This window comes from Erythrolamprus reginae, chromosome 1 (assembly GCF_031021105.1).
Source record: "Erythrolamprus reginae isolate rEryReg1 chromosome 1, rEryReg1.hap1, whole genome shotgun sequence".
NCBI classification, from domain to species: Eukaryota; Metazoa; Chordata; class Lepidosauria; order Squamata; family Dipsadidae; genus Erythrolamprus; species Erythrolamprus reginae.
The window spans coordinates 250,171,515-250,243,603 of NC_091950.1; the positions used below are offsets into that span (position 1 = coordinate 250,171,515).

Sequence of the window (72,089 nt, forward strand, 5' to 3'; positions counted from 1 at the left end):
GAGGTCGCAAAGGTGCAATCCGATCAAGAGCCTCCGTTGCAGCCTTGTTCCAGGCTTCCGCAAGAGACTCCACCGAACTGTGGACGAGTGCATCTGGAATAACCCCAAGCGCCACCTGAAAGCCCTCTGGGTCCATCAGGCGTCTGGGGCAGAACATCTTTTTTTTTTCCAATATTTTTTTATTAATTTTCTTAAAATTGGCACACAGACTTACAAACATTAAACATAGAGTGTGGGGATGTATCTTCCCCGCTTTTCTCAAAAGTATAAATGCAGATACAGAAAAAGGAATACATAGTTAAATACATAATTCAATACTACTAATGCAAAATTACCTAATAAAGAAAAATTGGTATTATATAAGAAAGAAATAGTTGTAACTAATATAAAATCAAACAGTCTTATCAATTCTATGTATATAAACTAATTCTAGTATTATTCTTAAAAAGAAAAAGGAAAAGTTAAACCAAGACATCTATATTTATTATTAATTTTCTGTTATTTTTTTTCTTATCTATCCATATATAAACTTTATTCCATGTTTCATAAAATTTCGTTTCTTCTTGATCATTTAAGCGTCTTGTCATCATATCCATTTCCGCGCAATCTAATATTTTTGTAATAACTTCCTCTTCTTTGGGGATATTTTCCCCTTTCCAGTTTTGCGCGTAAATAATCCTTGCCGCTGTAAAAATATGTATAATTAAATATAAAATTTCTTTTTTGTAATCTTGGTTAGTAATTCCTAGTAAGCAGAACTCCGGGGTGATTTCTATGTTTTGCTTTACTATCTCTTTTGTCATTTTCTCTATCATTCTCCAGTACGTTTTAGCTTTGTTACATGTCCACCATTGGTGGTAGTAGGATCCAATTTCTTTTTTACATTTCCAACACAAGGGTGATGTCTTGGGAAACATTTTTGCTATTCTACTTGGTGGGAGATGCCATCTATAGAACATTTTTATTTGATTTTCTTTTAAAGAAACTGATTTTGTCATTTTCCAGTTGTGCATCCAAACTTTCTCCCATGTGTCTATATCTATTTCTTTGCCTATATTTCTACACCACAGTATCATACTGTCTTTTAAAGTTAAATCAATATTCTTGTGAGCAATCAAGAATTTATATATTTTCCCGATTACTCTGTTTTGATTTATAGTAATTAAGTTACTTAATAAATTTTTATTTTTATTAAATATATAAAGTATGCTGTCTTTCTGGTATCTAGATCTGATCTGTGCATAGTGCCACCAATCAATTTGTATCCCTTCCTCTTGTAGTTTAATTCTAGTTTTTAATTTCGTTTGATCATCTAACAAGTCTTTATATCTTATTATTCTTGTATCCTTGATAGAATTTGGATGTATTATTGCATCTAATGGGGCAACCCAGTCCGGAATTGTTAAAAAGAGGTTTTTCTTTATATCTTTCCATACATCAAATAAGTATTTTCTTAGTGTATGTCTTTTAAAGTAAGAGTGGTTTTTATCTTTATCATACCATACAAAGGCATGCCAGCCAAGCATAAGGTCATGTCCTTCTAATTTTAATGTTCTCTTATCCTCTAAGGTTATCCAATTTTTAATCCATGTTAAGGCAGTTGCCTGGTAATATAATTTCCAATTTGGGAGGGCAAAACCTCCCCTCTCTTTTATATCTTCTAACATATTTATCTTAATTCTTGCCTTTTTACCTTGCCATAGAAATTTTCTAACCACGTTTGTTAGATTTTTGAAAAAATTTGCCCCTGGATTTATTGGGATCACTTGAAATAAAAATAAAACTTTAGGTAAAATATTCATCTTAATTGTGGCAATTCTTCCCAGAAAAGATATTTTTAAGTTATTCCATATTTCTAAATCTTTTTTAATTTCATTGATTAATTTTATATAGTTATCATTTTTTAATGTTATTGTTTTGGCTGTTAACCATATTCCCAAATACTTTACTTTTTTAACTATTTGTATTCCAGAGATACGTTCTAAATTGCTTTCTTGTGCTTTATTCATGTTTTTTTGTTATAAATTGTGTTTTATGTTTATTTATTTTCAGACCTGCTACCTTACCATATTGTTCTATTGTCTGGATTAATCTTGGTGCTGTAACTATCGGATCTTCCATTATAAAAGTCAAGTCACCTGCAAAAGCCTGGACTTTATATATCTCTTTTCCAATGGTTAACCCTTTTATCTTTGGATCTGCTCTTATTTTTATTAATAATGTTTATAAAGTCATAATGAACAGGAGGGGTGAAATAGGACATCCTTGTCGAACTCCTTTATTTATCTTAAATGCTTCCAGTTTCTCGTTGTTTAATATGATTTTAGTTGTTTGTTCTGAATAAATAGCATCTATTAAGTTAACAAATTTAGGGCCAAATCTCATTTTATTTAGTTGCATTTTTATAAATGTCCAATTAACGTTGTTAAATGCTTTTTGAGCATCTAAAAACATTAATGATAATGTTTTATCTGGATGTTGCTCATAATATTCTAGTACGTTAATAATTGTTCTAAGATTATTTCTAATCTGTCTGCCTGGCAGGAAACCATTTTGGTCTGAATGAATTTTACTATTTATAACCATTTTCAACCTGTCTGCATATATTGCAATAAATATTTTATAATCAACATTTAATAATGATATTGGTCTATAGTTTTTAATTTTTTCCATTGCTGTATCCGGTTTGTGAATTAAAGTTATCAAAAATTCAGACCATGATTTAGGAATTTTGCCATCTAGCCTACATTCATTAAAAATTTGCAGCATGTTATTTCTTAATGTTTCATTTTCTATTTTATACCACTCTGCTGGAATAGCATCTGGCCCTGTAGCTTTGTTATTTTTTTGCTTCTTAATAATTATAAGGAGTTCTTCCATTGTTATGAGACTCTCCATCCTCTCCTGTTGTTCTTCTGTTAATTGGGGTAACTCTGAGCTTTCTAGATATTTAAATACTTCATCTTCATCTATGTTATCATTTTTATACAATTCTTTAAAGAAATTTTGTACTATGTTTGCCTTTCATTCTGTGTCATATTTTATTGTTCCATCTTTATCTTCTAATTGTTTAATTAATTTAGATTGTCTCTGTTTTCTCAGTTTATATGCTAACCATCTCCCTGGTTTATTGGCATGTTCAAAATATTGTTGCTTAGCTCTTTTTATTTTTTCCAGCCTTTGATTCTGTTCTTCCAATCTAATTTTATGTTTAATTTAAAAAATTTTTCCAAATCCTTATTTTTCATATTTTGTTGTGATATAAATTCTAATTGTTTTAATTCATTCATTAATTGTTCGTATTTTCTTTTCTTTTCTTTGCTATATTTTGCTGTGTAGGATATTGTTAATCCTCTTATGTATGCTTTAGTTGCGTCCCATAAGTTTTGGGGAGTAGTATCTGTATTTTTATTAATTTCAAAGAATGTTTTTAATTCCTTCTCAATCCATTCTTTGTATTCTTTCTCTTTCAAAATGTTTCTATTCATTTGCCAATTGTAATGCTTTTTACTATTTCTCATATAGACTATAACTGGGTTATGATCCGCCCATGTGTTGACATCTATTTCTACCTCTTGTATATATTCTGCTGTTATTTTGGGAGCCCACACCATATCTATTCTAGTCCAAATTTTGTGGGGGTTTGAGTAAAAAGTATATTAATTCTGCTTTCATTTTCTGAAAAGTGGAGGGTAATAAATTCTTTTTTTTCTTTTTACTGTTTTTTTCTCTCTCCCGAATGGTCTAATTGCCTATTTGTTATTGCATTAAAATCTCCAATAATTAACATATTTTCCAAATTTAGTTCTATAATTTTTTGATGTAATTTTTTATAAAATGTAATTTGGTCGTCATTTGGGGCATATATAGAAACAATAGCAAGAGGTCTAGGTTCAATGTTAGCTTGGACAATCAAAATTCTACCTTCGTTATCACTAAATAATTGTTTGGAATTTATAGAACTCTCAACATACATTGCTACTCCTCTTTTCCTTTGATCTGCTAATGCAGCATACATATTTCCAATTTTAGTATTTAGCAATAAATTCCGATTACTTTTTTTTATATGTACTTCTTGAAGTATAACAATTTGAGCCTTTTGGTTCTTAATTTTAGAAAATATTTGTTTTCTTTTTTTTGGTTCATTTAGTCTATTAACATTTACTGAGAAAATTTTTAAGTCTCTCGATGTGGTCATTTATTGTACTTTTTGGTTTCCCGCTGAGGTTGCTTTCTTCTGGCCCCGTGGTCCTGCTCCTCCACTTGTGCTGATGCCCCCATGGCTTCCGCCTGCATCACTGCCAGTTCTCTTGATAGCTGTTCCATTTCGCTTATTCCACTGTTTTCATAAAAGTCTCTTGCTTGGTCTAAATTCTCCAGCTTATATCTTGTGGATTTCCATGTCAGTGACAGTCCTTGTGGAATAAGCCAGCGAAAAGTTATATTCTCTTTGATCAAAATTTTGGTCAAAAATTGATAATCTCTTCTGTTCTCTCTAACACTTCTTGGAATTTGTTTTAATATTTTTATTTCTTTGCCTTTGTGTTGTAGTTGACCAGTTCTTGACCAGTGCAGTATATCATCTCTCAAAGTTCTTCTTACAAATTTAATGTGAATCTCTCGTGGAAGGTTGTGGCGACGAATGTAGCTATTTGAAATTCTGTAAACTTCATCGATTTCTTTTGTTATTTCTACTGGGTCAATCTTGAGGATTTTCCCAATAATTTCAGCCATGGTGGCCTTTAAATCTTCATCCTTCTCTTCTATTATATTTTGAAATCGTAGCCCATATGAAGCCTGTTGCATTTCCAGATGTGTGATTGATTAATCATATCTTCTATAGCATGAATCCGCTCTATCTTCAAGATAGTCAATTCTTTTCTCCATTTTCTCCGTCTTTTCTTCAGCTGCTTTCATTCGGTCTTCACTCTCTTTCAAGGTTTGTTTAATCTCCTTCATCTGGTCTTTCATCTCTCCTGTGTCTACTTTCATTTCAGCCATCTCTGCTTTTATTGCGTCTCTCTGTTGGGTTGCATCGCTTTGAGATTTAAGCATAAAGTCTTGTAATGCAGTCAGTGTCTCTTGGATTGTAGCAAGTGTAGGTTGTTGTGGTTTCTCTTTCTCCTTCTTCTTGGTAAACATGGTTACTGATAAGGCCGGCTGTGCGGGGGAGGGATGGGGCGAGCCTTGGGGGGATGATGCAGCAGATGTTTGCTTCTTAATTGTTTTGGTATGAGTAGAAGTACTTGACATTTTGAAATTTAAGATTGGTATTATTTTATATTAGCAGTATGTAAAGAATCAGTATAAATTCCAAACCTACACAATTAATTGCCCTAGGCAGACCACAGTAAAAGTTCAAATACACACTGAAAATTGAAATATAGTTCAAGTACAAATACAATTAAAATTCAATGTTCAATATTCAAAATATAACTCATTAATTCTTATTACTCTAAGTCCAAAATTATATCAAAAGAGAGAAATTGATTTGGCATAGCAGGAAAAAGGAGGGGGAAAAAAACCAAAGGAGAAGGAAGAGAGAAGAAAAAAAGAAAAGAATAGAGGATGAAAGAAGGGGGGCAGTCTAACAAAAAAGAAGAGATATAATTCAGTTAGGGAGGAGCAGGAAACCAAGGATTGTTAACAATGCATATACAAAACCCAAGGAATTATAATATGATATAGGTTTAAAATTCAAAACTTAAAATTATAAGAAGGAAAAAGCAAAAATCAGTTATAATATTTCTCTTATAATAAAATAATTTTGTTGATTGAAGATCTAATCTGTTTTAGAAGACACTTTTAGTATAGGTTAAAAGAAGGTCCCGTTGATTAAAAGAGTAGAAACAGTAAAGTTTAATCTTCTCAAAATTTATAGGATCTCAGTTTTCCAAACGATTTCAATTTAATTATCCAATATTAGAATGGAGTCGATCCGTCTCTCGCAGCTTAAAGCAAGATGTAAAGCCTCTCCGCTACAAATCCGACAGAACAGCCATTAATCCAAACGAAATGATCCAACGAAGTAATCCAAATGGGGTCAATCAAATAATCCAAATGTAAAAAATCCAAAATAAGAAGGAAAATATTTTTTATATATTTATTCAAGTTTTGTGACTAGATAATAAGCAGTCTTAATCCTTCCGCTGGGAAAATCCGAGCCCGGACTTCATTTTTGACTATTTTTTGTAACCAATTGCTTCAAAAGAGGAGAAGAATATTCAGCCAAATAATGTCATTTTATATATGTTAAACCTTTTAGTGTCTCATTTTAAAATCCTTTAAATTCCCCTTGATTTCAAACGTTTGACAGTTCAAGTCCAAATTCAAGACAATAAGTGAAAGTAGTGAAAGTAAGTTCCGGCTGTTGTTTCGCGCCTGGATACAATGTTTTAAACAACTTTCTCTTTCGCCTTCTTTTAAAACTTTTTTATTTCTCGTCTTTCTTTTACTCCGATCTTCTTATTTAACATGAAACATAGAAAAAAAATCTTTTTACCTTGATTATGCTTTCTTTAGTGTATTCCTTTTTCGATAAAAGTAGCTTTAATCTCTGCTTTCACTTTTCTAATTCTTTCTTGCTTCCCGCTGGTTTGGTGGGATCGCAATGGCCGCTTCCTCTTGCGAGAGGACCGGTGCTCCCTGTTCCAGAGCTGCAGGACAGACCCCTGCCTCCGGAGCCTCAGCGACAGCCCCTCGGACAGAGGGAATTCCCCTGTTCTAGGATTGAGCCATCCGGACTCGATATGATCGCGTTGGAGCGACCTCTGGAAGGGTGGAAGGAGTCTCAAGGCAGAGCCCTGCCAAGAGACTCCGCTGCGGTCCTCAACGAAACCGGAAGTCCCTGGGGCAGAACATCTTAATTGGTTCTGCCTCCCTGCGGGGAAGGATTGGAGCCAGGAAGTCAAGCCGTAGTAGAAAATGGTCTGACCATGACAAAGGCAACACTTCTAAGCCCCTTAGTCTCAGATCATTGCTCAGTTGCTCAGAGAGGAATACCATGTCGGGTGTGTGCCCTCCCTCGTGCGTTGGACCCTGTATTACTTGAGTCAGGTCCATGGCTGTCATGGTGGCCATGAACTCCTGTGCCAGTCCAGAGGCTTCACCGAGTGACGGCAGGTTGAAGTCCCCCAAGACAATAAGTCTGGGGAACTCCACCGCCAACCCGGCTACCTCCTCGAGCAGCACAGGCAGGGCTTTTGACACGCAGCTGGGAGGCAGGTACGTGAGAAACAAGCCCACCTGAACCCCTAAGTCCAACTTCATCAAGAGAGACTCGCAACCCACAATCTCTGGAGCAATGAGTCTACGTAGGCAAAGGCTCTCCCTGGCTACAATAGCCACTCCACCCCCCCCCCCCTTCCCTGGGGTCGAGGTTGATGCCATATCTGAAACCCAGCTGGGCAAATTTCAGAGAGAGGAACTCCTCCCTCTGGGCCCAGCCAGGTTTCAGTAATACATGCCAGGTCGGCCTCCTCATCCAGGATTAAATCCCGGATGAGGAGAGCTTTATTTACCACCGACCTGGCATTAAGCAGCAGCAACCTGAGCCCAGGGCCAGAATTACACTCATCACCAGTACCCAAGGTTGAGCTCACAGAGCCAGAACAAGGGATCGTTATTAAGCAACAATCCCTCATTCCCCTGGAACGGCCCCCGCCATATCTGCCTCTCCCCAGCAACACCGGGATATTCTGACCCTCTGCCACCCCAGAGATTAGTGCCCCCGCTCCTCCCGCCTCTCCGGCGTCAGGTGGGCCAAGTCCATCATTCATACTATTTCCAATTTTCTCATTCATACCGTGCTCCCACCCACCCCAACCATCACACTCATACCAATCATTCACTCCATGCACAAGATTATGTCTGCTCCAATCATCCATTAATTAGAAGACCCCCCAACAATATTAAAAAAGAATTAAATTAATAGTAGTTAAAAACACTAGTAAAATGTGTCACAATAAATACATATAAAAATAGAGTAGAAAAAATTCATAAAATTAATAATTAATGGTATAAAATCAGTTCTTAATATTAGTTAATCATCGGTCAATCAATCAGTCCAGGTGTAATGTCTTTTGTAGATCTTCTATAGGTCGTAGGTCTTAAAAGGTCTTAAAAAAAAACTGCTGTTTTCTACAGTCAGTCCACTAGGGGGTATAGATCTTCTATAAAGTGCATAGCAGTCAGGAGGATGGGGGAGGGGAGATGACAAACCATGATAGGCATTTACAAAGTTAGTATTAGCAATGTCCCTAGGCCAATTGGCCATATTGTTCCCGAGCAAACAGTTCTGTCTTTCTCACCCCCTCAATAATTTTTTGTCGTTGTCCAGCAAGTCCATCAGTCTCCGCAGTCTTTCCATCCCACTTAACCCCCCCTTGGCACCAGCAACTCTCACCTACTGGTGCCATGTGGGGGGGGGAGCAGGGGGGGTTGTTGTCCCTAAATGTTCCCCACTTGCAGTTATCCTCCGCCACTGGCAACAGGTCGCTCCCATCTCGGTATTGATCTCCACTTCTCTCCGTCACCTCTGTTACCCCCTGGCCTCCACCGCCTCGGTGCCGGTCACTCTCACTCACTGGGATCGGGGGGGCTCAGTTCAACAGAGGCCCCATGCTCCACGTTCTCTCGACTCCTTTCCTCCTTTCCTCTCTCCGATGTTTGTGTTTTTGCACAAGGCACAACCGCCATCTTCCGCGTCCCAGCTGGTCACCTCTTGACACCGTGGTTTTTCTCGGTGCCTACAACACCCCCTGGCCTCCACTGTCTCAGCACCGGCCACTCCCATCCGTCGGGCCGGGTCGGGAGGCTCAGCCTGGCAATGACTCCACACCTTCTCAGCCGCTCTCTTCCCTCTGATGTTCACACTCAGCGCCGGCACCGCCGCCATCTTCCGCATCCCAGCTGGTCATACTGCAGTCTCCCTCGCGCTTCCAGCCTCAATTTCAGAGTACTGTAGTTGGGAACACAGCAGCAGCAGCAGCAGCAGCAGCAGCAGACAGCCTTCAAGACATTACATACTGGACTAACACATTTTCCGATGATATTATAGCGTTATTCAGAGGAGCGGCGGGCCCACCATCTCCTCACCGCTCGAACCGGAACCTAATCAGGGAACATCTCTCATTTTGGATAGATAATCTCAGGGATTATCTCTTGCTTCCCCAAATTTTAAAGGGCGCCTTAAGCAACTCTGGATGGACTATTCAGGCACTTTGCATGCTGTAATGCTTGAAACATCAACATATGGGAAGACTTTACATAAACTGTTGAGAGAGGAAAAAAATGCCAGGCACAGAAAGATACCCATATAGTTCTCATTCAAACTAATAAAGGAAGAGATTTTCTAAGAAATTATCAGGTTGGGTATATGTTATATTCAGGATGTTTTGCAATCTTTTGCAATTGCAGATATTTTAAGTACTGTATTTTGATATTCCTGATTCCAAATTGAACCAGAAGGGATATATTTTGGAAAGCCTGGGGTTGGTTCACACAAACCATTGCCTTCAGTCAGGTTCAGGTATCAATGGAAGATACCCCTCACCATTTATTTAAGGCTGCTAAAATTGCAAAAGGAAGTACATGTACTTGCTCTAGAGACCAGGATCAGATAATTTCTTTCCCCCAGGGATAAAATGAATATTTTTTTCTGATCAAGTACAGCTGTCCATCACTATTACATTTTGCCATGGTCATCATACCAGCCATTAATTAATTAAAATTAATTCACCAATCAACCAGAACAGGATAATTAGCAAGTCTGGTGCTACACAGAGAATCCTGGGTATTTTAAAATTTATGATCAAGAGCTTTGACAGATGAAGCCCTCAGGAATGAACTAGAGAACTGATCTGGGAGAAAAATATAACCATATAACACCATTCCCCTCCCTCCCCATTCCATCCTAATTCTTCTTCCGCAGCTATGGTGGAGTTAACAGTATTCTGGAAATAACAAATCACAATTTCCTATCTTGTGTTTGTCTAGCATTGGTCCTGAATAAAATCCAGAGGAAGCCAAATTGAAGACATTCATGGGTGACACTTGTCCTTTGTTGTCATTATTGAACCATTCATAGCACGTAGTGCAACAGGTCACCTTGACAAACAGTGGTATTTTTTATGAGATGTACAGTCAAGGTCATTAAAGCCTGTGACCATTTAAGGCCTCATTATAATGTTCAAAAGAGCAAGAGGTTACTCCTAGAGAAGTTTGCTGGGTTAATGATGTAGTTCCTCCATCTATTTTATTAGTTTCTCGATCTTGTAACCTAGCTGCAGTAATGCAAGCAATGTAAACAAACATTCCTATTATTTTTAACATTGTGATCATTATTATCAAACGTTATTTACGCTTTTACATTCTTATTTATATAGCTTTCCTAAATTAGTGCAGAAAAATACCTCCGATAGTTGTATTCTTTTATTCATTATTCTTTTTAAAATGTAATAATTGTTTTAGTTTCAAAAATAATGGGATATGTCCAATCCATTGATCTCTATTCTTAAAAAAACTAAAACAAAACTGTTGGGGGAAAAAAGCCCTATCATTTTCAGGAGCAGGAGGTATTTGACCTTGATTTCTTAATATAAGAAGTAGATCCCATCTTCTGTTTAAAACTAGTAAAAATCATTGGAGTTGTTCCTCCTCTACTTCCTGGAATAACTTTGCATCAGAAGCTGAGCACTAAAGAACACCAAATTCTAAAGCCTAATGATTGCTCCCAGGGATACAGATGTTTGAGCATGGAGGACTGAATCAAAACCTGAATCATCCCACTATATAGAAACATAGAAACATAGAAACATAGAAGACTGACGGCAGAAAAAGACCTCATGGTCCATCTAGTCTGCCCTTATACTATTTCCTGTATTTTATCTTACAATGGATATATGTTTATCCCAGGCATGTTTAAATTCGGTTACTGTGGATTTACCAACCACGTCTGCTGGAAGTTTGTTCCAAGGATCTACTACTCTTTCAGTAAAATAATATTTTCTCATGTTGCCTTTGATCTTCCCCCCAACTAACTTCAGATTGTGTCCCCTTGTTCTTGTGTTCACTTTCCTATTACAAACACTTCCCTCCTGAACCCTATTTAACCCTTTAACATATTTAAATGTTTCGATCATGTCCCCCCTTTTCCTTCTGTCTTCCAGACTATACAGATTGAGTTCATTAAGTCTTTCCTGATACGTTTTATACTTAAGACCTTCCACCATTCTTGTAGCCCGTCTTTGGACCCATTCAATTTTGTCAATATCTTTTGGTAGGTGAGGTCTCCAGAACTGAACACAGTACTCCAAATGTGGTCTCACCAGCGCTCTATATAAGGGGATCACAATCTCCCTCTTCCTGCTTGTTATACCTCTAGCTATGCAGCCAAGCATCCTACTTGCCTTTCCTACCGCCCGACCACACTGCTCACCCATTTTGAGACTGTCAGAAATCACTACCCCTAAATCCTTCTCTTCTGAAGTTTTTGCTAACACAGAACTGCCAATGCAATACTCAGATTGAGGATTCCTTTTCCCCAAGTGCATTATTTTAAATTTGGAAACATTAAACTGCAGTTTCCATTGCTTTGACCATTTATCTAGTAACGCTAAATCATTTACCATATTACAGACCCCTCCAGGAATATCAACCCTATTGCACACTTTAGAGTCATCGGCAAATAGGCAAACCTTCCCTACCAAACCTTCCCCTATGTCACTCACAAACATATTAAAAAGAATAGGACCCAGAACAGACCCTTGTGGCACACCACTTGTAACCTGTCTCTGCTCAGAATACTCGCCATTAACAATAACTCTCTGATGTCTATGCTTCAGCCAGCTTGAAATCCACTGAACTATCCAGGGATTAAGTCCAATCTTCACTAATTTATCTATCAGCTCTTTATGTGGAACCGTATCAAAGGCTTTGCTGAAGTCCAGATAGGCAATATCCATGGCACCACCTTGATCCAACACCTTTGTGACATAGTCAAAGAACTCAATGAGATTAGTCTGACACGATTTGCCTTCAGTAAAGCCATGCTGATTTGGGTCCAATAAGTTATTGTTTTTTAGATGCTGATTTATCCTCTTTTTGAGTAGAGTCTCCATCATTTTAACTACAACTGATGTCAAGCTAACTGGCCTGTAGTTACCAGCTTCTTCTCTACTGCCCTTCTTGTGGATAGGCACAACACTGGCCATTCTCCAATCCTCAGGAACATCTCCTGTTAACAGGGATTGGTTAAACAAATCAGTCATGGGGGTAGCAATGACAGATCTGAGTTCTTTAAGAACTCTGGGGTGGATGCCATCTGGACCCATTGCCTTATTTATCTTTAATCTTTCAAGTTCTTCTAAGACATCGGCTTCTAAGATCACTGGAGCTGAATCCGTACAGCTGGAAGTAATGCTATATCCCTCTATAGTATTATTTTGTAAGGTGTCTTTTGAGAAAACTGAACAGAAGTAGCTATTGAAATGGTCAGTGATCTCCTTATTCCCATCAATGCATGTATTATTCCCGGTACTAAGCTTTGTGATGCTGCAGTTTTTCTTCTTCCCATCACTAATATATCTGAAGAAGGTTTTATCCCCCTTCTTTACAGATTTTGCTATTTCTTCCTCTTTTGAGGCTTTAGCAGCATATATTATCTGTTTCGCTTCCTTCTGTCTCATTTTATACACCTCCCTATCAGCTATACTTCCAGACTCCTTATACCTCCTATAGGCAGCCTTTTTTTCATTGACTATAGCCCTTACATCATTGCTAAACCATAGCGGTTTCTTCTTCCTTTTACCTTTAGTTACTTGCTTTACATAAAGTCTTGTGGCTTTTATGATGGCCTTTTTTAATACAGTCCACTGGGTGCTCGCTCCTGCCATTTTATTCCTCCCCTTTAATTCATTATTTAAATATTCCCCCATTGCATTAAAATTTGTTTTTCTGAAATCCAATACTTTGGTTGCAGTATAGGATTGCTCACAATCAGTTTTTATATCAAACCACAAACATAGATGGTCACTGCAACCTAAATTTTCTCCCACCTTGACCTCTGAAACCCAATTCCCATTCATAAAAACTAAATCTAGAATATTCTCCCCTCTAGTTGGTGTCTTAACCAGCTGTGCCAGAGCTGCTCCTGTAAAGGCCTCTACTATATTCTTACTTTTGCATGTAAGGGCACTGGGGATATTCCAGTCAACATCAGGCATGTTGAAATCACCCATAACCACAATATCTCCCTTTACTGCCATTAGGGTAATCTCATCCACCATCTTGTTGTCATGTTCCTCAGATTGCCCTGGAGGCCTATAGATCACCCCAATTCTAATGACAGAACTGTCTTTATTTTGTATGCAAATCCAGAGGGTCTCCAGATCTTTACATGTATTTTGAATTAGTGTTGTTTTTAGACTTTCTTTAACATAAATGGCTACTCCACCTCCCCTTCTCTCTATTCTATCCTTCCTATACAGTGTATATCCTGGTATGGATATTTCCCATTCATTAGAATCCTTAAACCATGTCTCAGTTACGGCAACCAGATCCAAATTATCTCTAGATATTATGGCCATTAACTCACAGAGCTTGTTGCTTAAGCTTCGAGCATTCGTGTACATTACCCGAAGAACATTATTTTCATTATTAGTTTGCCCCTTATCATCAACAACTACATCTATTTTATTTACAGCTCCCTTTTCATAAGCTTCCAGAAACTGATTTATCCTCATTGGTCGGGGACATATAAAAACCACTGACAACTACTGAACGTCTCTTAGTACTAATCCTTGAAAGTGAACCATAATACTGTTGTAACCCAGGTTATCAATATTCTACAGTAGTCCATGAAGATACCAAGGGCAATGATGATGAAAACTGCCTAGAGATCCAGAGGCATCAGTAAGAATACATAGCCCAATCCTACCCTCTCAATTGTTTGCCCATCAGGGTGATTAAAGCCATCTCTTTGCCTGAAACTTACCTAAAAGGAATTTAATAAAATATAATGCTTGTAGCTCAGGGTTGACATGGGGGATACTTTGTGCTCTCTGAGCTTTGTTGTTTTATTGCAGACTTTTCATCACCCAAATTAGGTAGCATCAACAGCATTCCTCATAAAGAAACCCAAATAATCCCTGTTAACCAGAAGCTCTCAAAGTCGTTCCACCACCCCCATTTCAACCATCTGGCCAGAAATGGCAAGTTTGATCTTGCGCTATAATTTTTTTTTTAAAAAAGAAGACATATAAGCACAGTCTCCTTAGGAAAGTATGTACTTGCCTCCTTCAATGTAGAACTGAAGTGTAGAACTCATTCCTCATTGATTCAGTCCCCCATGCTAAAAAATCTACATCCCTGGGAACAATCATTAGGCTACAGAATGAAAATCAACCATAACACTTCCTATAATTCTTAACTATGTGACATGTTTGTTGATGCACCTCTTACGGCCTAGTTCATCTTATGTCAGCACCAGGTGTTCTGTCCACCCCAATCTAGTTATGCTACAAATCTTGCGGTCCTGTTTCTCATCACTAATATTTCAGTCAACTTGAAAATATGCTTGAAAGCATCTTTATGCTACACCAGACATCTGACAATATGCACCCACATGCATGAATAATGTCTATTAATAATTCCAGAGGGAACCATTACTTAGAGAAGACTAGAGTGCATATACTTTTAAACCAGGTTCTCTGGTATTTTCCAGCCCAATGTGTTCAATGCTGAAACAACTTTATCTTTCTGAGCTAAGCCACATAGGATTGGTGAGCTTTGTGGCTTACATTGGTTGCTTGCAGTTTGTACAAGCAAATGAAATATTCCTAGCACATTACGCATAATCAAAACAGGCCCAATTAAGCTCAGTACTCTATATTCCACCTCATTAATTGCAACTCCTAAAATACAACAGATGTGATTGCTGCGGGCCATGAGTTAAAGACAATTTTTTCAGTTACGCACTTACAATGCAACCTAAAAGTTACATGAAGATTTAATTATTACTTTCATTTTCATGACTTCCTGTAAAAACCCGTTTTTCACTTAACAGCAGTAGTATTCAACCACAACCCTTTGCAAAAAGTTCAGTGTTGCGTGCTGCAGTAAAAAAAAAACCACCACATTTTTTTTTCTGATATGCTTTTGACCCAATTATTGCAAAAAAGCAAGAGTATTCAGGAAATTCACAGTAATTTTCTACATGCAGCATGGGGAGCCATTTTACCATTGCTTCAAATACCATTATCAATGAAGGAACTTTGGACATTATCTAGTATACTTGAAGATCCGTGTGATTCAATGAAATTGCATGGAGGGTCAGGTAGACATGAGCACTGTTTTACAAAGGACAATGCACAATCTTATGACAATTCTCTAGTTAAAAAAAAAATCTTCTGTCTAAAAGAACTGTCCAATCCAAGAGAAGAATCCACATCGTTGAAGTTGCACATTAATAATAATAATAATAATAATAATAATAATAATAATAATAATAATTTATTGGATTTGTATGCCGCCCCTCTCCGCAGACTCGGGGTGGCTAACAACAATAATAAACACAACATGTACAATCCAATAATAAAAACAACTAAAAACCCCTATTATAAAACCAAACATACACACAAACATACCATGCATAACTTGTAATGGCCTAGGGGGAAGAGCTATCTCAACTCCCCCATGCCTGGCGGTATAAATGAGTCTTGAGTAGTTTACGAAAGACAGGTAGGGTGGGGGCAGTTCTAATCTCCGGGGGGAGTTGGTTCCAGAGGGCCAGGGCTGCCACAGAGAAGTCTCTTCCTCTGGGCCCCACTAAATGACATTGTTTAGTCGACGGGACCCGGAGAAGGCCAACTCTGTGGGACCTTATCAGTCGCTGGGATTCGTGCGATAGCAGGCGGTTCCGGAGGTAATCTGGTCCATTGCCATGTAGGGCTTTAAAGGTCATAACCAACACTTTGAATTGTGACTGGAAACTGATCGGCAGCCAATGCAAGCCACGGAGTCTTGATGAAACGTAGGCGAATCTTGGAAGCCCCACGATGGCTCTCGCGGCTGCGTTCTGCATGATCTGAAGTTTCCAAACACTTTTCAGAGGTAGCCCCATGTAGAGAGCGTTGCAGTAATTGAACCTTGAGGTGATGAGGGCATGAGTGACTGTGAGCAATGACTCCCTGTCCAAATAGGGCCGCAACTGGTGCACCAGGCGAACCTGGGCAAACGCCCTCCTTGCCACAGCCGAAAGATGATGTTCCAATGTCAGCTGTGGATCAAGGAGGACACCCAAGTTGCGAACCCTCACTGAGGAGGTGAGTAGTCCCTCCCCCCCAGGGTAATGGACGGACAGATGGAATTGTCCTTGAGAGGCAAGACCCACAGCCACTCCATCCTGTCTGGGTTGAGTTTGAGTTTGTTGACACCCATCCAGGCTCCAACGCCTCCAGGCGCTGGCACATCACTTCCACTGCTTCATTGACTGGACATGGGGTGGAGATGTATAACTGAGTATAATAGCACCAGGACACCAGGATGTTTTGGGACATCTCTTTTCCCATTATTTCTACTTCAATTATTTGAAGTAGATATTGATTATAAGTACAAGTTAGCTCACAGACATGTTTCTGCTTGCACAACTTCTGAAATCTGGATCCCTCAATGCCCTTTTCCTTAGATAATGGGACTATTGTAGTGATGGTGCTTTGGGATGTACATTTTTGATGCGTAAACATTCACATATTACAGTTTAAAACAAGATTAGACAACCTGATAAGCTTCCAATATTTTGGACTAGTGGCCTTTGTTAGATCCCATGCTGACTTGTGCTAATAGGAATTGAAGCCGCACTGGATATTTCTTTGTAGCCTAGAGCCGTGATGACGAACTTATGGCACGCATGTCACAAGTGGCACACGGAGCCATATCTGAGATCATGCAAGGCAGTGCCCTATATCAGCTCCAGCGTGCATGTGCATGCTGGCCAGCTGATTTGTGGCCTTCTTTTCAGATGCTTTTCATTATCCCCAGGGTTCAGGTAAGCCTCCTAAAGCCTGAGAATGGCAAAAAAATGGCCCAATGGGCCAACTGAAAGTTACTTTCCCAACTTCTAGTTGACCTGTTGGAATATTTTTTGCTCTCCCTAAACTTCAGGAGGCTTTCCTGAACCCTGGAAATGGTGAAAAATGGCCTAATGGGTCTATTGGAAAATTTCAGTGGGGGGATTGTACATATGCGCAGGGGCAGCTCAGGGGGTTGTGCGCATGCACAGGGGAAATGCAGGGGGGTTTGTATTCATACACATAGGGCAGTGCAGGGGTTGTGCACATGCATGGGGCAGGGCATTGCATTATGGATGTGGGCACACTTGCTATCACGCATGCACACACCCTTGTTGGCACTCAGGCAAAAAAGGGTTCTCCATCACTGGCCTAGAGTGTACAGGAAATCCTTGGCTTTTCTGTTGTTAAGTAAGACATTTGTTAAATGAATTTTGCCCCATTTTATGATTGTTTGTCTGTCTGTCTGTCTGTCTGTCTGTCTGTCTGTCTGTCTGTCTGTCTAGCTAGCTAGCTAGCTAGCTAGTTAGTTAGTTAGTTAGTTAGTTAGTTAGTCCAATACACAATGAGGGTTTTAGTGGGTATATATCTATATACATATAGTAAAATACATGATGAAGGTTATAGTGAAGATACTCATAGTAAAATATATCTATGAAAATAGAAAAGAAGATATAGTAATAGAACATATCAATGAAAGAATAGAAGAAGAGATATAGGAATAGAAGAAAGGAATAGGAGATATAGGAGAGCAATAGGACGGGGGACGGAAGGCACTCTAGTGCACTTGTTTTCGCCCCTTACTGACCTCTTAGGAATCTGGATAGATCATCTTGCCTTAGTTCTGAATCAAGTGCAGTAGATAAGTTAGTTGTCAGGCTTCTGATCAGTGCCCTAACACATTCAAAAGCCTCAAGCTACCGAGCAATAAAAATCCTGTCTCTTATTAGGACCACTATGTCAGCATTACTTAGGTAAATCCAACTATCTCCACTCCCTTCATATCTTGCCTCTGACCCTGTCCCCCTACCCAAAGTGTGTTACCCAGTCACATTCCCCAATGAAGTAATTTCACGGGTTGCAGAAGTCACTCCCTTCCAGGCATTGCTGGTATCCACGGAGATGGCCTTGACTTGATCAGCTGAAATGCATCTTGTTTTAACTGAGGAATAAATTTCTTGGTGCAGCTGTGAGGCGTGATTCCCCATGACTCATATCTATGGCAACTCGGGAGCAGGTCAGGCAAACTTCATGAGTTGACATTAGTAATCTAGTCATGAAATGAATGGGGCTTCCCTATTGACTTTGCTTGTCAGAAGGCCGCAAAAGATGATCACATGACCCTGCACTGCATCGGTCATCAGTATGATACAGTTGCCAAGGGTTTGAGTTTTGATCACATGATCATGAGGGCGCTGGAGAAGTTATATCTGTGAAAAATGATCATAGGTCACTTTTCTCAGTGTTATTTTAACTTTCATCGGTCACTAAACAAACCACCCGAATATGATTTCACTTTGGAATTCCTCTTTGCTCACTTTTATTGGTGGCATAAATGAACTCCACATTTACTCTGTCACAAGATCAGGAAAAAGGAGAAAATGTTTTAAGTGCTTTTGTTTCCATGGCATTGGAGCCTTGAACATCTTTGTGGCAGGGTGGGAGGTGTTAAGGGAGATAAATGCTGAAGCACTATGGATGATATCATTAATAAAGGCCTTCACTTAAAGTACTTGTGTCAGAAATTTTGACTTAAATAACCAATGGCAAATATTTGTGTCTGCATTTTTCAATTGCAGGTAAGTCCTTGATTTACAACAGTTTATTTAGTGACCATTGGAAGTTATGAAGGGATTGAAAAGGTGACTTAGGAACATTTTTCACTCTTATGACGATTGCACCACCCCCATGGTCATACAATTAAAGTTTAGCTGTTTGGCGCTGCAGGCTACTTCAACTACCTGCTAGCTGTAGTTCCGCAATTCAAATCTCTCCACCAGCTCCAGGTTGACTCAGCCTCCCCTCCTTCCGAGGTGGGTAAAATGAGGACCTAGATTGTTGGGGCAATATGTAGATTCTGTAAACTGCTTAGAGAGGGCTGTAAAAGCACTATGAAGCGGTATATAAGCATTGTGGGCATGGATTATGCAGGATGCCTTGCATTTTATTTCAATATCTTTCAGTGTAAATTGGGTGTTCTGGGGTGGAGCTCCATTTTCGCTACCCCACTGCATCCCCCCCCCCAGTCCGGGCAGTAGTCTACCCGTGTATATAGCTCTATGTGCTATTGCTATATTTATAACAGTAGCAATGCCCTGGGGTCACATAACCACTGTCTGAAAACTTCTGACACACAAAGTCAATGTGGAAGCCAGATTCAAATTAGCTTAACAATTTCAGTAATTCATTTAACAACCGTGAGGGGGGGAGAGAAATGTAAAATGGGACAAGACTCATTTAACAAAGTTTTCATTGAACAACAGAAACATTGGGCACAATTGTGGTTATTAAATCGAGGACTAACTGTATTTGGCTGCAGTGAAATATCATAACAAACTAAATTTGATGCCCTTTCAAATTGTCCATGGTATTTATTTGGAGTTAATGCTAAGTACTGGTTGGATTTAAAATTTTGTACAAAATGTCTCCATATTTGTCAAATGTACATTAAAACTAGATACATACATAGCTGTTTCAAGCATGCATTTTTAGCCAAATCTGGACAGAATTGGAAAATAGGGCAAGACATTAATTATAGGTATAAGTTGTGTTGCAGTTTAACCCACAATTTTCACTGAAGGAATCCACAGCAAACCACTGTTATGCGACATCTCCCTACCTTAGTACAACTGCAATACAAAACCAAATGAAAATAGACAAGCAAACATGCTGGTGATGTTTATAACTGAACAACTACAGCTGGTTCTTAATATTTTCAAAAGCATATCTGGGGTTCTTTGAATAGTTGTAAATTTTTCTTCTTGTTTCGCTTGTATCATGTCATTTAAGATTCATCAAGAGGATCGGCGTGTTTCTATTTTGAACTGTGATGAATAAAATACTTGTCCTGTTTGTAGATATTGAGAGCAGACATAAATAATGAAGACCCTAGTGATTAGCTTCTGAAGTCTTTGTTTTAGAATTGTTAATTTATATTTTGCTTTTTTCTGGTGCTGTTTTAATTTCTGGGAGCTACACAGATTTACATATGTGTGATGGATGGTTATATAAGTTAAATAAATAAATAAATAAATAAATAAATGAATAAATAAGTGAATAAATAAGTGAATAAATAAGTGAATAAATAAGTGAATAAATAAGTGAATAAATAAGTGAATAAATAAGTGAATAAATAAGTGAATAAATAAGTGAATGAATGAATAAATAAATAAATAATCATATGTTTTGCCTTACTAGCACTAGTACAACAACATTATGTCACTATTCAAAAAATATAAATGTTGGCAATTATAATGTGAATCATTCCCTGTCTATTATATCTACCTACCTACCTACCTACCTACCTACATACATACATACATACATACATACATACATACCTTGCCACCCAGCTACCCAGCTATCTATATGTCTGTCTGTCTAGAAGGGTGCTAGATGTCCAGGCTTGCTGAATATCAGTATCATTTTGGCAAAATAACATTGATTATGTCCCATCAAATTAGTGTCAATTTTCAGCCATCATATAGCTATTTTTTTTGGGGGGGGGGGGGGTGTTGTTCTTTTGTTTTTTGCGGGATGATCAATCTTGGAACTGATCCTTCAATGATCATCCAATGGATCTGCAATTGCCACTGGAACTGAATTCATCTGCATTGCTGCTAGTTGTCCTCTTCTTCTTCTTTTTCCTTCTCTCTTTCCTTGAATTGGAGTTTATTCCAGAGAACTGAATCGTTCTTTCTTTACTCTGTCTAAGGTTGTACCATTTGACCCTGGTCATTTGTGCCTTGAGTGAGAACTCTTGGATGAATTTTTTCAATGTCCAATGTTGTTTTCTTGAGTGTCCATGGTATTCTCAGTAGAAATGCAATATTCTTTTCATTCTGCTTTCATTCTAAAATAGGGGAAAAATGAACCTGCGCTTTACAAAGGGGCAAAGTTTATCATCTTAGCAGGGGTAAGTGGGTTCTAAGAGAGGCCTATTCTTAGAAATATTTTCACATAATCACTGTTTGTCCAGGGAAGAAAATCAAGAGTGAAGAGCTAGTGCGAAATGATTGCAGTTGCACTATATCTCACGGCAATACGTTTTCACTCCAGGATCCATCTCAAGCTACACCTCAGCCATAAGCTTTAGGAGCAGGACAAGAAATGGAGAAATTGTCCACAGGGGACCACAGAACCCTTTGTCCAATTTTAAATCAACAACTCTACAGTTTGTTACACTTTTGCAAATTGTTTGTGAAAGGTCATTGCTAAGTGGCGGAGCAGTGGTTTGAGGGAAGTCTCAACTCTTTCCTTTCAAATTCTTCCTTTGCCATATCAATTGGACTGCTGCAGAAAAAGGAAAACATGCATTTCTTATATCTGTTGCATAATTTATTAGGTATGTTAAAATAAAAGCCAGCCTTTCAAATCAATAGCAATAAGTATGCAATTAAATAAAAACCCTAAACAGGAACAGCTATTTAAAAACCATGCAACAACAATAAAAAAAATTGGCTTAAAGAAATAGCTTTAAATTAAACTTAGGGGAAAATAAAGCTTAGAGGCAGAAAAAAAACCACACTAATAAAAAAGTCCGAGTGCATCTCTATTACCAAAAAACGATGGAATGTTTCCCACAAAATGTGTTCTGTATGTTGTACGGTCACCTGAATTGCAACCCCATGTTGCTGTAAGAGGTGCAACTTCATGGACTGGTTGTAAGTCCCCCCCTCTCCCCCCCCCTTCAGAGCCAATGTTGGAAAGAAACTAACCCAGTCAGGAGGAGGAAACAAGAAAAGTAGTCTAGACTTGCTAAATAAACACAAAAAAGTTGGATCTGACTTCCTTAGCACCACCAATGCCTTTAAGTCTTACCTGGTCTTTCCCAAAAGCTGTGAACTTGAGGAGATTCCTGTATTACAGGCAGAGAACAAAATAGAACTCTAAATATGTGGATCTGGTTGATTTCCCCTATCAGTCATTGTAACTTTGAATGGTTGCTGAACAAGTGATAGTAACTGAGGGTTATCTGTTATATCAGCAAAATGATTCTTCCCTGCCTTCATTTATCTGCTTAACTAGTTTTGCTACTCAAATTCCATGAGCAAAACAACTTTTTAGGATCACCCTTGTCTTCCACTCCTAGCTCTGGATAAAAAAAGCTTGTAGGCAGGGGTGGGCTATTGCCCAGATGGGGGGGACGCAGTGGGGTAGCGAAAATGGAGCTCTACCTCAGAGCAACCAATTTACACTAAAAGGTGTTGAAAGAAAATGCAGGGCCTCCTGCAGAAGCCACGGCCACAGTGTGGTAGTAAAAATTTGGGTAGCCTTTCACTGCTTGTAGGGTACTTTATTAAAAAGCCACGTAGTTTTATGTATGTATGTATGTATGCATGTATGTATGTATGCATGTATGGGTGGAATGCAACATAACAACACAATCAATCAGAAGTAGAAAAAAAAGCAAACACAAACACACACAAACATACACACACACACACAAATGGTGACCAAACACAATGAAAATGTGACAGGAGAGATTCCCACATAACTAACCTTCAATGCCAGAGGGAACAACAAAGAGTAATTTCCTTTCTGAGGTCATGGAAACAAAATTAACTTTATAATCAATGAACGGGATTTCTACATATAATCTGAAGTGCTAAATTTCTCAAGCTGATCCTGATTTAAGGTACTGAGAGATTTAAAAATGTAATCAGTCTTAGAGAATCTGTGACATAAATCCGAGATTGCAAATGAGTGAGAAAGAAAGAGAAACATTTTACCAAGAGCAACAAGTTCAGTAAAAGGCTCTACTTGCTGACAAAAAGTTTTTCTCTTCCCTCCTCCCAGGTTCCTTCCGTCAACTTCCCACATTGTCTTCAGGCAACACTGTAGTTTTAGTTCAGAAAATGATTACCTGTCTGAAATACTGAAGAACCATTCTTCCATCAGAATATATAGAGGACTCAAATGTCAATTTTCTCCCATGAAATAGCCAACATCAAAGGCTAAAGGGGAAACCACTCTACATTCTTGGGTGTACCACCACTATATCCATCATCTACAGTGCACTGAAGTACAAAAGCTAGCCACTGGCCAAGGAAGTTTAGATCATGATATTATGGTTCCTTCTAAAGAGCAGTCTTGTTAAACATGACAGCAAGGCAAGATTATGATAAATGTTTCTCACAATGCCAAGAAACTTAAAAACCTTGTCAGCTCATGGACCTAAACTTTCTCACATATTCAATTAATATATCTGCCACTCATTGTAATCACCCGACTTTTGCCAACTCTATTATTAGATGAGGTCAATAGAACCCGGGCAAAAATTTTCCACTCGAAACTCCTATGGAGCAATTTAGTTCATTATTTCTTTTTTCTTTTAAAAAATCAACGTTGTACATGATTTATTTTTGTCTTATAGGTAATTAAAATTCATCTGAATGCAGCCATCTTTGATAAAGTGGTGTACAATATAGTCTATTCAATTTCAAATCCCCTGAGATTTGCAAAAATTCTGAGATGAAGAGGTTTCTCTTCAGATATGGCTGTTCTAAAAGGTCTGAAAATGATTTGGTGATTTGGAGACACACACCATTGGAAATACAGGAATCCAAAGAAAGAGAGGACATTTACATGCACTATTTAGCCAATTGGCAAAACTTTTATTCATTTGCCATTTGAAGTTCTTCCAATTCTCTTTTTAATGAATATTTTATTTCATATTATAAAATACACCTTGATCTGCTGACCTCTGTTCTGTTCCGTTTGATTCTGGATGATTGTTATAACTGGTGAATTGTTTTGAGATATTCCTTCCTTATCGGAGCTGATTTGTAATAGCAAATAATTACTTCTTTATTTTAAGTCTTTGAATATTTGTGATCAGTAAGCAACTTTTCTTCTAGTAGACCTGCAGCTGCTAAACCTGGTTGGTGAGCTAATAATCCTAAATCCTGTAGTCCACTTGTCATCAGGTATCCAGGAATTCAACTACCTGGTGCAGTCCTTATTGACCTGAGTGATGAACAATCCAGTACACATTTCTATAGGTTACTTCTCAGCATATTGTTTATGGGAATGGAACTCTTTATCTGGCTCTCTGATGAGACCTGTCCAGTATGGTTGAACCTCTGACATAGCTCTCCTTTTACTCAAGTGTGCAAACTTCACACCCATATCCACGCAGTTTCTCACTGGATTACTATTACTGCTATTATTGATAGCAGCATTTTGTTACACTAAAGAGAAAAAACACCGGTAAAATTTACTTATCTTGGCTACTGGTTCGGAAGCACATACGCCACCATTGCACATGTTTTTTCACCCTCTGCACATGCATAGAAGGCTTTGCACATGTGCAGAGGGTTAAAAACAAGAAAATTGTGATTTGCGCCAGAAGCAGAGTGAGAACGCGGAGACAGAGCTGGATTTAAATTGGGTCACTTTATTAATTAAATATAAATAAATTAATTAATCAAACAATGACTGGGACCTGCAGAGGTCGCTAAGAACTTTGGGGCAGAAATGATGTCATAAAACCTTCCTTGGCAACTATGGGCATAGTTCCTTGCTGATCCAGGTGAAGGGGACTATGCCATCACCTGGATCCTAGCCAAGCTATGTATGTGGGGAGGCTCGCCATCCAATCCCTGATGGGGATGGGGGCGAGACCCAAGGGCACCCTCTTCCCAACCTCTCAGGCTGGTGATGACACCATGAGGTCTTGGAGAAAGTGTGCCCATCATCTCCAAAGATGCCCAAAGGAGAACACGCAGTTGCTAACCACCGCCCAATTTCCGCCCCTAACCTGCCTACCCCAGTGACCAGAGGGAAGCCAATTAACTAAATGCAATCTACGACTAAGACGCCATAACTGCCAAAAATTCCTATTCAGCCCCCTAGGGCAACCCCAGAAGCACACTGAAAGATAGGGAGGGAGGGCGGGTGTTCACTCCTCTGCAGCCAGGGGCAAAAAGGAGGGCCAAACAAGGCACAGCCCTTTTTAAAGGGCTGGCCTGGCCCACCCCGGCACGTCATAAACCTGTCGCGCGAAGCCTAGGCTGGGATCTCACAGAATCTCATGAAATACCAGCAAAACAAGATGGTGGCTGCACCAGAAGCCGCGTTCCCCAGCTCTGGCACAAATCCTGGCCAACCGATAACTTGGCCAGCAGGTGGGTAGGACCTTGTGCTGCAGACCCTACCAATTCTCAGAATCAATGGTGACCGCAGCTACTGGTACGCCCGAACCAGACTGGACCTGTAGCATTTCACCCCTGAGAGAAAGAGAAAAAAGCGACTAAGCTCAAGGCTGCAAACATACTCATCATCCTGTGAGGTGATTGACTCCTGTGAGTGTGATTGACTCTAAGTCATCCAGCAGCTTTTATGCTTAAGAGAGGCCTAGAAGTCACAATATCCTGGTTTCTGTGCCAAGACCTTCACCATAACACCAAACATGGTTGTGCAGTAATAGTCGTCATGGGGGGGGGAGGAGGTCAGGGAGAGAGGGAAGGAGGGAGGGAGGAAGACAGAGATGTCCACAAATGCAATTTGGTCATAGTTATTCAACCCTGCAACATAATGATAACTGCTAATATTTACTAAAAATCATAATATGCCAAATGTTCCAATCTGTGCTGTTTAGATCATCACAGTAACACAGTTTCACCTCCCTGTCACTGAAGTAGGCATTATCCATCTGCTCCTGCTCGGATCTGTGGACTCTTTTGCTCAAGATGTGATCGTGTGTCAAAAGGGCATCAGCAACAATTTATTTCACATACATAGAGCAGGAATTCTAAGCTTCAGCATCAGCTAAAAAGGTCAGGACAAGTTAATGGAAAGGGAACTTAGGATATTTCAGAACTCATCAAATTTGGTGGACATTGAAACCCAAGTATTTAGTCGGTGCAGAAATTACTATTATACCATCCAAAGTTCAATTTCTCAGGTGAGTTTTGGCAAATGAGAGCACAGGGAGTTTTATTCTGAAGTTTCTGCTCCTACAAGAAGCTTAGATAATCACAGTAAAATGATAATATGACCTTTGATTACCAGAATATATCATATCAAACCTGCCACCAAAAAGATCAAATAGCTGTGTTTAAGGAATATGTCTCACCCACCCACCCAAATTTTCATTTTCCTCCAGTGGAGCACAGTTGGATTTTTCATCTATTCTTTTTATTATTATTATTGATTGATGGCTTTTGGGAGCAGGTGGGGGGAAAAGGCATATTCAAAATGTTGAAAACACATTTCCTACAGCTCCACAGGTATTGTACCGATGTACAATTGGAAGGATTTAGAAACAGAGGATGCCAAGTATCCGAAGAAAACCTGTTACCACTTTTTTGTGACTAACAAATGTTATTAAAGGCATATGTTTGTGTAAGCTACAGCTCACTTCACCAGAAGCAGTGGAGTGGCTAGAAAAATGTAAGATAATTCAGATGAAGCAATAAGGGAGGAGAGGAAGACAGAAGGCAGGGTGTTTAGGTAAATGTAGGTTACCTATGAGTCAGATTACAAGTAGCTTTTCCACTAGTTAAAAATCTATTGTGTTTGTTGGAAGATTCAGATGTATGAGTTCAGCAATATTTTAGTCAATCGTCCTGGCAGTTTTGTTTCTTTCCAAGATGGCTACTTTGAGATCTGTATGAGAATTGAAATGCTCTGACATTACTTTGTCCTTAAGAACATAAGTAGTATGTTACCTGCTAAATTCGACTCTGATCCATACAACCCAGCAAACTCTTCCCAGGTTGGCCAAGCAACTAAACAAGGAAGCCTGAAAAAAGTCTTCTTAGAAGAATTTATCAAAGTTTATCACAGTGCCATCAAAGCCCATTGATCCTCATTGTTTTGAGTCTTGAACTATAACTTGTGCCCAGTAATTATTTTGAGCAAAATTTGACCTGTTTCTTCAACATGGAATTCAAAGAGGCATTTCTGGAGATGATAATATATATCATCATACAGGAAAGCCTCATATCAATATATCTAATCTTATTATCTGGTAGGACTTCATGATGATTCTTTTGATATAAATCTGATGGCCAAATAATATAACTGGTGCTGCATCACCAGCTCCCATGTTTGTTGTTTCTTGTTCCTTGTGAGCATCAGTTTCTGTTTGAATGATTGCCTATCATTGTGTGCAAGTTTGGGTCTGCCACCCAGTGCCAGAGAAAGTACAGTATCATTGTCAAGAATTGTAGATTATTAATAATGGGTTAATTTCAATCTATTTAATGGGAGAATCAACAGAATTGAAAATCAGCTTGAGAACTTTGAAAACCAATGGCATTTCTTTCTCTTATCTTTTAATAAGTATACCCTGGTTCTGGCTTGTTCATTTGTTTAATGATTTCATTGGGGGGGGGGGTGTATTTCACTTCCCAGAATACCCTGTTTGAGCCAATCAAGTGGGTGCCGATCAAGTGGGTCTGAACAAATGCAACTCTAGTGTAGAGCAGGGGTCATCAACAGTTTGGAACTCTGGGACCACTAAATTCATAATTTTAAATCTTGTGAACCACTAATAGGATTTGCCTAACGACCAGGTGGGCATGACTAAGTGGTCATGTGACTGGGTGGGCGTGGCCAACTTGGTGTCACTGACATCAAGGGGTGCCTCGCCGGCTTCCATTTGCTCCTCCCTGCGAGCCACTCCTCACCTCCCTGCCCAGGCTCCTTAGGACACCAACAGGAAGCAGTTGTTGGAGCTAAGCAACCACCACGAGAAAGAGTTGGCAAAACAGCTGACTCAGTTCAAATTGGATCTGACAGGAGAGGCTCAGCAGAAGCACCTCACTGAGGACTATGAGCATGGGCTTTCCAAGAAGAGGAAAGACCTGTGGGAATGCAAGGCCAGGTACTGGCACCTGGTGGCTCACTGAGGAGAGATGGTCAGCCAGTTCCAAGCCATGATGCAGTCCCCCTGGAATAAGACCCTCCAGATCTTCACCAACAGTGGCACTTTCCTCCAGCCTTCACCCAAAGCTCCATACCAGGAGGCTGAAGCAGACCCCAAAGTGGAATTTCTGCCTGTCTTTGACCCACATAAAAAGACCCCAAAGAGAGAGACTCTCTGCAACAACAAAACTATTTATTGCATGTATCTGGCCTAGCGGACCTAGTTTGAGGACCTCTGATTTAGTGTAATATTAAAAATGTTAATAATTGTTCTGCAGACCATCAAAATTTTCTCAAAGACCACTAGTGGTCCATAGACCACTAGTTGGTGACTGCTGGTGTAGAGCCTACAATTGAAAAAGGCACCCACCATGAAAGCATGTAGGCTCTTTATAGGTTACACCATGGAAGTATGTAGGCTCTTTATAGGTTACACAAAAGCATGTCGGCCCTTTATAGGTTTCCTATATAATGTGCTATAAAGGCAGAAATCAGAGGCAAAATAAAAGGACAGCTGCCAGACAACTTGGATTCAGTAAGGAAATCAGAATTGAACACTTCTATTATAGTCACAATATGTTTATTAATTTTATTAAAGAAATTGTTTATGGCATTAAAATATAAACATAAAAAATATAAAGGGGAGGGAGAGCTTCCAAAAGTTTTTGATTTTCCATTTTTTATTTACCCAGAGCTGGGCTGGTGTGAGAATTTCCTCTTTACTCCCCTCCTGATTGCTCAGAGGACTGGCAGAAAAGGGAGAAATCAGTTTATAGTATGTGTATATGGGGAATGGCAGCAAATGGACCTAATTTACCAATAGCTTTTATCCACAAACATGGATGACCTTAGAACAGAAGGACCTCAAAGAGGTTGGTTTGACCTACATTTATTTGTTATTACACAGATATATTGCAAATTCACTTGCTTTTAAAGGGGAAACTCTTTCAATGTTTCCCAACGACATTGCCCCTTATCACACATAAGTCAAAGGCATACTTAGCAACCTTGTTTACATTGAGTAGGATACATCCTGAGGCGATTCTGCTGGGAAATGTCTGGAAGTGTCCATTCATTGAACCCAAAACAGTTTGAAACAAGAGCTACACAAGTATTCCATCTGAGCCTATCTACGTGCAAAGCACCAGGTTGTCCTCTGTTGAGCTCTGACCCTTTCGAAGGAAAATGAAGGCGGATCTAATTTTACAAGACAGACTTAAACACCATTGACAGTTCTGGATCTGGATCAGACCTACAGGGGAAAAATAGGTTTAAATGTAATAACAGTACACTGACATTTAAAAAAAAAACTTATAAGACACCCTCAAAAATGGTTTAAGAAGATGAAGATTTGTGTCTGGACTAGATTGATGGAGACAAGTGCAGAAAATTACATTTTACTTTCTTGCCTTTTTAGCAGTTTTCAGAGCCTTGCTTTGGCAGCTTCAAAAGATTCTTAGTGTATAATAAGAATAAAAATGATGTATCAAAAAGTGATGCATGTGGTATTAAGTGCTCAGACTCATAAAAGATGAAAAAAATTGTTGACTCCACCAAATTTTAAAAGAGAATGAGTTCAACCCAGACTTAGGCATGATTAGAGTAAATACATCAAATGCATCAAAACCCATGCAACATGTTAATTTATAGTATATTAACTCATTTAACTCCCAGTGAATTAATGGGACTTAAATTAGTAATTATTCACTTCAGTCTATTAATTTCAGTGAGTTTTCTAGATTCCATCACTGCTTCTCCCTTTTCATTCTTTTTTCCACAAACAATGAGGCTAATGTAAAATGATGCTCAGATTATACTGGAGTACATATCTATAAATACAAGATTTATATATACAGTAGGTATTGGAACATTTTGACTAATATTTTTTAAAAATGGGATCAGTCCACCAGAAATCCCAACACTGTAGAAGAGATTGGGAAGTTGTGCAAGGGAGGATTCTGGTAAGAGTACAATGGAAGTACCATTGATGAGCCGAGGTGGCGCAGTGGGTAGAGTGCAGTACTGCAGGCCACTAAAGCTGACTGCTAGATCTGCAGGTCAGTGGTTCAAATCTCATCACCTGCTCAAGGTTGAATCAGCCTTCCATCCTTCCAAGGTGGGTAATATGAGGACCCGGATTGTGGGGGCAATATGCTGGCTCTGCTAAAACGTGCTATTGCTAACATGTTGTAAGCCGCCCTGAGTCTAAGGAGAAGGGCGGCATTAAAAAATTGAATAAATAAAATAAATAAAAATAAATATCATTGCTAAGGAAGCAACAGCAACTGGAAAGAGTGTGTCCAGTGACACTAGAAAGTTTTTTCAAAATGTTTTTCATTTATGTTTGATTAGCAGTTCTCTCTCTCTCTCTCTCTCATTCTTGTAGACTTTTCTCTTTTGTATTTTGCTATTCTAATAATGATTTTAAAAAACTTCAAACAGGAAATAATGTAAATTTATCCATGTAGTTATCAGGATTATGTAAATAAGGCTTTAGATTAAACTGGTTATACAATTATAACTCTATCATCCTTGTAATGTATATGTTACCCAATTCACTCATTTATTTAAGCATTGAATGATCAAGGGGTTGAAAAAGCTTCCTTTCTTGTGCAGTCATCAATTTATTCTCTCCAGCAAAATGACTGATTATTTTAGCACTCGTAATTGCTGAATTATTACCGACAGAAGTATCCTACACTTTGAAAAGAAATCTATCTTCCAACATTCACTGCAAAATCTCCTGTGGGATTTCCTTCTTTCTAACTTGTATGCCATGAATAGTGGTTTCATTTAGAGCTACATATACACCTAATTTATTAGCTGAATCAACACTGAATCATGTTATTAGATCAGAAAGAAACCATTTCTTCCCGCTGTTTTTTTAAGGGTGAGGTTATTAAGCATGAATGACAGTATTGTTAATTATGATAGAAACATAGTTTTTTATTAGTGATTTATATTATTGTTTTAAATTATTCATAAGGAAGAACTGTACTTTGTACAAAAATATTTATGATATTAAATTCTCAATTTGAAATAAGATAGCAAAAAATATACAGTATATTTCTGAAACTCAGGAGAACTGTTGCTAATCCTTATTACAAGTAATGCTGAATTGCAGTTTCCAGAAGCCTCTTCTAGCATAGTAAATAGCAACAGACTCAAGCTCAACCCGGATAAGACGGAGTGGCTGTGGGTTTTGCCTCCCAAGGACAATTCCATCTGTCCGTCCATTACCCTGGGGGGGGAATCATTGACCCCCTCAGAGAGGGTCCGCAACTTGGGCGTCCTCCTCGATCCTCCTCGATCCACAGCTCACATTAGAACAACATCTTTCAGCTGTGGCGAGGGGGGCGTTTGCCCAGGTTCGCCTGGTGCACCAGTTGCGGCCCTATCTGGACCGGGACTCATTGCTCACAGTCACTCATGCCCTCATCACCTCGAGGTTCGACTACTGTAATGCTCTCTACATGGGGCTACCTTTGAAAAGTGTTCGGAAACTTCAGATCGTGCAAAATGCAGCTGCGAGAGCAGTCATGGGCCTACCTAGATATGCCCATGTTTCACCATCACTCCGCAATCTGCATTGGCTGCCGATCAATTTCCGGTCATAATTCAAAGTGTTGGTTATGACCTTTAAAGCCCTTCATGGCATCGGACCAGAATATCTCCGAGACCGCCTCCTGCCACACGAATCCCAGCGACCGATTAGGTCCCACAGAGTGGGCCTTCTCCGGGTTCCGTCAACTAAACAATGTCGGTTGGCGGGCCCCAGGGGAAGAGCCTTCTCTGTGGCGGCACCGGCCCTCTGGAACCAACTCCCCCCGGAGATTAGGACTGCCCCTGCTCTTCCTGCCTTCCGTAAACTCCTTAAAACCCACCTTTGCCGTCAGGCATGGGGGAACTGAAACATCTCCCCCTGGGCACGTTTAATTTATGCATGGTATGTCTGTGTGTGTGTCTGTTAGCATATGGGGTTTTTAATATTTAAACATTTTAAACTTGTCTGATTACCCATGATTTGTTTCTACATGTTGTGAGCCGCCCCGAGTCTTCGGAGAGGGGCGGCATACAAATCTAAGTAATAAATAAATAAATAAAATAAATAAATAGCAATGGCACTTAGACTTATATACTGCTTTAGAGTGCTTTACAGAACTCTCTAAGCAGTTTACAGAGTCAGCGTATTGCCCCAACAATCACCAACCTCAGAAGGATGGAAGGCTGAGTCAACCTTGAATCTGGTGAGATTTGAACTGCCAAATTGCAGGCAGCCAGCCAGCAGGCAGCAGAAGTAGCCTGCATTACTGCACTCTAACCACTGCGCCACCATACTTTACCATTCAAATGGTACAGAACATTGAGGGATGTAGTTTAGCAATATTTGAATCATCCCAGGATTCCTCTCTCACTCTAGGCAATATTGAGATCGTTGAACCAACATGCTGCTTCTGAAAAGTTATCTTCTAGGAAAGTGCAGAAACTATCCAATAATATTCTTGTGGCATATTTGAGAGCTATAAAAAGATCCTGAGTCACCTTGTGTTAATCTTGGACAATCATACTGATACCTGGATTTGGAGTGTTTTTAAAACAAATTGGTATTTTATTTCCCCATCATCTAGTAAAAGTATCACTGGGTTGTAAACACTGTTTGTTGATTTTCAAGCAATCTAAAACTTATGTAAGAAAGAGGGAAAAATCTTCATTCCTTTCATATCTGTATTTTTAAAATGCTCTTAACTGCAAAAAGGCTGAAAGGCTGAGAAACAGCTTTCTTAAGGAATAAATGATAACCCTTCCAGAATAAAACAGATTTTTCTACCTGGTAATGAGGTAAAAGAAAGATTCACTTCTTCTGAATATGATGAATGGTATCTCCAGGATATAGCGTGGTATAGTCCCATTGAGAAAATTAATTTAATTAATTAAGCAAGCCTTCGAATCAGTCTTGACTTTTGGTGAATGCCTAGAGAAATCTATAGGAAGGAGGAAGGAAGAGAGAGAAACTGGATCAAAGTTTCTCTAGCTGACGTTTTTGCCTAAAATGGGACTAGAACCTCAGCTGTCCCAATTTTTAATCAGATGCCTTAACCACTACACCAGCTTGGCTCTTGTGTGACCAATTGCAAAACATCATATACCTGAAGATAGATAAAGTTCTGAACTGCAGCCCCCCCACTATCTCCTTTTGTAAGAATGGCCCTATGCTCTTTGTAACCCAGCAACATTATGATGCAAATTATCTTCGAAGCTACTGTTTTGCTTTGCAGCATGCTTAATTTCTTTAAGTCAGCATTTGCATAACTTAATATATCTTCATCCTTTTTGTGAGCTTTTGTAAAGATTTTACTGAGGCACACAAATTCATTTTCTTATTCTTGGTTTGGACCATATATGTATGATTTGTCATCACTCATTTTATTTTCTCTGCCAAACATAAGTACCTTGACCTATGATAGAGTAATATGAAGTTTCATACTTCCTTTTGCATTATACAATTTAATATTTGTCTCAAATCATTTTGATTGATTGACAGCAAGGTATCATTTGCATACACAAAAGTACATATCCATAAAGCTTTTAGTCAACACATTTATAATATCATTATATATTTTCCCATAAATACACTGAAGAAGCAATGAGTATCCCATATCCTTGCCTTACTCAGTCCAAGCTACCACCCTTTAGCCCTATATTATTAATATAAAACTTTGCATAGCGAAAGCCTTTGGATCAGTGGTGGGATTCAACCAGTGGAACCAGTGCTCTGAGTGACTTCATTTTGCATCTTTGTACTGCTCAGTAATTTTTCTACTCTTTTGTTTCACTCCCATTCATTTATTCATGGCATAGAAAAGAATTATTTTCCAGAGGGTCACATTTATGCAGAACATTGCACATTTTGAAATGAACAATGTCATTTCATTTGTTCATCCATGCGGTTACTAATCTTCCACATGTCATGGTTATCTCCAGATGTGCTCATATATAATGACATCTGCCACCCACTATGTCTGTGGTCAATTTAAGATTTCTGAGTTTAGACTGATTACTATCTTTAGACGTATTCTTACTACATGCAACATTCCCTGCTAATGTTTATTTATTTTATTTATTTATTTGTCAAACATATATAGGATAGTAGTAGTTTGTATAAACATAACATAAGTAAAAAGTAACTATAAAAGAGTACAATAGGACAGTAGGGCAGGGACAGTAGGCACAATGATGCACTTATGCATGCCCCTTACAGACTTCTTAGAAATGGGGAGAGATCAACTGTAGACAGTCTAAGGTTAAAGTTTTCGGGTTTGGGGAAGAAACCACAGAGTCAGGTAGTGCATTCCAGGCATTGATCACTCTGTTGCTGAAGTTGTATTTTCTGCAGTCGAGTTTAGAGCGGTTACACTTAGTTTGAATCTATTATATGCTCTATTGCTGCAATTGAAGGTGAAATAGTCATTAACAGGAAGGACATTTTGGTATGATTTTATGAACTACAGTTTGGACAGTATCAGTCAGGTCTCACACATTTTGGCCAGTCTGTCACAAGTGCAACCAACAACTGAGCATCAACTGCATACTGAGATCTCTAACCAAAAGACAATTTTGCAAAGCAATGTACTGTTGCCTGCATCTCAACAACTAGGTAGTATATGCAGTATAACTCAAATTATTTATAGAATAAACCAAATAATACAAAAATAAATTAATAATGATATAAAAACAATAGATTAACATCACAAAAAATAAAGGAAGGAAAAATGCTATTTTCCTATGGGGAAAAATATTCTGTAGGTTACTACAAATCTTTTTTTTTCTTTCCTGAACAGCAAATGAACTTTGACAAAATAGAAACATATTATCTGATTATTTAAGGAGGAAGCCTTAGGGTCCGTTAACTAGGTTTAACAAAAGTTCTCATTGCCCCCATTAAAAATCAAATTGCCCCCCTGTGAGGCATGAGGCCCAAGTTGGGAACCAACTAGAAGGATAAGTATGGATGGATCTATAGGTTGGCTTTATAATATATGTCAATTCCTACTTTTTGAATAGTAAGAATTATATGTCAGGTGGAGCATCAGGGCTTTAGAGATGCTTAAGTGGGGCATGGCCAAAAAAGGTTGATAACCTCTGTTCTGGAAGAACAAGATCTCTTTTTCTTTCTTTCTTTCTTTCTTTCTTTCTTTCTTTCTTTCTTTCTTTCACTCATTCTTTCTTTTTTGCTACAGTCTAAGCACTATAAATCCAAAGCTTTTTATAAATGGACAGAATTGAGATTTGGTGTGGATAATTTCATAATTCATTGGTGTCTTTCAAGTTATCTTCCTCCAAAGAATAGGATAGGATGGGATAGGATGGAATAGAATAGAATAGAATAGAATTCTTTATTGGCCAAGTGTGATTGGACACACAAGGTGTCTTTGGTACTTATGCTCTTAGCGTACATAAAGGAAAAGATACATTTGTGAAGAATCATGAGGTACGGCACTTAATTATTGTCATAGGGTACAAATTAGCAATCAAAGGAACTGCCCTGCCCTATTAATAATATTTTAGGAAAAATAAATAAACAATAGACATGTCCAAAGAGAATAGGCCAATATACTTTCAAAAGACAATGAACATCAATTAAGGAAGTCCATAATGTCCAAAACTATTTGCATTGGATTATCTTAGTTTTAAAATAATAAGAATTATAATATGTGTTTCTTAAAAGTTGGGACTATTTGATGATATAGCACTTTTTAAATTCTGCATTATAGTATATTGTCCTAATTTATGTGGTTATACTTTCTAATTTGTTGATAATATTGAATTGTTGATCAGCCTCTATAAAATCTTTCACAATGCATTCAAAACTGTCAAATTTTCAGAAGTTGCATAAATGCCTAAACCAAATACAGAATGTAACAAATATTTTACATCTACTGTTTGGTGCAGATAATATATTTTTTTGTACTTTTCTGGAAATCTTTTGAAAAGCTTCTAAAACCAGTATATCATAAATTATACAAAGAACAACATCAAAAGCAAATAAAAACTACTTCAATAGCAGTATTTACATATATCCTGTGTGTGTGTGTGTGTGTGTGTGTGTGCAATACATACCTCAGTCCCCAAATTCCTTCTTAAAATAGCCATGTTTTCACTACATTTCTAAATATTAACCAGTAAATTGCTCTTATTTCTGATTAAAAATCATTTATCCTCCCTTTTTTCAACTGAAGAAGAATTACTTTCAAGCTTAAATTTCTCATGAATAAATAAATAGACCTTTATTACAGTCAAAGACCATCAATATAATAATAATGATAATTAAAAAAAACGAAAAAAACCAGAAAAACAGAACATCCAAGAACCGTTTTAGATTCTTAGAATCTAGATATAGTAGTACCTCTAGATACGAGTTTAATTCGTTCCATAACAGAGCTCATATGTCGAACAACTCGTATTTGGAACAAAGGGCTTTAGACTTTGTTTTTCTCCTCCGAGATAACCAGAAGCAAGGATTCTTCCGCCACCTAGTGGACGCTCGGCTCGTATCCCGAATTTGAGCTCAGGTCTCAAAAAGAAATGTGGCTCGTAAATTGGAATACTCGCATGTGGAGCAGCTTGTTTCTAGAGGTACTACTGTATTTTAGTATCTCTTTGATCCTAGTAGCAGATTATTGGGTGATAAAGGTAGTCCTTGACTTACAACAGCTCGTTGAGCATCCAAAGTTGGTCGTCACCCAAGTCAACAAAGACATGCTAGGTGTTGAGGTTCTTGGACATCTGGAGACAAATGACTTACAAAATTCATGCCTTTTCGCTGACCAACCAAAATTGACCCATTGTAAATATACAAAAGATGTACATATCTAACTATGATGAAGGCACACATTTGCAATGAATCTCCACTGCTGCTGCGCAGAATCTGGCCACCTGTGCTGTAATTATGGCCTGATCATCTTTAAGCAACCACTGGAGATAGGTAGTGTCTGAGTGGTCAGGATACCTTGCAATTAGTGGCAAAATATGTTTTTTCCTAATGTCTGTATAAAAGGAGCATCTCAGGAGCATGTGTCCCTCAGTCTACACCTCTCCTGAGCCACAAGAGCAAAATCTTTCAATGAATGGTATTCTTTTGTACTTGCCGTACAAAACGGCGGATGGAAGTGCATGGCATCGTATAAGAGCAAATGCTTTTCGGTGGTTTGCTGATTCCAGCTGTCTAAGATATCTGACAGGAGCCACAACATATCTAGTGGCATCTGGGGCCAGAAACAGCAGAGCTTTATTTTTTTTTAAAAAAAGAATTTCTCATGAGAATTTGGATACAGCTTTAATTTCTTACCAAATATAATAATTCATTTCCAACAGTTCTGCATCCTAGAAATATCATATTATTCCAAATATGAGGGGTTTTTGGTACTCTCTGAGCTTGGTTGTCTTCTTGCAGATGTTTCATTACCCAAGCTAGGTAACATCATCACTTCTACTAAGGAGTGAGGTTTGCTCTCAATTTATATTCTAGTGGCTTGCCCTATCAGTGTTGGTAGTCCAGCAAATGTAAAAAATGTCAAAATGTTATATTTATGTAGCTACTTACCAAGCACATCCATATTATATTAAAGTAACCAGAATAACTTTACAAGCCCCAAGGCATGTCACAAATTTGAACACCCTTAATGTTTGGAAATTGAAAGTTGAAAAATTTGATATGCACTACACCTATAATTGGAAGCAAGATTTACCGGGAGTTCAGAGGGACCAATAACTGTGTATAATTGTGTGTATAATATTCAATATTATTTGCATTACAATACATTACTATTAACAAGTAAGTCTAATCAGGGCTTAAAAACAAGAAAAGTTGAAACCACCACTGTTGTATTGAAGCCATTGATTTAATATAAAAATCCGTGGTTTGAGCCTTAAATTGAAAATTAACATTAAAATGTCTGTTTAAAAATATGTGGGTAAAAGTCATATAGACATTATTGCCAAGTTTACAATGTAAACCCTAAAATCTTATTAATTTTCACTACATTTTTATTTTCTCCAGAGAATCATACATGGAGTGGAGTGAGAGAAAGAGGTTGCTGATATTATGCAATGCAATTTTTAAAAAACTGATTTGAGATCAGGTTTACATTGATCTGCTCAATCCTAAACAAAATATCATCTTATTTCTGACAGCTTGCATATTAAAGGGATTACCCAGTTTATCATCCAAACAAATAAAGGAAGGTGAAACACAACAACAAACAACAAAGAATGAAGAGGAATGACGTAGAGTTGAGTGACTAACAAATGTCTTTTCATATCACAGGGAATAACATTCTGGGATTCTTCAAATGCATTGCTTTGTAGGAAGAAATGTGAGTTAATACTTTGCTACACTTTACTCTTTTCTGTCAGTTCAATCTACTGCATCTCAACAGAGCAATAATGTTTGTCAAGCTTTGATAGAGTTAGGTTTTACAAAGGGAGCTAAGATGAATGTGGTTTATTTGAATTTGACTGAATGTGATATACAGCTCCATTATATTTTTTTTAATATGCAATTTATGGCTCAACATTGTGTCGACCAGGATATGATAGTTTATTCAGCAAACTATAGTTTAAAGAAAATTTGCTCTAGCAAGATGTCTGAATTTCTTTAGTAAAATAAGGTATTTTACTTAGTAAAGTAAAATATTTTACTAAGTAAAGTAAAGTAGTAAAGTAAAATATTGTACTAAGTATTTTAGGTATTTTAAGTACAGTAGCTTGTATACTTTATATTTGCTGGTTTCTTATCTTGATTCCTTAATTTCAGCTTCCTAAAATATTTTGTTTTCTCTTCAAATACTTTATATAAAATCCTTTAAGTCTGCTCTAGAAATTGGCATGTAGAGTTGCTTCGGAGTAAGGTGACACCTAAAAAAATATATAATGTAACATAACATTAACATCCCATGTTGACTGTATGACTGTAACTTGTTGCGTATACCCTAAGATTTTTTATTAATATTGCTTCTTCATTGCTTATTTGACCCCTATGACAATCATTAAGTGTTGTACCACATGATACTTGACAAATGTATATTTTATTTTATGTACGTTGAGAGCATATGCACCAAGACAAATTCCTTGTGTGTCCAATCACACTTGGCCAATAAAAATTCTATTCTATTCTATTCTATAACATAGCCTAGCCTAGCCTAGCCTAGCCTAGCCTAGCCTAGCCTAGCCTAACCTAACCTAACCTAACCTAACCTAACATAACATAACATAACATAACATAACATAACATAACATAACATAACATAACATAACATAATATAATATAATACAGCGGTACCTCTACTTACAAACACCTCTAACTACAAACTTTTCGAGATATGAACCTGGTGTTCAAGGGTTTTTTGCCTCTACTCATGAACCATTTTGAACTTACGAAAGCTCGCTTCTCTCTTGGCTGCTACTGCTGCGAGCAGCGGCGAAAACAAAACTAGTGCTTTTATGTTTGCAGGCTCTTATGATTGCAAAAAACTGGAGCCAGACTTTGCCGTGCGGGGTCCCCACCCCCTACCTTCTGCTAGAAAACGGCGTGTCCGAGAAGCTCTCCGCAGCCGCCCCATGGTGGCGGGTGGATAAAGCAAGGCTAGTGGGGTTCTTGGAGTGGCAGCAAATGGAGGAAGCAAAGTGCAACAAATAGAGGAAACAAGGCATCCCCCTGCCCCCTTTCACTGCCCCACCAAGCACCCCGCTAGCTTTGCTTCCTCCATACATCCCCTTTTGCTGCTTGTCTAACTACCCCCTCCCTTCTCTCCCTTCATACGTCCCTTTTTGCTGCTTGTCCAACAACCCCCTCCCATTTCTCCCTCCATATGTCCCCTTTTGCTCCTTGTCCAACCACCCCTCTCATTTCTCCTTTCATACGTCCCCTTTTGCTGTTTCTCCAACCACCCTGCTAGCTTTGCGTTATTCATAGGTCCCTTTTCACTGCCTCTCACTGCCCTTCGTTCACCTCGCTTCTAAAGTTTTGGATTTTCCTAATGGGTTTGCACGCATTATTTGATTTTACATTGATTCTTATGGGAAAAATTGCTTCTTCTTACAAACTTTTCTACTTACGAACCTGGTCACAGAACGAATTAAGTTCGTAAGTAGAGGTACCACAATATAATATAATATTAATATAATATAATATTAATATAATATAATATAATATAATATTAATATAACATAACATAACATAACATAACATAATATAACAGTACAGTACAATACAATACAATACAATATAATATAATATAACAATACAATATAATACATACATTTTATTTATTGGCATGAAGTTTATAATTCACATCATAATTGTATTGCATCTAAACAAACCTTATAGTACTTTGAAGGGTCATAAAATAAGCCATTCCATCAAAATCCTCAGTCTGAATTTATTTTATTTCCTCCTCAGGTTAAAAGATATTAATTATTGTAACAGAATCTTGCAAAATTTTCTGAATTTTTTCTCTTCTTCTTATACCCTGGTAAATGAGAAAGGAATTAGACTGAATCTCCTCCTATTGGTTTCTCACAACTTTTCAACACAACCTTTACATATATCATAGTAATTTTAGTAACCATCTCTGAATAGTTTCACCAAGCACTGTGCAGCTTACATGTAGCCTCAACAGATGGCTGGTCATGTAACAATTGTTCAAAGTTACTATAGCCCTGGAAATGATTCTTGCAGTCCATAAAGCATTTGGGACCATCATAAACTGTTGCACTGCACGCATATGCGTACGAATCACACAACTACATTTCAGGCCCTCGACAACTGGTTTGCATTTTATGACCAGTTGCAGTATGCTGCAATTACATAACCATGATTTGCATTTATTTATTTATTGCCAATTTCTGAGGTCTGGTCAAAAAATGTTCACATTTGGGAATATGGATTTGCATGATTTACTTAACAACAAGGGGATTTGGACTTATGACCACATGATTTGCTGAAAGGCTGTCATAAAGACATTTTTTTTAAAAAAAAAAGGGGGTTGGTTCAAGTTGATGATTCAACACCTCATTGTATTGACTTACAACCATAACTCCATTCCCAAATGTGGACTACCCATACTTGGTTTCAACAACCTGGCTAGTCAATGTGCCATCCTCAAACATATAAAATGCATGAAGAGGAAGAATAACATCTGTTGAGATTCCACCTTTCAAAAATTTTCAGGCAAACCAGCCTTCGAACAAAAGCATTCATTTAGTTGCCCTTGAGATTCTTCACAGTACTGGCAAAAGGCAGCTGCATAGAAGTCATGCCAATACATGAAATGTTTCTCAGAATGTTCCACATATATTCCTCTTGGCCAAATTATAAGGGATGAATCACAGGGAGTCTGATTCTACCTAAGTAAGTCTCATTTCACAGACAGTACTACATCTACAAGTATCCAAAACCCATGTTCAGTATGCCAAGCAATTAATAATGAGTTCCTAGTAAATGGAAACTCCTGGAGCTGGAGCTGTCTCTCTCAGAAGTATTTGCAATGCATTGGATGCAAATCTCATGGAAAAGGTCAGAGGTTGTAACAACTAATTCCAGTTTAAAGTATGTTGGAGATGCCTCAGCTCTTTGAATTTTTTATCCTTTAGAGTTTTAGAGAGGGTAAAGATAGCAAGAAATTCACTTCCTTTTTCTTTCTCACTACTCTATTTTCTCTATGTTGGAATGTGGATAATTTTAGGTTCTCCTCTTTAACCTCTTTTCTGTAGGAAAACTTCCTTCCTTCCTTCCTTCCTTCCTTCCTTCCTTCCTTCCTTCCTTCCTTCCTTCCTTCCTTCCTGAAATACGGACTTTCTTCTGGAACATATAATTTTCTTATTATTTTATTTGACTTTAGGACTTTAAACATTCTCTCTACAATTACTTTTGAAAGGACTGGTTTTATTGGCAGATCTTTCCTTGTTTTGCTAAATATAGGCTTCGGTGAATAAATTGGAGGATCACAGCCGGTTACCTCAACATTAAAGCTACAAAGTCAGCATCTAAATACTTTCTATCCCTTACAATAACTCTATCCGTATTTAAATAGGTAACTTACTTTTAGTCCCTGCTGATTCTGCAAAATGTGAGCACACACATTCAAGGAGTTAGATGTGGTTTCTTTAATGTTGCTGCTAAAAATGTCCCAGTCTCAATTGTATTACTTCATTAAAGAAATATTTGGGGAGGGGAACTTTAGGCCAAAGTATCTCCCCAGCTGAATCAGCTTTGGAAGTGATTTTCAATTTTTCATGCAAAATGTTTGTGCTTGAGGGAAGGATTCTAACATTTAAATGAATAATACTCTTTTTCAATAACATCAAAATGACATTGAAAGCTTGAAAGTCCTTGAGCATGTACAATAATTGAGGAGGCATCTGAATGAATTGGCCAGACAGACAGAGACTTAAAAGGTCTGCTTTTACTGCTGATACTTAGCTTCAATTATGTTCACTATACTGTATGTCCTTACTTTTGCCATCTCATATTTACCATTCATCTATTATTTGATTGTAATGAATGGAAGAATGAAATGTTATGCATATGGAATCAGATTTTAGCAGACAGGGACTCTAGTGGGCAGAAGTGAAGAAAGTGACTCATTCCTAATATGTGATATAAGACCAGATCCATTCGTTGCATATTTCTGAGGTTTTGCTGCCACCAATACTTGATTTGAAAAAATTATAAACTTTGGTCTGAATAAGCAATGATCAAGGTTCATTGACTAGCCTCCAAAGAAGATATCCCTGATCCAGTATGGTCACCCAGTACTCTGATACATATAAGGTCAAGTCAGAACTAAATTAATTCCATTTCCCGAATATGTTTATTAAAAACTCCAGCAGAGAAAAGTTAGAAATGTCAATGTGATTTAAAACAGAACGCAACATATATTATTATTATTATTATTATTATTATTATTATTATTATTATTATTAAAACTTATAATTATCTACCTAGGATGATTAGGAATTTAACCCTGGATTATATTTACAGTGATATTCCATAGAACTCTAGTCTTTAGAAGATAAAACAGGCGCACCAAATGTTGTTCGATGGGAATAGTTTCTGAACTGACATCCATGAACTCACCAGACGCCAAGCTAGCCTTGAAGGAGACTTACCATTTTATATTTTCACTTATATTTCATATTCATATTTCATATTACATTTATATTCGCAAATGACACCCTTTGCACTGCAGTAATTTCTTGCATCTTTCATTGATTCTGTTCTTTATTTGAAAGAGGCAACTCATTTTGCTAAGACACAATACTCTCTGAAAGAACCCCATCAGAGAGAGGAAGAATTTCTTTCCCAATGCATCAGAGAATCCTTGATTACAGTTATATTGTCAAGTTCATCTCCTCATTTTGCATATATATTGCAAAATGATATTCTTCGGAATCTTTTCCCCTTTGTTTACTTCCATCCTTGCTTTGATATAATTGAATATTAGTTGCTTTTCTGCTGCATTCTTATATGACAGTAAGAAATTCTGCAGTCATTACGTTGGAGCCAAAGTCAGGTGAACAATAGTTGATGGGAGTAAATGAGGTGGTTCTTAACCATTTCAGGGTGATTTAGGCATGCTTCCATCAGCCCATTCCCTAGGTCAATCTTATCTGTCACCTTTCTTTCCACATAGAGCTGGATGAATTATCTAGCAAGATTGGAAAATAGCTTAGCATATGAAATGACCGAGATTGGCATTGCCTCAGTTGCCTCCCAAATAAAGTGCAGATAGCCTCAACATAGGGCCACAATAGAGCCCACCATTTCTGGTGCCAAGCAAGACAGTTGTTAAGCGAATTTCCCACCCACCCATTTTATGACCTTTCTAACAATCTTTCTTCTTGTTAAGTGAATCACTACAGTGGTTGGTTAGTAATACCGTTATTGAGTAAATCTAACTTCCCACTGACTTTGCTTGTCAGAAGGTCACAAAAGGTGATCATGTATGTATGCATGTATGGTATGCTTGTATGTATGTTTGCTTAAATAATGGGGTTTTTTAATATTTTAAATTGTAAATTATTAGATTTGTCATGAACTGTTTTATTGTGTTGTGAGCCGCCCCGAGTCTACGGAAAGGGGCGGCATACAAATCTAATTAATAATAATAATAATAATAATAATAATAATAATAATAATAATAATAATAATGTGATCCCTGGGGCATTTGAAACCATCATAAATATAAGTCAATTGATAACTGTCTGAATTTTGTGATTTTGTGATCATGGGGATGGTGTAACAATCATTACCATGAAATATGGTCATAAGTCACTTTTTGCAGTGCCATTGTAACTTTGAACAGTCCACTAAGTGAACTGTTGTAAGGCAAGAACTATGTGTACAAAAGAACATGGATGTCAGGCATGGAAACTTAATGATTGTCATTAAGCCAATTGCTCTTTCTCAGCAGCACCACACAGGATTGTTGTTGTAGGGCATGGGTATGAAATTTAAAGTGTCTCATTGCTGTCATGTGATATTTTGTGATGTTTTTCCCATTTGCAGAACTGAGGTGGATGGGCCCTAGGCATAATGCATCTGGCCCGTGGGCTAACAGTGTGACACCCCTCTTATAGGGAAGAAGGAGGCCAAATTGCTATACATACCATCTTCAGCTTTTGAACGCTAATAAAAACATAGAAACATAGAAGACTGACAGCAGAAAAAGACCTCATGATCCATCTAGTCTGCCCTTATACTATTTCCTGTATTTTATCTTACAATGGATATATGTTTATCCCAGGCATGTTTAAATTCAGTTACTGTGGATTTACCAACCACGTCTGCTGGAAGTTTGTTCCAAGGATCTACTACTCTTTCAGTAATACATAAACATACATGTTTATCATTGGTTAACGATATAAAAGAAAAAAGGACAAAGAGAAAATTTGAAATCTTGGTTGTGACTCTGTTCCCTTCATAACCCTAATCTGGTTTTGGCTTCATATTAATTTGTTTGCCTTGGGTTACAACAGAATCGGGTGCAGGAAGAGGAAACCAGAGGTGGATAGAATAGCAATAACACTTCACACTTAGACTTATATACCACTTGTCAGTGCTTTACATCCCTCTCTTAAGAGGCTTACAAAGTCAGCATATTGGCCCCAACAATCTGGGCCCTCATTTTACCCACCTCTGAAGGATGGAAGGCTAAATCAACCTTGAGCCAGTGAAAATCGACAGTCAGAAAATGGGCAGTCAGCAGAAGTCGCCTGCAGTACACATTCTAACCACTCCACTCACCACAGAATCATCTAGCCACAATCACTTTCTTTCCATATTCATACCACATTCACAGGCGTATATTATTTATTTTATTTTTATTTATTTATTTTGTCCAATACACAATGAGGGTTTTAGTGGGTATATATCTATATACACATAGTAAAATACATGATGAAGGTCATAGAGGAGATACTCATAGTAAAATATATCTAAGAAATAATAGAAAAGAAGATAAAGTAATAGAACATATCAATGAAAGAATAGAAGAAGAGATATAGGAATAGAAGAAAGGTATAGGAGATATAGGAGAGCAATAGGACAGGGGACAGAAGGCACTCTAGTGCACTTGTACTCGCCCCTTACTGACCTCTTAGGAATCTGGATAGGTCAACCGTAGATAATCTAAGGGTAAAGTGTTGGGGGTTTGGGGATGACACTACTGAGTCCGGTAATGAGTTCCACACTTCGACAACTCGGTTACTGAAGTCATATTTTTTACAGTCAAGTTTGGAGCGGTTAATATTAAGTTTAAATCTGTTGTGTGCTCTTGTGTTGTGGTTGAAGCTGAAGTAGTCGCCGACAGGCAGGACGTTGCAGCATATGATCTTGTGGGCAATACTTAGATCTTGTTTAAGGAGTCTTAGTTCCAGGATTTCTAGGCCCAGGATTGAAAGTCTAGTCTCATAGGGTATTCTATTTTGAGCGGAGGAATGAAGGGCTCTTCTGGTGAAGTATCTTTGGACATTTTCAAGGGTGTTAATGTCTGAGATGCGATATGGGTTCCAAACAGATGAGCTGTATTCGAGGATGGGTCTGGCAAAAAGTTTTGTAAGCTCTGGTAAGTAGTGTGAGATTGCCAGAGCAGAAGCTATGTAGGATTAGGTTTGCAACTCTTGAAGCCTTCTTGGCTATATTGTTGCAGTGGGCTTTGGCACTTAAATCTTTTGTTATTAGTATACCAAGGTCTTTAACCGAGTGGGGATTATCTGTGATAATTTGATTATTCAAATTATATATATATAGCAATATATATATTGCTGACTTCTGGTGTATCAAGAAGAGAAAAAGTAGCAAAGCCAAAGGTATTGTCTATTATATACTATATAAACTAAATGAGAACATCAGCATTAAGCAATGAGTTCCTGAAGAAGCTTCTTGGATGAGAAGCAAATGTATTCAAGGAAAAACAAAGAAAGTCCATTTGCCTTTTGGAAAAGTACCTTTGGGACGACTGAGAATCTCCATAGAGATTACACAATGAGTCAGAGCAGATTCCACATAGAATGGAGAAAATAAGGATTAGTAGTAAAGACAGCAAATTCCTTGCCAGTAAATCTCCATTTACTGGTTATTCTTGATACAGTTCTTGAAATACGAGGATCCACATCTGGAAGGACTCAATTATGTACTTATATTTTATTATTATGGTTTATCATACAGTCAGCCAGATGTTTAGACTGGATTTGTTATCCATCTGTCTTTTATCTACCTATTGAGGCAAGTGTTGTTTGATGGTACTAAAGGCAGATGTAAGTTATTCTGAGTAAAACTACCTTTTGCAATTGACTTTTGTCAATGCCAAAGGTATTCAAGTGATGCTCCAGTTGATTCGGGATTGTACCCAAAGCAGTTATTGCTATTGGAGCTATCTTTGCTTTTGTTGCTATAGTTGTTCTATTTCTATTTGCAGTTATTTATGTTTTGTGGTTTTTTTCTCCAGTTCTTTCTCTTTATTTTCAATGACTTTGTCTATTTTGTGGTCCTGCCAGTCAGACTAAATGGAAATTGCTCCAAACTAGACTGCAGAAAATATGATTTCAGCAATAGAGTGGTCAACACCTGGAATTCACTACCGGACTCTGTTGTTTCTTTCCCCAATCCCAAAATCTTCAACCTTACATTATCTACAATAGACATCTCCCCTTTTCTAAGAGGTCTGTAAGGGGTGTGCATAAGTGCACCTTTGTGCTTACCGTTCCTGTCCTAATGTCTTTTTATCTTTTCTATTTTTATACTTATATTATGTAGAACATACTACAATATAATACTATATCTATATGACAAACAAACAAACAAACAAACAAATAAATAAATAAATAAATAGTATTTTTACTATTGTTGGTAGTCAGTTTGTGTGATCTTCTTAGAGCAGCTAACTAGGTGGTCCACTGTTTCTTCAGCTTCTTTGCAGAGGCAACATTTACTGTCTGTTGATGTCATCTGAATTCTGGCTCTGTATGAATATGTTCTTAAAGCTTCGTGCATCCAGAATTAATAGCAATACACTTAGACTTACCATATTTTTTGGTGTATAAGACACACCCTTTCCCCCCTAAAAGAAGCTGAAAATTTGGGTGCATCTCATGTAGCTTCTACTAAGATTTTTTTTCAATCTTAGTGATGTGCTAATGAGTGAAGCAATCTTCCATGCTTTGCTAGCTAAGTGATCTTCTCTTTGCCTGCTTTTTTCATTGCTGCTCCCTCCAACAACAAGCTGGGCTTCTGTGCTTTAGAAGCCTTTTTTCAGCCCTAACAAGGTGCTAATCAGTGAAAGATATCCAATGCTTTGCTAGCAAAGGATCTTTATTTTGTCTGTTTTTCTTATTGTTTCTCTCTCTGAAGAGAGACAAAAGTGAAGTTTTTAGAAAATGTTTTTTATCCCGAAACAGGGGATAAAAAGCAAGCATATGTGCTCAAAAACAGCAAACTAATGAGTTGAAGCTGACCAGACTAAGGACTAGGCAGATGGATTCCTGGTAGGCAGATTATTTTTTCCTATTTTCCTCCCCAAAACCTAAGCTGTGTCTTATTCTCCAAAAACTGCAGTATATATCACTTCACAATGCTTTACAGCCTTCTCTAAGTGGTTTATAGAGTCAGCATACTGCCCCCAACAATCTGGTCCCACATTTTACTGACCTCGGAAGGATGAAAGGCTGAGTCAACCTTGAGCAGATAAGAATAAAAACTGCTGAACTGCAGGCAATCGGCAGTCAGCAGAAGTAGCTTGCAGTATTGCATTCTAACCACTGTGCCACTATGATATCTTCCTTCAATTTCCCTGCTCTTAGCCATTGTCAAGTCTTCTTGTTATCTGCTTCTTTTCTTTATGTACTGAACAATTTGCCTTCCATTTGCCTTTTCTATTCTTCACTTGGTCTTTTGTGCAGGGCAGCTTGGTCACGCTAGAACAGTGATGGCAAATCTTTTTTTCCTTCGATTGCCAAAAGAGCATGGGTGTGCGCTGTTGCACATGCGTGAGTGCCCACTTCCATAATTCAATGCCTGCGGAGGGGCGAAAAACGCTCCCCCACCCCCTGGAGGCCCTCTGAAAGCTGGAAATGCCCTGTTTCCCAACTTCTGGTGGGCCCAGTAGGATCATATTTTGCCTTCCCCAGGTTCCAAAGACTTATCTGGAGCTGGGGAAGGATAAAAATGCCCTCCCCCATCCCCCCAGAGGCTCTCTGGAAGCCAAAAACACCCTTCCATAGCCTCTGTGTGAGCCAAAAATCAGCTGGCTGGCACACAAATGCACATTGGAGCTAAACTAGGGCAATAGCTTGCTTGCCAGCAGATATAACTCTGCGTGCCACTTCTGGCACCCGTGCCATAGGTTCGCCATCACTGCTGTAGAACTTAGGAAGCCTTAATGGTATACTAACTTCAGTGTAACTTCTTCTTCTGATATTCTTCCAATGCCTTTTTCCCTCCTTCTTCACTATCTCATGTACCTGCAACATTCCATACGCACCTATTTTACTTGGTAAATAGGATCTGTCAACATTACTGCATGGATGAAGGACATGAATCATTGTCATTATTGATGACAAAATTGATGAGATGCCCATTTGTCCACTCCAAACTCCATTGAAATATCTAACTACTGTTTGTTGCATTGTTAGATGGATGTTTAGAGTAGATTTGGTATTTTTATTCATCTATCAAGTCCTTCCCAAGGACCTGGGATAGGCAGATGTTGATGTTTGATGGTATTAGAGATATGGTTGCAGAATATCAGCTGTTCCAAGTAAAGCTGCCTTTTGCAATTGATTGGTTTATTTGTTACATCTCTATAACCCCCACCCCCCACCCCCAAGAGCTCAAGGTAATGCACTCAATACAACTTCCTGGCATTCCTCCCCCAACAATCAACTTGTATCTTGGACTGAGGGAATGTGATTGACCCAAAGTCACTCAGTGAGGTCCATGTTTAAGGATGCTATTCCTTACACTAGTAAACTTGACCTTCCCATAAAATCTTTTAGGAAATTCAGTGGTAAACCTTGTGGTGTATACAATAAGGCGCAATCAGGCAATTTTACAAATATAATAAAGGGATATTTTTGACTGAGCAGTAAGTTGTAAATATGTGCAATTATACAAACAGATCTTAATTAGTGTTGGGCAAACTGAACTCGCACAATTCGGGTCCGTGCAGACTTTGCAGTGTTCGGCATGCCAAACACGAACCCGAAATTTTTAAAAACTTCGGGCAAAGTTCGGGGTTGCCCCACCCCGGAATCCCATCATGGGGAGGCTGGGGGAGTGGGGCAGGGGATTCCCCTCTGCTTGCCACCGCCTCCCTTCCCTTTGACGTCGGAAGGAGGATAGGCGCACGTGGTGTGCGTGGGGAGCGTTTCTCTGTTGGGAAAGTAAGATGGTGGCAAGTTTCTCGGCAGGTTAAAGCTGCCGCCGAGGTGGTCCCCACTGAGAAACTTGCCACCATCTTACTTTCCCAATGGAAAAATGCTCCACACACACACTGCGCGCACCCATCCTCCTTCCGACATCAAAGGGGAGGGGGCGGTAGCAGGCAGAGGGTAATCCCCCATCCCCACTCCCCCAGCCTCCGCACCGAAAGCCAGGAAATGATGTCTCCATGATGTCAAAGCCCCGCCCACGGAATCCCATCATGGGGAGGCTGGGGGAGTGGGGGCAGGGGATTCCCCTCTGCCTGCCACCGCCCCCTCCCCTTTGATGTCGGAAGGAGGATGGGCACATGCGGTGTGTGTGGGGAATGTTTCTCCGTTGGGAAAGTAAGATGGTGGCTAGTTTCTTGGTGCGTTAAAGTGGGCTGCTTTGGCAGAAGACGGGAAGGCGGGGCCAGAAAGGTTCAGTGGGTTCAGGTTCGGATTCCACAAACTTGCCTGAACCAGCCGCCAAGTTTGCACGAACCCGCCGAACCCAAATTTCATTGGGTTCACCAAACACTAATCTTAACTTCCTATTCAGGCATGAAATGTTACTATTTAATGTGTTTCATTTGTGATTATTTTACAAACAGTACTCTTAGGACAAATGCAGTGTAAGCCTTCTGCTTGTTGGCATTCTTTTCAATGGTTAGAATTAATATGATACCTTTAGCCTTGGAAAGCAGAGTGGGGGGGGAGGGAATCACAGTAGAAGTGCAGAGAAGAGAGTTTTCATCAATGTATTTCAGATAAGTGGTTAGACAGAGACCCCTAGATTGAGAAGAGCAAATCACTGGTTTATAAGACCCAGATAGGACCTACTTTACATTAGAAATCATAGTAAAAGATTGCTGGGAGTATGGGATATGAGCAGTCATGTGCACCATCTAGTTTTCAGAGTCACAAAAGCCTAAGGGATTTGATCTTTTGCACATTCTTATGTAAAAGAACCTGATAATTTTAAATAGAAGGAACACTGGCTAACTAATCTTTATTTGAATATTCTATTTCCAACCTGCGTGAAGGAGCTCATAGCTTATTTCACGTTGGGGTGGGGGGAACTTGCTTAAATCTCTTTTTGGGCAAATTCTTTGACATGCCTAATGGCATCCCAGCATGAAAAAATAAGGTAGCAGCTAACAGGCTCAAAAAGATTCAGAGGAAGATGCATTGTTTGGTTCTCTGCTCCTATATGGAACTCAAACTGCTTGGTTTTGACCATTAGCACATCAAATAGCTTTGAGTCAAAGCATCTAAACTCACTTACTTCCAAATAATCTACTAAATTTATAAGAGGACAGTTATTTTGTTCAGAACAAGGAGAATATCTCCAGGATAGAAGTAAAATGCTCCCATTTTCTGGAATTCATATCTCCTGAAGCTATTTAGCTCCAACTCTTGTCTTCAGGCATAAGATGATTTTTCTTGGCTTCATTTAAGTTATTTTCTTATTCTTATTCCTCTGCTCAATTGATGCTTTGAATTTATATTTTACTTCTTTATTGGATTTTTAATGGAGCTTTTAAATGTGACTTGCATTTTAATGCTCTTTTTAATTATGTTGTTTGTTTCTTTGAGTGCTTTTTAAATGAAAAACAAGATAATATGTTTAAAATAAACAATGCTATTTATTATAAAATGAAGATTGAAATTTAGTTATCTCTCAGGTTTCATCAGCTTTTAAAAAAACTGTAGCAATATGTACATTTTAGAAAAAAATGTCTATTTTTATGGACTTTAATGAGTATCCAACTTTAAAGTCATAAGTGTTCACATATATGACATGCAGAAAATATTGAGAGTTACAATCACTTAACAAAGTTGTTACAAAACAGTAACAACACTTATAGCATAGTGCTGATGAATCAGTCATACTTTCCACTTACTAATTGTTCTCTTAGCAACCTTTGAAGTTATGACAGATTTCTCCCAGTTCAGAGTTCCAATGGTTGCATACATACACACAATCTCATCACTACATTTTGGTGGCTTGGCAACCATCTTACCTTTATGGCCATGATTTATGTTTTTTAATCTGTTTGTGGCATTTCCAGTTTCTGATTTAAAAAAAAAGAATGTTTTTAAGAATACATGGATTTGTTTATGAATTATGGTGTTCACTACCTCTACAAAACAAAATGTCATAAAATTGTATCCAGTCACATGGGTGCCCCAACCCACCATGATTCCTCCAAAATAAGACATCCCCTGATAATAAGCCCAATTGGGCTTTTGAGTGCATGGCAATAAGGCCAAACACTTATTTTAAGGATAAAAAATATATAAGACAGAATCTTATTTTCAGGGAAACACAGTATAACCACCATGATTTATCACAGAAATTCTACATTCTGTTACAGTCATAAGTTTAGGATTGCTTTAGCCTTATTAAGGAAAAACAACTCTTTTTGTTATACAACAGAATTGTTTGATGAATAATAATTTAGTTGTTTCATATTGCGATCAGTGTTTTAAAAGTTGACTTGGTTGACTTCAACTTCCAGAAATCCTCAGTTACTTTAATTTTATGTATTTGTACTGTATTGTTTTTTGTATTGTTATTGTGTACTTATATATGTAAATAAAACATATTTAAAAATTTAAAATAAAATGTTTTTGCTCACAAATGACAATTGTAGGTTCAACGACATGATATTCTGAGAGACCAAAGTGTTTTCTGTTGGTTTTGAATACTGCTATTCTCAATGTTGGATCTGGGTCAAGATTCTGCATCCAGATGATTTGTTTCTTCTATGTAGATATGATGGGGTATTTATGACAAAATAAGGTATATCTATCCAAAATTCTGTTTTGCAGATGGCATTGTTGCGTAGTCTTGTCAATAAAGTGGGTGCTAAGAATGAGCTTTCACCTGATCTATCACAGCATGCAGTTGGTCAGCTGTTTTAGCAAGCACATGACTGCTATGGAAAGCTAATGAAAAAAGAGACCTAATCGTCTAGATTGGGTTAAAGATAATTAGTGAGAACATATTGTGAGGTGTTGTTTTCTCTTCTGGGGTTATCTTGTAATAAATCATTCCCAGCTGTCAGTTCAACCCAATGAAATTGCAGCACCGGACTTACCCGGCAGCAGGCTTTGCTGGAGGGACCGGGAGACACTGGACTCTCATGGCAGCAGCCATCTTGAATCCCGAGCGAAGTCTCGTGAGATGAGACTTCGCTCGGGAGTTCGGGCCTGTCTGGCCCGGCTGCTGATTGGTCCGGGCGGGGCCTGCTTGCCCTATATAAGGGCGAGCAGGCCCGGGGCTCTTCCTTTTCGCCCGGACAGCAAGCCACGAGCAGACACCCGCCCGCCCTCCCTATTTTGCAGTGTGCTTAGGGGTCGCCATTAGGGGGGCGAATGGGAATTTTTTGCAGTTCTGCCTTTTAGCCGGGCTGTTTTTTCGCCCATTCCACACTGAGGAGATGGATGTGCGGTTAGGGGGTGCTTGCATTTATTAGGTTAATTGGCTTACCTTTGGTCATTTGGGTAGGCAGGTTAGGGGCGGAAAACTGGGCATCTTTGGGGATGATTGACAGGTTCTCCGCAAGCTCATGGAGGGAGTGCCTTCCTGAGCAGCTGGGGGGAACCTGTCTTTGGGTCCTGCACCTTTAATTCCCGGATTCGGGGTAGCCGGTGGGACCCCCCTCATGCAAAGCATGGCAGGGTCGCAGGTGATGGACTGGTCCCTCACCTGGACTTGCATTGAGATACGCCCATGAGTTGCCCAGGAAGTTTTTTGTCATAACGTCATTTCCGCCCCGGAAGTATTTGTTTGACCCTGCAGGTCCATTTCCGGGTCATAGTTGATTATGCTAATTTATGCAAATTTAATGAATAAATTATGCAAATTTATGTTAATAAAAATGACCCAGTTTAAATCCAGCTCTTGTGTCCGTGTCGTTACTCCGTCTCTCCAGCAACTGATGTTCCTCTGCTATGAACAAGAGTCCTAAGATATGAACTCATTAGTTTTAAGCCTGCATATGGACACATGACAGTGCATCAAAGGGTAGATTTTTGTGTTGTAACAAAACTCAGTGCATCAAAGGGTGGATTTTTGTGTTGTAACAAAACTCAGAAGTGCACATGCATGGGTAACAATCATTAGTTTGCCAATGCAAGATGATATTTCCTGTGTTCATTATAGAAAAGTACAGCAATGTCCAGAAAACAAGCCCATTGTATTGACTGCTCAAGATTGAGGCTGATTATGTAGTTTAGAGTGAAGACTTGAAATAATGAAGATTTGTCAGGGCCTCCTATCTATGAATCCGAGTAACAAGCTAATCATCAACGTCTCAAATACAGTGAAGAAGCTTTTGTGACAGGAGCTGAGGATACATCAGCCTTTAAAAAGTTGGCGTCTTTTTGTTTTTGTAATGCAGTACAGATTCTAAAGACACTTCAAGTACTGTATGCACTGAAATACATTTTGTCAGTAAATTTAATTATGTACTTTGAGCAAAAGATGGTTCTCTTTTAACAGGATGTTTTTAATTAGACATTCATGCAGGAATGAACAAACAGGCACATAATCAGATGAATAAGCATGGACATGGAATCAAGTGTCACAGTTCTCAGCATTGTGGCTGTTTTCTCCATGCATACCACCACACATTATGCCCTTTGACCTCTAAAGGTCACATTAAAATGCCATTTGACCTCTAACCGGACCTTTTAGTCAGCCCAACAACTGAAGCATGCCCAATACTACTAACTGGCCTTATGATCAGCCCACACAAAGATGTCAAAAGCAGTAAAAAAAGAAAAGTGCACATTTAATCCAATTATATAACTTTGACCCATTTAGAAAGCAGGGACAGGGATTGTTAAGATCTTCTACTTTTTATTCACAAGTTATAGAAATATCAGTAGCTTTCTCAATAATATTTCTTATTTTTAATGGAAGTTTATTAAAAGGAATTAAATTAATCATGCATATGACTTTCTCAGAATAAAAGTCTTTTAGGCATATAGTATCTGCATTGTTCTCTTTACTCTTAAGCAGGTGGGTTTCAACAAGTTAATTTGAAAATTCTTGCCTTGACATGGAACTATTCACATAGTCTGATCCAATACTGCAATTTCAATAATGATATCTTTTTTATTGTTATCTTAATTCATAAAAAAATAATCCCATATATAATTATCCCTTTTCAGTCCTTTTGAAATTTCCTATCACACATTATGAAACTCAACAAAAATGGGAACAGCCAATATAAATTAAGTTTATAAATTAGATCTTCAGTCCAGATATTCCTTCTCTTCAGATACAAAACTTGGCAAAAGACTTTGTGAAAAATGCAAATGATCTCTCTTTCTATGGTGATATTTAATGGCACATTACTTTCTTTCCTATCACCCAAGAAGTGCTGTTGGCACTGAGGTTTTTATGCAATAACAATAATAATGAAAGGCTTTACAAGTCTGAATCTGTTCAAAATGATATTAAATGCATTTAATTTTTTAATACAGCACCATTCAAATTGCTCAGTTGATTGATTTTCAGAGAATGTTCTGATTCTGGCTTCTCCAGAATGTTCTATTACAATGTGCCAAACACATTGAAGCACTTTTAAAACTCTAAGTAACATACAGCCCTGTCCTGAACATATTTTGTTACTCAAATCCAGCTGTTCTTATCACTGGATATGACTGCATTAAAAATTAAGTGTCATTTTCATATAGGCATCAGTAGGAGTAGGATTACATCTCCAATTCTTTTATGGTTCCTTCAAAGCTTCAAAGCTAGGTTTGATGTTTTATTTATTTATAAAATTTATTGGCTGCCCACCTTACCATAGTGTAGAAGTGGCTAGCTTATAATTGAATATAAGGTGTTGTGAGTGCTCCTGATCTACCTCAGGTCATGTCTGATTCTGAAGATGATGAGCCACAGATGGCCTCATTTTCTTTTGTAATAATCCTTCAGTTGCTGTCTCCTATGCATCACTCTACGCATGTGTGGATGTGTCATTAATTCTTGTTCAGAATCCAGGGATGATGCAGATGATTGATCTCCTCCTGGGATGTCTGCCAAACTCCCCTCTTCCCTGTCATTCACGCTTCCTTGGTCAGAGGAGGCTTCGTCGGCAGATTCCATCGGGAGCAAAACAGGCCTGCAGCATGTGGATGTTTCCCTCACATCCACCTGCACATTCCTTGGGACAGAAGCTGGGCCAGAGCCAACCACAACAGTAACACATATATAGATATATAATAGAATTTATTACAAGGGAATAATACTAAGATTAGGAGGTGAAAGATTGTGATTAGGCATATTTAAATGAATTATTATGATTAACATGCAAAAAATATATTGGAATTTATAGCTTTTAAGGACTTCAAATTCAGGGGAATTAGAGATATAATACAGAACTGATTAATTTTTATAAATAATTGGTTTTATTGGTGTTTATAGAAAACTGAGATTGAAAATTTGGTGGAACTTGAATATTTAAAATATTTTTTAAAATGCGTGAATTAACGGGTCAACAAACACATTGCATGAAGAAATGTAATTGATGTTTAAATATATTTTTGGAGAAAGTGATAGAGAATCTTAAAGAGAGAATACTACTGTTTAAAGATAAAGAGGTGAATATGGAAGAACCACAAAAAATGGAGGGGGGAGAAAATAAGTAAAAATTAGGAAAAGAGTATTATACATATTGATACATAAAATACCCGGCCAACGGTTTCTCCGTCGGCCGGAGTTGCCTCAGGGGCGGGGGAGGCGATGAGGCAGCGATTTTGCTGCGAACTTCCGGTCTCGGCCGAAACCGGAAGTTCGGGTTCTGGCAACGCGCCAATCAGAGCGCGTTGCCGGCAACTTGAGGCGGGCCAGCAGATCGCCCTATTTAAAGGGCGATCTGCAAAAGCGGCTCCCATTGCGATCTTTCTGTTTGCAAACAAAACAGTTTGCAAACAGGCTTCTATCGGTGACGGCGATCGGCGGCGGCTGCGGCGGATCGCTTTCGGTGTGGACGGGGCCTATCGAGGCCTCGACAGGTTTCGAGCCAGGGGCTTGCTGCCCCTGACTCTTTTCGTTTATTTGGCAAGCGGAGGGTAGGGTAGCCTACTCTCCTGGGGGGTGGGGACAGGTGGCAGCCGGGCCCAAAGACCTCACCTGGTGTCATTGGTGATTCTGGGGCTTTTGCCTCTGAGTCCGGATTGGGATTTTATTTTGATTAGGGAACTTTTGATTTGTCTAGGTGCCAGGGGTTTAAGGGGATCTGGTAGGCCTCTTCCCTTGGGGGGGCGGTAAGCTAACCCACCCACCCCAGCCTAGGACCCTCTGCAGGGTGACGACCCCTCCCCCCCCTTTTTATTCCTTCGGGTGGGGCACAGGGGTTGTTTGGGTTTCTTTTGGGGCCAAGGGGCCTTGTTTTGGGGGTGCTGGGATTAGGTGGGCTGAACTAGGTTCCCTAAGGTCCCTGGGCTCCCTTTGTGGCCACGCCTTGGTGAGTTTTAATTTTGGGGGGGGTTTTTCCCTTGGTGAGCTTTGCACAGGTTTTTAGGACCTCTATACCTCCCATCCGGGGGGCTAGGGGAATAGGCCCATTTTGGGGGCTTGTTTTATATTTGGGTTTGTGCTCGGTGGCCTGTTTAGTATGGGCCCCAGGAAGCGTGTAGCCAAGCAGGCTCCACAGGGCCCTCGCCCTAGAAGGGCCAGGGTCCCCTCTGTCAGGGCTAGGGAGGCTGGGGCTGTAGTTCCTACCCCCCAAGCGCCACCCCCGCCTGCCGCCCAGGCCCCTCAGGGCCAGGGAGCGGTGGTATCTGCTCAAGCTTTTTCTGCTCTTTTAGATCGCCTGGACCGCATGGACGCCCGCTGGGAAGCCGCCTTCGGGGCACGCGGGGGTTCCGGGCCCTCTGCAGCGTTGGGGGCCCCTCCGGCTACTGCGCACGCGCAAGAAGCTCCGGACCAGATCGACTCTGTGGTGCGGGATGCCAATTCTGCAGCGGGGGCCCCTGGGGTCCCACTGGATGGCAGGGGTGAGTCTCTTTCCATCGCACCCACACCGCTTGTTCAGGGGTTACCCACCTTAACCCCCCCGGCGGGAGCGGCCGGCCTGGGCCCTCCTTTGGGGTCCAGCACGCCTGCGGTCTACTCCCAGGTATGGGGGCCGACCGCACCGCCGGCTTTAGCTCCAACCGGGGCGCCAGTGGTGACCACGGGATCTTTGATGGGCACAACTGGGGTGACCGGGGTCCAGGTGGCCCCCTCTGGGATGGGGGGTTCTGTGGTTCTGCCTGGACTGGCCAGCCTTCCGGCGGCCGTATCCTCGGTGGGGTTGGCCAGTAACAGTGTGGCCACCTCGACTGACCCCATGGCAGCTGCCGTGGGGGCGCTTCCTGCGGGCCTTCCCTCGACTCCTTTGGGGTATCATTTACACCCCTCAATACGGGATAAGATTTGGCGGGGGGAATACATTGATCTTTACACCCTTTTGAATAGGGAAGTTCCCAAGAAGGAACGAGATGAGGAGGCCCGTACTGACCGGGCCAAAAAGGTCAAGGTACCTAGGTCGTTCCGTTCTTGGCTCTACGCCTTTTTGACATACGCCACTGTGGTTATACAGAAGGAGCCAGGCAGGGCCACTGCGCTCCTAAAGTACATTGACCTCATTGCCATGGCGCACTTCGAGGTCAAAGGGGATGCCTGGCAGACCTACGACGAGTCATTTCGCATGAGGGTGGCGTTTGACCCTTCTCTGCCCTGGGATCGGGAAGTTCCTGATCTATGGTTTCAGGCGACCCGCAAGAGCGGGTCTGGCCAAAGGACCGATAGTGGTCATTTGATGGAGGAGGAGCCGGCTGCGCCCCGCACAGTTGCGGGGCAGGGTGTTCGAACCACCCCGCTCTGCTTTGAGTACGGTGCCAAGGGCTCTTGCGCTCGCTCCTCCTGTAAGTTCCGGCATGCTTGCGGGAAGTGCGGGGGTTCCCACGCCACGCACATGTGCCCGCGTCCCGGGAGAAACAGGAACGGCAGGGATAAGAACAAGCCCGCAGTTCCTGCGACTCAAGGGCCCCAGTCCGGTCAGGCTTAAACCCCTGGCTGAACTCTTGCGGGGATATCGACCACCGGAAAGGGCGGCCGCTCTCCTGCGGGGCTTTAGTGAAGGTTTTCGAATTCCGTATCAGGGTCCCCGTAGGGCCTTTATGGCCAAGAATTTGAGGTCCCTTCAGGGTTACGAGGATTTGGTTAGGTTAAAAATTAAGAAGGAGGTAGATGAGGGGAGGGTCCTGGGCCCCTTTCCCTCCCCTCCCATCCCGACTTTGAGGGTATCCCCCCTTGGGGTGGTGCCCAAGAAGGCACGGGGTGAGTATCGTTTGATCCACCATCTTTCTTTTCCCCGGGGGGAGTCGGTGAACGACTTCATACCGGAGGAACTGTGTTCGGTCCGCTACGCCTCGTTCGACGCGGCGGTAGCTATGGTTCGGGCATGTGGTGTCGGGGCGCTCATGGGCAAGAGCGACATTAAGTCCGCTTTCAGGCTCCTGCCCATACACCCCGACGATTTCGATCTCCTGGGTTTCTGCTTCGAGGGAGGTTTTTACATGGATCGCACACTCCCCATGGGGTGTTCGATTTCGTGCGCTCTCTTTGAGAGCTTTAGCACTTTCCTCGAGTGGGCGCTCAGGAGTCGAACTGGGTCTAGATCTGTCATACATTATTTAGATGACTTTTTAGTGGCGGGCCCGGCGGGCACGCCTCAATGCCAGGCCTTAATGGCGGCATTTGAGGGGCTGTGCGATTATTTAGGGGTGCCCTTGGCGCCCGAGAAGACGGAAGGGCCCTCCTCTAGGATGTCCTTTTTGGGTATAGAGCTGGATTCCTCTACGCAGTCTTGTAGACTGCCAGAGGACAAGCTATTAAAAATGAGGCTCAAACTGGAAGAGGTAGCCAGCCTGAAGAGGGTGACCCTCAAGCAGCTCCAGGAGCTTACGGGGCTGCTTAACTTCGCTTGCCGGGTGATTGCTCCCGGTAGGGCGTTTTTACGCAGATTGTATTCTGCAATGCGGGGTCTGAGCTCGCCTCGCCACCATGTGCGGCTCAGTGTGGGGGCCAGAGAAGACTTGCGGGTATGGCAGACTTTCCTGGCCCATTTTAATGGGATCTCCTTCTGGCGGCAAGATTTGCTTCTCCAAGCAGACTTGCAATTGCACTCCGACGCCTCGGGTTCCCTGGGCTTCGGGGTGATGCTAGGAGGGAAGTGGTGCCACTCCACTTGGCCGGCCGAATGGGCTGCTGCCGGTATTGGACGGGATCTTACATTCCTGGAATTTTTTCCCTTAGTGGTGGCTGTTGAACTTTGGGGCAGTCAGCTCGCCAATCGGGTGGTGCACTTTTGGTGCGACAACCTGGCGGTTGTCCACGTGGTAAATTCTTTGTCTTCAAAGAATGAGAGGGTTATGCACCTGGTGCATTTTTTCGTCAGTAAAGCCTTGGCTTTGAACGCACTGTTCTTGGCACGCCATGTGCCGGGGTTAGAGAACGGTGCGGCTGACGCTTTATCCCGTGGACAGCTTGCCAGGTTCCGAGCATTGGCGCCCTGGGCGCAACGCACTCCAGAACGGATGCCAGGACACTTATGGAGCCTGGCCGGGCTACGGAACCATGGAGGCAAGAGGCTGATCGGGCCATCGGGCTGTCGATAGCCCCGAGCACCCGGGCTGCGTACCTCCGGTCAGGTAAGGAGTTTATGGAGTTCAGGGTTAGTAAGGGCTATGGGCTTCTGTGGCCCATACCGGTTGACCAGTTGTTGGAACACTGCGTGCTGCTGCACCAACGTGGTCTGACCGTGAAAACCATTAGGGGCAAGTTGGCGGGCCTGGCGTTTATCGCCAAAGCTCAAGGGTTCCCTGACACGTGTAGTGACTTTCGGGTTAGGCGAATGCTAGAAGGGTGGTCCCGGGAACGGCCGACACAGGCGGCTGATGCCCGGCAGCCCTTATCCATATTGCAGCTGTCGGCCCTAAGCCAAGCGTGGGTCAGGCTGTGCATTTCACCCTATGAGGCCTGCCTTTTCCATGCGGCAGCGACTACGCTCTTCTTTGGAGCTTTTCGGGTGAGCGAAGTTTTAGCCAGCTCTGTCCGGGACAATAGCATGCGCGCGCTCCAGCGGAGCGACGTGCAGCTACAAGCTAGTGGGGTCTCCATACGTCTGCGACAGTCCAAGACGGACCAGCGTGGTCGCGGTGTGGAGATTGTTTTGGCACCAACGTCGGATGGTGCAGTGTGCCCGGTGTCGGCCCTCACTGCCTTTTGCGCTAATCGGGGGGAACACCCGGGATTTTTATTTTGTCATTGGAACGGGGCCCCCTTAACTAAGTACCAATTCTGGGCGGTTACTAAGCGGGCCCTGGAGCAGGTGGGCGCGGACCCCGCGAGGTTCGGCACCCACTCGTTTCGTATAGGTGCGGCCACCGCAGCCGCCAACGCTGGTCTGACGGATCGCCATATTATGGCCATAGGCCGTTGGAGGTCGGCGGCCTTTCGTACATACGTCAGGCCCTCCCGATAGGGACCCGTTCTGGCTGTTTTAATTCTCTGTTTGTCGTTTCAGCTGTTGCTGGTTCCCGGCCCGCAGTTTGGCTCATGGGCCACAGTTTCGTGTTTTGGGCCGGCCGTTTTGCCTCACGGTCCCCTGTCGGATCACAGCTTTCCCTGGGCTCGACGGTGGACGTTGTTTGGATGGGCCGAAGGGGAATGCGCTGGGAGGGGCTCTGCCCCCTGTTTTTTGAACAGTGTTGTGCCAAGGGAGCTCCCGAGTTGTTGGTTATCCACCTCGGGGGCAACGATCTTGGCGTGTTGAGCGGCTTGTCGGTAAGCATCCAGGCTCGCGAAGACCTTCGGGCCATCGCAGCCGCGTACCCAGGCACACGCCTGGTTTGGTCTGAGATTCTTCCCAGACTTTTTTGGCGGGATGCTGTTTCACCCAAAGCCGTTAACAAGGCCAGGTTGAGGGTCAATCAGGCCATTGGTAAGGTGGTTAGGGAGTTGGGGGGGGGTGTAGTTAAGCATCCCCGTATAAAATTTGGAACCCCCTGGCTCTACCGAGCCGACGGCGTTCACCTCTCAGAGGAGGGGAACGCCATTTTCCTGTCGGACCTGCAGAGGTGCCTCCAGGAATTGGTGTAGGAGGCTGGGTGGGGGTCGGGGGGGCCAAGATTGAGATCTGACCCCCCCCTCCGTGGCAGGTTTGGGGCGGAAATGGGCATTTAGATGCAACTGCGCATGCTCCTTTCAGGGCATCATTAAAGGGTGATGGACCGCCTCTCTCCAGGAACCAGAGGTTTAACAACGTCGGGGATTGGAGAGAGGATGTCCATGGGGAATCACCGGATCCAATGTCCCACGGGGATTGGAGGGTGATCTCCTCCCACACGCAGAAGCGTGGCTAGGATCCAGGTGATGGTGGTACCTTCACCTGGATCAGCATGGAGTCATTGCCCAATGTTGCCTAAGTATGTTATGGTAGGAATTTCCGCCCCGTTAGTTTTGCTCTGCAGGTCCTTAGTTTGTTGTTTATGCAAATTTATGCAAATTTATTTAAATTTATTTATTTAAAGTTATTTAAAGTTATTTAAATATGTTAATTAATAAATGACTCTTAATTAATCCACAACTTACGTCTCAGCGTCGTTACTCCGCCTCCGGGGGCAAATACCCGGCCAACGGTTTCTCCGTCGGCCGGAGTTGCCTCAGGGGCGGGGGAGGCGATGAGGCAGCGATTTTGCTGCGAACTTCCGGTCTCGGCCGAAACCGGAAGTTCGGGTTCTGGCAACGCGCCAATCAGAGCGCGTTGCCGGCAACTTGAGGCGGGCCAGCAGATCGCCCTATTTAAAGGGCGATCTGCAAAAGCGGCTCCCATTGCGATCTTTCTGTTTGCAAACACCCGCCCACCCTCCGCTATCACCAGTGTGTCCTCCTGAGGTCGCCTCGGGGCCGAATAGGAATTTTTTGCGGCCTCCCCTTTAGAGGCGGCCGTTTTTTCGCCTATTCCACACTGACGGGTGCGGATTGGATTGGTTAGGGGGCGTGGTGCATTTATTTAAATAGGCCTCCCTTTGGTCATTGGGGTTGGCAGGTTTGGGGCGGAAATGGGCATTTAGATGCAACTGCGCATGCTCCTTTCAGGGCATCATTAAAGGGTGATGGACCGCCTCTCTCCAGGAACCAGAGGTTTAACAACGTCGGGGATTGGAGAGAGGATGTCCATGGGGAATCACCGGATCCAATGTCCCACGGGGATTGGAGGGTGATCTCCTCCCACACGCAGAAGCGTGGCTAGGATCCAGGTGATGGTGGTACCTTCACCTGGATCAGCATGGAGTCATTGCCCAATGTTGCCTAAGTATGTTATGGTAGGAATTTCCGCCCCGTTAGTTTTGCTCTGCAGGTCCTTAGTTTGTTGTTTATGCAAATTTATGCAAATTTATTTAAATTTATTTATTTAAAGTTATTTAAAGTTATTTAAATATGTTAATTAATAAATGACTCTTAATTAATCCACAACTTACGTCTCAGCGTCGTTACTCCGCCTCCGGGGGCAAAGAATATATTGTAATTATAATGAGCATTTTAGGTTACCAAGTAGAAGTTGGAAAACTATATATATGTAATGGTGTTGTTACTGTTAGCATTGTGTAAAAAATGAATTGACCCAGCCAGTACACTGTCCACAAAATATGTTGGTTGTTAAAGGAAAACTGTAAATAAAACATGTAGCAGAAGGAGGAGGAGGAGGAGGAGGAGGAGGAGGAGGAGGAGAAGAAGAAGAAGAAGAAGAAGAAGAAGAAGAAGAAGAAGAAGAAGAAGAAGAAGAAGAAGAAGAAGAAGAAGAAGACTGAGAAAATGGCTGCTTTCAAGGACGTTTCCAGTTGTCTCTAAATAGGGCAATGTAGGAAAACCCACCAAGCACCTGCATCAAGCTCTCCAAAACATGTTGCTGTTCCAGTGTTTCAAGAAGGAGCATTTTTCTCATTTAGACAGTTTTATGAAACATTCATTTCAGTGCTTTACACTAGCGGCCCCAAACCTTTCCACCTTGGCAGTCTGGCAGGGGGGAGGGGGGAATGTGAGTGTCAGGTGCATGTGCACACACACAGCTCCATTAGTGCGAGTGATGTATCTGCATACCCTCTACTCACACAAATGGAGCTTCCTGCATGAGTGGAGGCTGCCTGTGCTCGCATATAAGGCACCAGTTGCACGAATGAAGCTTCATGCGTAAGCTCAAGTGTCCTCTGTTAACACAAATGGAACTTTGTGTTTGAGCACAACTGCCCTTCTTCTCCCATGAATGGAGCTTCACATGGTCTGGTTTTGAATAGGCTGCAGCCTGGTAGTGGTCCGTGGCCCAGGGGGTTGGGGACCCAGCTTTACACAACCATGGTGGGGAAAAAATATTGAGATGACCACTCTTTGCAATCCACTGCCAAATGTTAGCAACCAAAAAGGTGGCTTCAGAATAACCACTGGACTCTTAGCCGCCCATCTGCACACCAAGTCAGTGTAGCTACTCAAAGCACAGGAGAAGCAAGATAATTAATTCTATGCAGGTAGGAAGAGATCTATAAATAGAGAAAAATATGAAGCACATTTATACTCAATATAGTCAGAAAAGAATAACTCAGCCAGATATCCTTGTACTATTCAACCTCTAATTTGTTTTTCAAAAGAATAATATTTATTTAACACTGACATATTTTCTCTATTCAGGGTTAATGGAGGTTAAGTAAAGACACAAGAGCAACACAATTGTGGGCTTGCTCACAGCACAAGGACAAAACTGTTATGCAAATAGAATAGGCTGTCTTCTCAGCCCCCTCAGTCCTATTTGACACAAGGACCTAAGGGCTGCACATTAGTGTTTGAAGGTTTTCGGTAATACTCGACTCATTTGCATTTGGAAAGATTGAAATCACTCTTGTCAAAGTGCTATTAATTTTTGAGCAAACTTTTTTTTCCTTTCACTCTGTTACTCCACTAGGTAATTTCAGGCCACATCAACTTTTGCTTGATGATCTGCATAGTGAACTTTCCCTCAGTACTTTTATTGAAAAGTCTCTAATTCTTCTTTTGGTGCCACAGAGGCCACATCTATACACTCACACCTGATTATATTATTATTAGATATGTAGTCTACTCTTATGATTAATTGAAAAGGAAGAAATAGAATTTTATAATAACACAATGAGAAATATCTCTTCAGCAGGAAGGAAGATAGCTGAAGTAAAGCTGCTGCCTTCTAATCTCCCAATTATCTCCATCTACCTCAGCGATCTAGTCAGAAAATAATATATTTCACTGCAATTCAGATGTTGTAAATCTACTAGCAGGATGAAAATGTTTCACATATTGTATATGTTTCAGGAAATGATTTAGGAAAGTAGGGGAAAGAAAACAATATTTTCAAAACACTTTTCAAACAATTTTCTATTGCTCAGTATGTTAAAATGGTAGGAGGTTTGTAGAAATAAAACCTATACTAAGGATTTTCCATTTTAAAAAAATTCAAGCTGCATCAGTGCAGTTGGTAAATAAATTTTCTAAACAAAACTTCATAACCTATCTGTTTCTACTGTCCTTTACAGAAATCTGACCTTTCCTCTTTGAAGCAATTAAACATAAAGCTCCATATGCTGTAATCATATTGATCTTCTAAAATGTTGGGTCAATTTAGGTTGATCAAGTATTAATTAAATACTATAAAATATATTTTATGTATTAGTTCAAGAAAACTTGTATTTCACAAACATGCTTGACATTATGTAAATAGCTGACAACAAACTAATGCATTTTTTATTTGTAACCTGCCTTTCACCAGAAGGCAATCTATTCATAAAAAATAATAACAAATCAGAACTAAATGGCAGTTAAAGTTATACACAAGAAATAAAATCAATGTATGCCATAGTATATTTACAATCATAATAAAAATAATGCTACAGTTATAAAAATCTAAACCTGCTTACCATTTAATTTTACTAATAAAATTTACAATAAAACAGCCTTACAGCCGTTCTCAAAATCTTCTCCGGAGAAAATTAAAATAATTTAGTTAAAAGTTACTGTGAAGCACTTAAACCTATATGTGTGTGTGCATAATGCATATACATGAACATATGAATGTATTTGAGTATGATACACCCCCCCACCCCCACACACAAACACACACACACACACATATATATGTGTGTTTGTGTGTGTGTGTGTGTGTGTGTATATATATGTATATATATATACATACATACAAACATACATACATACATACATACACACATACACAGAGAGAGATGAACACACAGACACCCACAGGTTTTTAAAAAATATATTATTATTATTATTATTATTATTATTATTATTATTATTATTATTATTATTAATTGGGTTTGTAGACCGCCCCTCTCCGTAGACTCAGGGAGGCTAACAACAATGATAAAAACAGCATGTAACAATCCAATACTAAAACAACTAAAAACCCTTATTATAAAACCAAACATACACGCAAACATACCATGCCTAAATTGTAAAGGCCTAGGGGGAAGGAATATCTCAGTTCCCCCATGCCTGACGGCAGCGGTGGGTTTTAAGGAGCTTACAAAAGGCGAGGAGGGTGGGGGCAATTCTAATCTCTGGGGGGAGCTGGTTCCAGAGGGCCGGGGCCGCCACAGAGAAGGCTCTTCCCCTGGGTCCTGCCAGATGACATTGTTTAGTTGACGGGACTCGGAGAAGACCCACTCTTAACCATAATGGGAGATCTTTCTCTGCATGTGAGTAAGTTACTGGAAATTTTTGCTTTGTTTTTCTTCTAAGACATTAAGTTACTGACGATTTACATCCCTATTGCTTCCGTTAACATATATTTCAATATTGCTTGCAATTCCTCTGGTTTGCTTCTGGATGGTATAGGGCGGGGGTCAGCAACCTTAAAAAGTCAAAGAGCCATTTGGACCCATTTCCTAGAGAAAACGAAACACCAGGAGCCACAAAACCTGGGTGGTCTTGGTCTTGGCCAACTCCCACATGACACCTCCCACCTGCTACACCTACCCAGGTTTTGTGGGTCTGTTTTCTATGAGAAAAAGATATGTCTCTCTCGCTTTTCCCTCTTCTTTTTTCTCTCCATCTCTTTTTTCCACCTCATCTTTCTTTCTCTCTTTACCTCTCCCCATCTCCCTCTTTATTGTCCTTCCTTCTTTAGTACCTTAGTATGATCCTTAATTACTTTTAAAATAGGAAATAATTAAATAGCATGTTTTTACCCATAAATACTTTAATAATTTAATCATTATCTAGAACTGAACTTTTATAGCAATTAAAGAATATTGAGCTACTTGCCTAATATGCCCTTGTGGGTTCAGTACAAAACCTTAAAATGTTATTCTGCTCCTCAATAATGCTATCTATCATTTGTCCTTTCTGTGGCTATTCAAATAATGTGACTTAATCAACTGAAAAAGAGTCCAAGCACCTATTTGAAAACTTATGTTGGTCGGTCAGCCACTCCCACCCAGTCACATGACCTTTAAGCCACCCCCAGTTACATGATTGTCAAGCCACTCCTACCAAGTCACATGGCCATCAAGCCACACCCACAAAGCAAGCCACGCCCACAGTGTGGCAGTAAAAATTTAGTCAGCCCAAGCATCTGGTCATCGCTTACTATGCCCCCCCTCATATGAGAGGAGAGAGAGGGGAAAAAGGGTCACCAGAGTGAAGGCAACCTTTGCTTCCTGCCACTTCAATCTGGAGCTGTGGGGGGTGGGGATGAGATGGGACATGGCAAGGCAATGGCCAGATCCTTAGGCAGGAGAGAAGCTGCATCCAAAGACGCTCTTTAAGCGAGCAGCTACCTCCCACCCGCCCTCCAAGTGTGCCTTTGCTGCACTAGGTGCTTGCTTAAGAGTCTTCCTGTGCATGAACACACTCTTGGCCCCACCACAGCTAGCCAGGGAGTCACGAGAGGGGAAGGAAGGTCTCCCAAAGGGAAACCTCAGCCCAGGGTGGCTATGTTCAACAACCAGCACCAGAGAATCACCATGGCTGCTTCTCCATTCATATCGTTGCCTTTACCTTCTCAGGCCAAATGAGGGAGAAGCTGGTAAGGCCAGCCCGTGATGGGACAGGGGGCCAAAAGAGCTGCATGTGGCTCTGGAGCCATGGGTTGCTGACCCCTGGTGTAGGGCAGCATACTAATATCTTTGCTCTGTGAAGTCAAGTTGCCTTCACTTATCATGTTAACAAAAGAAATATTAGTATTCAGCTTCAGATAATATTTGCCTATGCTCAAATAAAACAGGATAATTTGACCATTTATACTCACTAGCATTTAACTCATGGCTGGCTTTAAAGTATATATGAAGTTAAAGTGTAGTGCAGTTTGCTTTTGACTTACTACAATGTTTAAACCCAGCCATTTAGGTCAGGCTGTATAGCAGGCATTTATTCAAATTTAAACTTAATTAACCCAACAATTTCATTGGTAAGGATTAGAGTCCAGTGGTGGTTTCAAATGAAGGATTCTTTTGAAAATATATGCACAGGCATAGAAAATTTTGCCTTTAAGTCAGGCTAGTAAATAAAATAATTACCGGTATTATCCTTCTTCCTATTTATATGAATCGTAGATGAGGAAGCTATCCTAAGTTACAGTGTTTGAGTGAGAAGGCCATATTAATTTCTTACATTAAAAAATTGGAAAAGCTGAGGTAATAAATGGATTTTTTTTCTCTTTTCCCCCCCATCTCTCATTGTCCACATCTCAAACCTTTAGCCCCGCTTTCCCTCCCCCAAAATTATTTTCATTTCCACTAAAGAAATTTGTTCAGGATAATCAGTGGCAATTGATCCCAACCTTTATTTGGATTTGAGGAAAGACCTGTCTGTCACCAAAAACCATATTCTTCTCCCACTGTTTATTGCCATGAATAAACATGAAAATGAGCTTACTATAGGAATCTGAACTGAGAATAGAAAAAAGTAGAGCCATCAGTCCCCATTTTGAATTCATCCTCTCTCCCCCAACTATCCATAAACATATAGGTCACAATAATTTGGAGTACTGTACAGCCTTCATAAAATTAGGTGTTAGGGTGGTGAGAAATGGTGTATGTATTAAACCATCTTCTAAAATCTGGCTAGAGCAGAGATGAACTCTGTATGAAAAGCATAGAGGAGGGTAATCTGAGATGTGCTCACTAAGAGTCACCTCTTTCAGATTCAGACCTGAAAGGGAGAAAAAAAGAGAAAACAGCTGCAGACAAGTAATCCAGAATTGCACTTGTGCTATTTTGGACTTTTTCATAAAGCCTGAAAGAGTACTGTAAAATATTAGCACCCTGGGAAATAACCAGGCCAGCAGAAGCTGGATGTTTTTTTATGAGTTTCATGTTCCTCTGCCACAAGCTGGTTGATATAATAAACACAGAGACCTTATTGCTGATAAAGAGTTAATGCCTGCACTCTGACACATATATTTTGTCTCATTAATCTTGCAAAAATTGCTTCCACACAATATGTTACAAGGCTTATGGAAGATAAAATCCTTTCTTACTTTTGTTATAATATACATTAGTCCAGGAATGAAATGCTCTTGGTTCGCTTGTGCCTATTGGTTGTCAAAGGGAATATGAGGCTCCACCCACCTGCCTGGATGGCTGCCTGGATGCCATTTTTTACCCTCTGCGCATGCAAAGATTGCTTTGCACATGTGCAGAAGGTTAAAAAAGCCCAAATGGTGGCATCCGGGTGTGTGGGTGGAGCTTCACACTTCCTTCACGACTGGCTCTCCGACAACCAATAGGCACAAACAAACTGGGAGCATTTCACCCCTGCATTGGTCTTTTAAATATCAACACTTTTTATGCAACAAACAACAGAGCAATTGAACTGTGATTTTATAAGGTCAAAATACCAGTTAAAGGAACCAGGAAAGATTCATTATCATTTGTAATGTTTAATGTCTATTTTAAGAACCAAATAAACTATGTGTAATTGCTACACAAGTGTATGAGTGATATAAATAGAGGGGGTCTAATTTAGTCAGTAATATTGGAGATAGGGAGACAGAGAACATCTCATCAGCACATCTAGATTATTTAAAAATTAAATCTTGCGGACAGAAAAATTGTCACATTATGTTTCATTCCCCAGACAGAACAAAAGTATGCCTTTGATGGAATGAGTAATCTATCTTTATAGAGATCATTAGGTTCAAGACAGCTGGTAAAAAATATAATAGGATCTTGCTTGTCCTGCATAAAATTTCCTGAAAAGACAAAACTGAAGCTCATTTCCATTTGAATGGACAAAAATGTTTTCAGAATTCACTGGTGGAGTCTGGGAGATGCACTGATATTTATTTATAAGCGTCTGTACATTTTTCTATACGTTTACAAAGAATTTATCACAGAATAAAAATAATGCTTGTGATTCCATTATCCACTTAGCATGATAAGGCCAAGGAACACGCTTGTTCAGAACGAGCATTGTGATAACAGGAAGTTAGATTCTTTGCATTTCATACAAGCCAGAATTTCAGATCCGGACCTCGTTCAAATAAATGGTTTTCATTTTTTTAAAAAAAACATAAGTTGGGGAAAAAGAAGTAGTGCAGATATGTCTAATAGGTTTTTTTTTCCATTAGTGTTCCTTAAAGCAGAGCTGTGCTTCAGATTCAATTCCAGAAGTGCACTTCAAAAATTACAAGCACACAGATGTACCAACCTGTCTGAAACTTTTAAAGTGAAGAAGGGACTGCTTTACAGAACTGCAGACATTTGTATCTCCACATGGCGTAGCTTCTTTGAGGAATCAAATCAGAAATGCTGTGCATACCAGCCTACCCATGTCTCACATAACTCTTACCCCACACCACATCAAGAACAATGTTGACATAGTGTGTGTGAAGGAGGGGAAGGCTATTCATGCAAAGGAATCCAGAATTTTCTGAGAGCACAACTTTCAGTAAACACACGTCTTGGTATGACTAGAATAATTGAGTTGCGTTGATTCTATTCTGGTTAATTTCATTTGTTGAGTTTTCTGGATGCTGCTGTTTGGTTCTTATGGACACTGAGGAAGAATAAATCGTGACAAAAATTTGGTTCTAGAAGGAAAATTCTCATCCTTTTTTTTTTTAATAATAAATTTTATTGATTTTATAGGTTTACAAAAAACAAACGTATAACAGTGCACAGTGCATGTGCCCATCACCAAACAACACACACACCCCATCACCCCCACCACCCCTATAGGAGGATTCAAAGACTTTTGAGTTATTTGTCTATCCATTGAAAATTCTCATCCACAGCAATTATTTTCTCTGGGCAGAGATAGGGAAGGAGCAATTCATGAGTAATCATCAATTCCTGTGTGTGTGTCTGTGTGTGTGTGTGTGTGTGTGTGTGTGTGTGTGGTGGATGTTTGTTTTGCAGGAGAAAAAAAAAGACTAATTGTATCCTTCTGTCATTGATTTGTCCAAAATAAGTTTATTATCTCTGCCCAGCTCTCAGAAATGTTCCTTTTCTGATCACTGAACAGGGAAAGTCTCTTATGACTAATCAACTGATTAAATTTATTAAATTTACTGATTACATTAGAAAGATTCTCCCCGCCCACCACCCACCCCTGCAGTCTTAGCTTTTTCCCATTGCTGCATATTCACCTTAGTTTAATACCACATGTAGTGATGACCCGGGGCATGGAACAAAAACAACTACAGCCAGATAACAGGGCTAACTCCCCTTTATTGCTTCAACTTTGCCCCCAAATATCCCCATGTTTACTACAAGTCTTGGAACAAAGCTCTCACGTGCACTTTCAACAACCTCTGAGCGCAAGTAGTTCATTAAACCAGATTAGTCAAACAGTAATCATGGCCAGCAGTCCATTAAGCCAGGTTAGCCAAACAGTAATCAGTTAGTTCAGTTAAT

The 72,089-nt window shown here is 40.1% G+C and overlaps 1 long non-coding RNA gene across 1 annotated transcript; it reads right to left on the reverse strand.

Moving 5' to 3' along the window:
• Positions 1-28,795: 28,795 nt before the first annotated feature.
• On the reverse strand, positions 28,796-42,326 carry LOC139160530 (uncharacterized). Its single transcript, XR_011557952.1, has 4 exons — positions 42,260-42,326; positions 40,539-40,687; positions 32,989-33,142; positions 28,796-29,412 (listed from the first exon to the last, which is right to left on the reverse strand). It is a non-coding gene; the product is annotated as an uncharacterized lncRNA (long non-coding RNA).
• Positions 42,327-72,089: the final 29,763 nt, after the last annotated feature.